This window comes from Vidua macroura, chromosome 1 (assembly GCF_024509145.1).
Source record: "Vidua macroura isolate BioBank_ID:100142 chromosome 1, ASM2450914v1, whole genome shotgun sequence".
NCBI lineage: Eukaryota > Metazoa > Chordata > Aves > Passeriformes > Viduidae > Vidua > Vidua macroura.
This window is the reverse complement of record NC_071571.1, coordinates 13,384,192-13,437,476: the sequence shown is the minus strand read 5'-3', so window position 1 is coordinate 13,437,476 and position 53,285 is coordinate 13,384,192. Positions and strand designations below refer to the sequence as shown.

The 53,285-nt window shown below is 37.5% G+C and overlaps 1 protein-coding gene across 3 annotated transcripts; it reads right to left on the bottom strand.

The window, feature by feature from the left end:
* Positions 1–13,373: 13,373 nt before the first annotated feature.
* CUL2 (cullin 2) lies at positions 13,374–52,346 on the bottom strand. 3 transcript variants are annotated; one of them, XM_053976678.1, is made up of 21 exons: positions 52,265–52,346; positions 48,933–49,071; positions 42,903–43,005; positions 40,977–41,071; positions 38,270–38,375; positions 35,293–35,375; positions 32,777–32,873; positions 32,571–32,681; positions 31,164–31,326; positions 29,867–29,991; positions 28,194–28,301; positions 26,080–26,139; positions 25,572–25,700; positions 25,380–25,466; positions 24,722–24,874; positions 24,179–24,256; positions 22,394–22,460; positions 21,109–21,311; positions 18,528–18,629; positions 17,718–17,834; positions 13,374–13,982 (listed from the first exon to the last, which is right to left on the bottom strand). In XM_053976678.1, exons 2-21 carry the CDS (start codon positions 49,049–49,051, stop codon positions 13,851–13,853), a joined length of 2,238 nt encoding a protein of 745 aa, XP_053832653.1. In that variant the 5' UTR covers positions 49,052–49,071; positions 52,265–52,346; the 3' UTR covers positions 13,374–13,850. The 3 variants fall into 3 exon arrangements, with proteins under 3 accessions (XP_053832653.1, XP_053832647.1, XP_053832640.1); XM_053976672.1 differs by lacking the exon at positions 52,265–52,346 and adding an exon at positions 51,929–52,015; XM_053976665.1 differs by lacking the exon at positions 52,265–52,346 and adding an exon at positions 51,720–51,838.
* Positions 52,347–53,285: the final 939 nt, after the last annotated feature.

Sequence of the window (53,285 nt, the reverse complement as noted above, 5' to 3'; positions counted from 1 at the left end):
GTTTGTTATTAAATGCAAAACTGTGTATGATTATAAACTGTCTACTCAATAAAACAAAACCTAACTAATTAAAGGAGAGGCTTTTGCTTTCAGTAGAGATTTAGGAAAGAACTGAATTCTCTAAATAGCTGCAACTATTCTGTAGCCTATTTAGAAAGACACAAACAAGGGTAATTTTATTTAAGACAATGAATCTAATTTCTTTTTGATCTTGCCTGTAATATCTGCAAAGGACAAAGAATAAAGCTTCTCAGAGCTCTGTGGATGTTCTCCCGCAGCATCTCAGTCAAAATATATTAGAAATGGTAGAGATCTAGTTCACTGAACTCTGCCAAATGCCTCTCTTGAGTTGCATTCTTACTGTTCATTACATTCTAGGTCTAAGTATCCAAAATGTTGGAATGCTGTTGCATAGTTAGAAATTGTAGTAAGGAAGGTTTTCTTCATGTTCTTCATGTTGAAATTTTCTTTGGGTTCACCCAACCACCATCCCTTGCTGTAGCTTTTTTATGTTCCCAGATTGTTCATACATTGTTTATGCCCCTCCCCCCCTCCTTGTTCATATTTATCCTTCAAATATTTTTAAATCAAAGTATATCATTCAAAACCCTGAGGTGCTCAAGGAGACTCTCTACAGTCCTACAGCTCTTCTACCAAGTAGGTCAGAGCTCAGGGACCAGCCTCTTGCATTCTTGTAGCTGACAGTCACAGCAGCAGAGCCACGAGGAGCTCTCCCTGGCAAGGCTGCACCAAAGGAGAAATCCAACACACAGCCAAGCCAGGGAGAGAGCTTTGGCTCACATTAATGGTATGTTACCAGTGGTTCTAAACCCAGGATGGGCTCAGGTATCACCATGGACTCTTCATCCACAGTTAAGAATTAGCATACTCATTGTCTGGGGTTTTTGCACGCTGGCAGCAGATCCAAGAGGCCAGGCCTGAGTCATTGCCACCTTCTCCAGCTGGGCAGCCACCGTGGCTTCCTTCTGCTCCTGGAAACATCCAGAGGAGTAAAGACACTCAGGGATTGCCACCATGCTCCAAGCCACCAGCAGGTATGTGGCAGAGCAAGGTCATTCATTATTGCAGCACCTGATAGATGTTTCTTATCAAATCTTCATGATTTGCCTAACGAGTTTCTGATTAAAGCCTGGAGGCCAAACTCTCTCCTCTACCTATCCATTTCCTTTTGGGAAAGAGAATGCACATGAACCTGGCCTGGCAAATCGAATGGTATTCATTCTGCCATTCAGCTTCATTCTCTCTATTTTCCCTTTAGCTCCTCTCTCCTAGGATTTCATATTCTCATGCAATTTTATGCATGCTCATTTCATTACACTATATTTCATCTTCTGAGTATAATCACTGGCCTCAGCCCCATAAACAGGATGCAATTTCTACAAAATTAAAGTAATTCCTCACCTGTAAGGTTTCACACAGCACAGTGGAAAGTAACATTAATGGGAACAGCCCAAAATGTGAACTATGCAGTCCCATCCCACCATGTGTTCTCAGACAGCTTCATACAACTTCAGCAATCTAATCTCCCACTGTGGAACCTACTGTTATTAATGCACCATTTTTGTTGAAAAGGTTTGCAGGTGCCTTTGAACAGCTTCTAAAGAAAGGAGCCAGAAAATAAGGTTGTATTCCTAAAGACTTCTTAATCTATTTCTAAAAGTCTGCAGTAATGCTAGCTGGACTCTGGTCTCTTGGTATGCTAAAAGAAGGTCAGTGCAAGCAAGCAAGATGTCCAAGAGAGAATGCTAATCCTCTGGAATCCACAGACATGGATACAGCTGTAGATGACAAAGGATATTTGTGTGGAAAGGCCGAGAAATTCACCTCGTGAGGGTTAGGAAGAAATGAGCATGAGGTTTCTTAATAACCTGAAGGGGAAAAAAGAGGGAACATGTGACTAGAGAGGGGTAGTGCTGAGAACTAGAAGGTAGCTGGGATCAGCTGTGGAACGAGAAAGGGGCCAACAGACTCATGGTCAGCTCCTCCACAGAGACTTACAAGCAGTCCTGGGATATTTGCTTTGTTACAGCTTCCATCTAATATCAAACAAAGCATCCAACTAGAACAGGCTGTGCTCTTGCCAGTTCCCTGTGGCACCCCAGTCTAAGACTTTGCTAGTTTCATGTTTGTGTGTGTTTTTGTTTTAATAATCATATAAGAGGATTTCAGATATTTTTCCCCTGGTGCTTTCACTCCATTTAGCATTGTGAAAATCTCCTCTGCTTTGTAGTTTAGCTCTGCCTAGGGTTTGTGTTTTGCACGCTCTGATTGAATGAGGGCACTAATCCAACAATGGAGTTGCCCATGAAAATATGTTCAACCTTTGCTTCAAGTTATATAAAAAAAAAAAAATCCCTGCTTCTCACAGAAATGGAGATTGACTTTATTAGGTCAAGGTTTATTCAAAATTAAAATATTGAACCACATTATCAAGCTAAACCCAAAAGTGACAAGAACAGTGATCCTGAAATTTCACACACAGACGCACCTTACTTTTGATTTCCAGACGTTCCGGATAGGTGATGTCTCACCTCTGTGCATGCCCAGAACTGCCTCAGTCTCAGCAGGGCCCAACAGCTCAGCACTGCAGCCTGAGCAGGCTCCAGAACCCAATGTCCCCTAAGGGGCTCTGTCTGAAGGGTGTTTTCAGAACACACAACAAGATTAGGCGCCCCATGAAGTGCACTGATGGCAGATACTTCCTTTTAAAATAGAGCCAAAGGAAGCCAGCAACCTTCTCACCTATCCTTTCTATTTAATAGCCTGGGGGTGAGAGCACACACCCAGGAAGAAGACCCAGGCTCAGTTCCCTACACTGAGCCCAAGGTAATCCAAAGCACCCTCTTAGGGGCACCTTGCTAAGGTTCACCTGGGAACGAGGCCTCTCCAACCCTGCTACTGAAGCTGCCAAACACAAGGGAATTCAGAACCCCACCAGGGCAGACTGAAAGCACACTCTAATGTCCTGGCTACCTGGGGCAAATTTTGGCTTCTGCTCCCAGATGAGTCGTCACATTTCTTCAGAACCATAGCACCACCTACCATGGTGATAAATCTATGAATACAAGTATTCCATAATATAAAAAGGTTAAAATATCTAAATCTTCTCACTATCGGGTTGCCCTATCTATTCCAACTAGATTACTATATCCAAGCATCTAAAAATCCTTTCTTAATATTTGTTTCTGCTACAATAAAATAGGAAAAAAAACACAAACCCATAAAGACTTTGGAAAAATAAAAATAAAGGCAAACAGCTTTCAGGCAGAAAATCTCAAAACAAGTAAGAAGGCATTAAGTGGTGCAGGTCCAGCCTTCAGATAACAGGATTTATTATACCCATTTTCTCCTGTCACACCTCCCCCTTCCCCAATTAGCTACAGCCTGTTTCAAATGGTAAGACAAGTATAGATTTCTGGCTCCATTCCCAATCCATTTCTCTGCTTCAGGGCTTCTCCCATTCTCTCCTGCTCACTTGGAACTCACATAACAGCATTGCTAAGCCATTTCAAAAGGTTGGGAAAGAAAGTTTGGTATCTGCACCTCTAACTCTCATTGCTTTCACTATTTCCAGCTTCTTCCTTAAGCCAAGTTTAAATCCCCCATTTAACTCTCATGTGACATCCTCAGATGAGGAGCCCTTTATTTTCAATAAGGCTTCAGAAACTCACACCATTAGATAATCCACACAAACTCAAAGAAAGAAGGTTTGGGGTTGAGGAAGCAACTAACAGGAACATAAGGAATTAGGATATTAAGAAAGGAGTAAATTATGGAGCATGAAGACATGAAGCTTCTAATTGGTTACTAGTTGTGCATAAAAACTACCCAGCTGGTGAATTGTAGGTTAGGGATTTCTCCTGAGACAAAATTATGCACCACACATCAAACACACAACATATTCCTGCACTGTTATCTCTGCATCTGCCTATTCCTCCATTCCATACACATTTAAACCCCAAAAACTGTGTCTTTCCCCACTTTTCTAGGGTCCTTCTACTCTAACTGATTTGTCTGTGAACAGTTTCACACCTATCTTGTTTCTTAGCCCTTCTCTCTCTGGTCTTGGCAAGAGGATGACCAACACCTTTCAAAAGCTGCAGTACTCCCTCAGCCTCCTCTTCCTACAACAACAAATGGTTACATCTACCCAGGATTCCAGTGGAAAAGCAAAGTACATTTTTCTGCAGTATGTGTTGTCTTGCATGGAGAAGGCACTTGATGGAGGTGCAAAGCACCTTCCCTTTCCCCCTCCCCACCCAAATTTGCTAAAAGGTTGCAGCTGTCTCAGCAGAAATGCATGACAGTGAGTTCTAATATTCATTAGGAACATTGAAATCACAGAATATCCTGAGCTGGAAGGGCCCCACAAGGATCATTGAAGTCCAGTTCCTGGCTCTGCACAGGACAGTCCAATACGAACCCCATTACCCAAAATCTTAAGAGCATGGCAGCAGTAAGAGTTTGTCTTTCCAGCTTCCAAAGGTGTGTGCACAAGTTTCACTCTGTTCGTGTCCTGAGCCCTCCAAGATCTCCCTGCTGGGTCCCGGACAGCTCACCTTGCTGCAGCAGCTGCTAAATTCTGGGTCCATAACGGAGAGCGTTTCCTCTCCTGGAACACAGCTAGGAAGAGCCGCAGGAGCGAGCGAGGCTCCCTGTGCCCAGTTCAGCCGCCGCAGCTACCTCTGCTGGCAGGAGGCTGCAGCTCCACGAACAGGCTCGGGCACCCCGAACGCCTCAATCGGACCAGGGAGAAGCAATACAATTCCATTTCTGCATATCTGTCTTCCCAATATTCGACCTTTTCAGCAGAATGCATGGCCACACTGGTCCCCACACTGGTCACTAGGGCTGGAAAGTCCTTAAACCAGTAGAGATTCTGCTGTAACACTTCGAGGAAAGCACCCACGTTTCCCACAGCCACAATGAATTCTGCTGCTCGGAGCCAGCAGGGGAATCACATTGCAGTAGTGGCTCCAGGGGAGATGAGAACTGCTAAAAGCAGATTTGATAGCTTTCTGTCACCTTCCCCAAATTTTCGCAATCGACCAACATCCCTGTTGAGTAAAGAACAGTCTCATTGTGCAAAACAAGAACAGTGGAAGGGTATTTCCCCTCCATGCTGTAACATAAGCTAGAAATATTGATTTTAGAGCAGTTGTCACCAAATGCAACTGCTCTAAAATTTCTGAAAGCCTTTGTAGCCTCCAGCAGAGTCTGAATACAGAGATGCTCTGTCACAGTTGCCTCCTCCATTACCGCAGGTGATAGTTTGAAAAGGAATTTGCATTTATGTTGTCCATACTTTAAGTAGCACATAGCTAAGTGGAAGTTTTCAAAAGCAATTTATACACTCACAAATGAACAATATATCCCACAAAGGATTTCTAAGAACAACAAAAAGTTAATTCAAAATACTACTCTAGCACATGAAGCACTAAATGCTGGTTTTCAGTGCTCTGTAGGAGTGGTGTTGAACCTTTAGTCTGTATGGACAGGGTTTAATGGGATTTTTAGTTTCATAATTAAAAAACCTGACACAACTATCGCAAACTCCTGAAGAAAACCTGGTTTAAGTATCGAAGGGCACACGTAAACGACAGTAATAAAACCACATTCTAAGGAAGGTCAAACCACTTGCTACAGAAGCAAACAGAGAAGTAGAAACTTGTGACATACCTTTATAGGCACAGATTTTAAAGAAGTGCTAAGGTGCTATGTACAAGTGTCACATACAAAATGTTCTATGTACAATTGTCATGTACAAAATGTACTATGTCGGCACTAGGGTCTAGAAGGTATGGCACAAAAGGAGCTGGTGACAGTGAGGAGGTGGATGCAGCAAGAACAGCCCCTGCAAAGAGAAACAACTTTCCCATGTCTGGAGCTCAGGCAGCCACTGCTGCAGAGGTGCAACAGCACAATGGCCATTTCAGACAGTGCAGAAGGGAATTCTGAAGGATGCAAAGCCCAGAGTGCACATTGACAGGAAATCTGGATTAAAAATTCCACAAAAACCTCTTTCAAAACAAACTTCTTGAAGATCTTTTCAAAAGCCTGTATTTTATTTTACAAAAGGATTTATTAACCAACAACCAAAAAAAAAAGGTAAAAAAGTCAAAGGCAAATCCGAGCATAAACCAGCTATTTTACCTGTCATATTTTCATCTTTGTCATTGCAAATGACCCACATAACCTACAGTTTCCTGAGCCACCTCAGTTAATACATGATTAAGAAGTTTATCCCATGCTTCCTGGCGTTTTTATGCACAGAGTTTCTGATCTTTGTCCCTATATTAAAATTAAGTCCATGCAGACCACAGCCTCCTTTGCCACCTGCAAATCCCCAGGGCCGCGTCCCAGCCAGCCCTGCACCTTCCCCCGCTGCCCAAAGGGTGACGGTGCTCCCGCTCTCCATGGGCTCTGCTGGCAAAGCCAGGCTTGTCCCGACACGCGGCCCTTACGCGCACGGGAACTGTACCAGGAAGGGAAGGAGCAGATATTCCAGCTCTGCCTGTCAAGTCTGTATTTCAAAGGATGTGCCTGGGTGTGGGAAAGAATAAAGAGGGTCTGCCAGTCCACATGCAAAGCTCCACACTCTGCTGCCCCAACTGCCAGGCTGTCGCTCGGGGCTGGAGCATGTCCCCACCCGTCCCCCCCCACCACGGTAATACCAGGTGTGCTCACTGGCACAAGCTCCGTTTCTTTCCCATCTTATCTGCCAACCTACACATGTCCTTTAAAAGACACATTTAAAAAAACTGAATGATCAGTGCTCTGAAAGAGAGAGAGCATCCAAAACAGGCAAGGCTACTACCTTGAGGAAAGAGGGTTGAGGAGCAGCTAGTGGAGTTTCTCAATTACATAATTCAACAATATTAGAATGGTTTTGTTTGAAAATGACCTTAAAGATCACCTAGTTCCAGTCCCACTGCCATGGGCAGGGACACCTTCCACTACACCAGGCTGCTCAGAGCCCCATCCAGTCTATCCTTGAACTCTTCCAGGATGGATGACAGGTATTAATTTGTGGGGTCTTCTCCACGGATAGAGGTCTTTTAATGCTAGAGCCTATTTTCATGCAGATGGATGGTTTCCTTAGCCCAAAATCAGACATCTGCTGTTCCCAAGAAGAATGCTATATCTTCCCAAATCTCTTTCATCAGCTGCAACGGACACATCTCTGATTCATAGACATGACTCAGATTTTAATCAGGGAATGTTTTCTGGGTGTACATCTATTCTCTTCAATTTGTGGCTACAGTAAGGCTTAGATACACCATTACCAGCACACTAAAACATGTGCCAGCAGACACCCACTTGGGGGAAGGGAGAATTTCACTTGGAACCTCTGAGACAAGGCTACAGATGAGGTTCACATGACTCCTTTTCATGGCTTCAGATGGCAGTCAGGCAGAACATACAGGCAAACTCATAAATGTCATTTTGAAAGCCCAATTTCCAAGTCTTTTGAGTCACCAGATGGTGAGATGACCTCTAAACTTAAATGTTCAAATATTCATTACTACTATCTAGATTACTAGCTATCACTTAAGTCTATTATGAACATCAACCAGCACAGAGGATGAAGATTGCATACAGAATTCCGGCCACTGCTACTTTCCTACTGCACCGAGAAGCAGATGGTTCTTCAGTTACCAACCCACTGATGGGAACCCACACCCCCAGCCCCAGCTCCCACAGGAATATATTAATGACTAAATTACAAGTCCCTTGTCTAAATTATTGTTTTCTAGTTCCTCGAATATTACAATGAAAAACACAGAAAAAGCCATGGGAAGCAGGTAAGAGCTCACCCTTTTTGATTTACCTTCAAGCCCAGTTTAATTTTGTACACATGCAAGAGAGATGACAAGTCTTGCTTGCCTTATTGGTTAAGACTGGGCACTCTGCTGGTCAAGGAAAGAATGAGAACAGACTCAAAAAGGCCAAGTCTCATGTTTCTTGAATGCCCACTAGCATCACCACTTGTGCCTCTCTTTAAAAGAGAACAAACCCTGAAGAGAGCATGTGATGTGCTGGATTCTGTGCACTACATCAACTTTCAAAGCATAAGGATCAGAGGATTGTTCATACCCTGCCACTGACAGCCTCCTCTTTATCAGCTCCAGGCAGCACCTCACTCCATGTATCTCACCACTCTGAAGGAGTCAAATGCCTGGCATTTCTTAAAACAAATATCATAAAACATCCTGAAGTGGCTTCAAATATACAAATTAGTACATAGTATCACAAGTTTCAGACTTTTTTTTTATTCTCTCAAACTCAGGTTTTGATGATCACAAATTCTATTAACCTGGTGACTGGCAAGAAGAAATGAAAATGGACCCATGAGTAGAGTTCTTAACAGACCAAGTACATCTTATGAAACTCAACTGAAACTGTTCAATGTAATGTGAAATACTACCAGAGGAGTACTGCACTTTTAATCATATATACCTAGTAGGCTATAAATTATATAATCAACATTAAAAGACAGGCAACAGCAATCTGCCAAGTTTTAAGACTGCCCTCAAATCACTTGTCTTTACTAACTGTTGACAGCAACAGTGCTACTGTTCTCAGCTGCTGGAAAAAGCCAGTCTGACACACATCAGAGCCACCAGCTTCCACCAAAAGGTGATAATTACAGTGTTTGCCATTCAGTGATTATGTTAAGAACAAGGCCTCTTTCACATGAAAACATGCCAAACAATCTCCTTATGTATCCATTGGTCCTGTAAACACCAATATATCAAATGTTTGGTTGGATAAGAGTCAGACTGAAAGAACTGATGCCTTGGCTATATGGACATTGGCAAGTATTTTGTCCTACATTACATAATTACATTTAGTCCTAAAATACATAATTTAGTCCTAAAATACATAATTTTCTGTTCATGGTATACAACTGCATCAAAGATTTGGAGAGCAAATTTTACAGAACACCAGTGTGTGATTTTATTTACCTCAGTGGAAGAATGGAAGAAAGGACACACAAAGCTAGTATAGCCCTTCTCTTTAAAATATCAGAGGTTTCCAGCTAGTCCAGAAGATCTAGAAAAGGGTTCACATACACCAAGTTTGCCAGTGGTTCAAGTGTACTTTGTACCTGTACTGTAACAAACTAGTAATGCATGCACCCAGCACTGCACCCAGCTGAGGAGGAAGAACTTATGATGGTGTTAATGCCAGCTGCTTGTTACTCCAGCCAAAACAACCAAATAAGTGAGTATTTCAGTTTTGCTTAAATCACCACTCAGCTTTCAGTCACAGGGATTCTAAAGAGTGTAGACATGAATGGTGGAAGTATTTCCCTAAATTACTAGAACTGTTTTAGAAGTGACCAACAATACCTTTAGGCTTGCTCTGTACTACTGAGGCTTAGTCCTTCACTCCCCAGATGCATTTACAAGGCTGGGCTTACTGGGGAGACTAAGGGAGCTTTGATGTCTTGTGCTGTACTCCTGGGACAGCTGGTGGGAGCAGCACCAACACGACTGCCAGATGCCAACCAGCCAGCCTCTTATCTACCTCTTTGCCTTTGCTGCCTATTATGTTCTTCCTTATTGATGCAATTGTAAACTCCACAGAATGGAGGTAAGAACAAATGCACATCCAAGCATCTATATGTATATGGATATGTTTTGTTACTTTTACCATCATATTTATTCACTCCCCTTGTTGGAAAATCCTAGTTCTGAAGAGATGGGGCAATTGAGAGGCGTTTTGAAAGATTTTATTCTGTCTTCAGTCTCATAGAAGAGTAAGACATAAGAGATGTAAAACTCGATGCCGTTCTATTAGAAGACAACTTATTTCCTGGTTACAATACCTTATAAATGTTTCTCAGCCTGTTAGCTTTTGCCACACAATGCTGCTAATACTTCTAACACCGATCACCTATTATTTTACCTCATGCCGTCCTGCTACAATGCATCTTTCACTGTTCTAATTCCCCAAAATATCTGGTCTTTTTGCAAAGCCATCGTTTGAAACTTGTTTCTAGTTCAATGTCTCTCTTAACAATGTCATTTCTATTCCATAGCCTTTCTAAGTCAGCACACCTTATGTCAGAGTTTACATACAGATATACAAGACTGTGTGAGTTTTCAGTCAGGTTTTAAGAATCCTTTACAAATCTATTTCTCACACCCTCCTCTTTAAAACCACACACATGTGTTTATCAAAGTCTTGCACGGTTTTAAACTTATTATACTCAAACACTTTTTTGACCCTTCCTCTTCTTTTCCCTGACAAAATTGAAAAATGGCATTTTCTTACCAGCTCAGAAGCACAGTACAACTTAGTATAAACAAGTAAAGACAAATCCAGATTTGTAGTAAGAGAAAATAATCACTGTAATAACAATTGTTTCTGGAGAATATGTTTTCATACATCGTGATAGCTTAGATTAGTTAACTCTAAGTACTTACCATATTTGTAAATCATGGACAGTCCTAAAATATCTGTCCTAGGGTACAAATAATTTATATTTATTATTAGAATTTGCTCAATATCAATACTATGTTGCAGTAGTTATTTTTAAAATTACCTTTTTTTAAGGATAAGAAATGTCTTTCTAAGCATAACTGAAAGATATCAGTTCATAAAATTTATTTCTCCACTGACCAATTTCTGTACTCTGTTTATTTGGAAAGATGATGTATTCATTGAAAGTAATGATACTTGCTGCTTTGCAAACAGTTCATGTTATGGTGATGAAATATCTTTCTTAGCTCTGGCTGCCTTGTGTGTATAAACACACAAAAATCCAGGTACACTTTTCTTTCCTAGAACTAGACAAGAAACACCTTTTCAGTTAGTGTAAGAATGATCAGTAGTACTCAATACCAGAGGTAAAATGGATTTGATATTAGGCATGTATGGGATGTATGAAACCATTATGTTTCCACTCAGCTGTATGGCTTCCTATACACCAGCAGGTCATACGTGTCAATAGGCATATAACAAACAAACAAAAAAAAGCAGTACAGTTATACCAGTTTCTTCTAGTAAAAAAATAAAACTGTATGACATTTTTGGCTCTTTTCCCTTTCTTACAATTTGCCGCCCTGTTAATACCCATTAGCACTTTATATTTTGAACCTGCACTTGCCAAAGGTGTTGGTTGCCACTCCGAAGCTCCACACTCTAAACTGCATCCCTGTGTGCCAGCAATGATTTCAGTGACATAACCCAGCTACAGGGTCTGAATTTACCTTTTTCCTGAGGGGGAAGGTGTGATTTATAAAGTAAAATTCAAAATGTTTACCAGCTATAATAACATTTCCTAAGAGGCACTGAAAAGACTAAGTTTGTGTGTAATTATGAAAGACATTATCTGGGGATGCCAACTGCACTGAAATAGATGAATGTTTTTAACTCACTAAACATGTCTCAACTCAGTGGCATGCTTACCTAAAACCCAAAATGATGGTTTAGGTATGCAAAAATTGAGAGATAAGGTAATGTTAAAACCTTGCACGTTTGGGCTAGAGCAGTGAAGTTCTTGTGTTGCCTATGAAATGAGTCTGAAAATAAATTTGGTCAAGCCTTCTTCAAACTCAGCCTTAAAATTTTGTTACTGGAATCTATATTTAAATAAAGCTTTTATTAACCCTTTTATGAACAAGTTTAAAATATGTTGACTCAAATACAGAAACTTCGATGTCAGTGTTAGTTTGTTTTCTGGAGAAAGGATGCTAATTCAGCATTCAGGAACTTTTTTTTTTTTTTTTTTTTTTTTGGTGTTATCTAATAGAATATTGCCCCTAGGTTTTGTCCGTAGATGTAATTAATTATTTTTTTATAAAGCACAGAAATGCTCCACACTGAAATAGATTAGAAGTCATTCCAGTCAAAATCTATGCTGACGTGCCTCCTGTTTACTACGGCTGGTGACAGCATAAGCACCTGTGCTGTCTCCCACCACACAGAGACAACTCTAACACTTTAGAAAATTATCTACAGCACCATATTACAATTAGTTAAAAAATTTCACTTCTTGAAGACATAAATCCACATAAAAAATTTAGATCTTAGCATAGTGTGATAAAACACCAAAAATATGGAAGGAATGTTTATTGCACTTTATTGTTTATTGCCCTTTATTCATCCTTAGCAAAATCCACATCAGAAAAACATAGCACCACTTCCTAGGATGCATTTCCTAGTTAACCATAGAAAGTTTCCTATACCCTCTAGATAGTATATGAACATAATACCATTTAAGAAATAAGAGACAGCAACAATCTGAGAGTTGGAGAGAAGCCTTTCATACAGTGAAGAACTAGAAAAGGAAAAAAAAAGAATAAAAAGAAGAACTAGAAAAAAGAAAAAGAGTAAAAAGCTCCCTCCAAAGGTTTGCTTTTCTTTAAAATTAGTTCTTGATGTGTGGATTTTTAGTAGTAGATACTACAGAATCTAAAAAAATACTGCAAATAGTATATATCTACATATGTATTTTTATATGCACGTAAATAAATCTGGCAAAAATAGAACATTTAAACTTAATATTTATCCTGTCAATCATAATTGCAGGCATAGCCATGAGGAAACTCTTGTGCAGCAGGCATTCAGTGTGTTCAAACTCTCAATGCTCTTAAATTCCATTCACTTCCAGTGGTAGAGTTGGTACCTTTTAAAATTATAGTTTGCTTGTTTAAGAGTGAACAGTCACCATGCCAACCCTGATGAACAACACAGAACATGAAATAGCCTGTGGATTTCTTGTCTCACCCTAACAGCTGGAAATCTAATTGGGGCAGAGGAAAACAAAACATGATGAAAACAACCATAGGAGTCAGGAGGGAAAACAAGAAACAAGCAGTATGAGTTTATGTGGAAACAAACATAGACACCCATCCATGTACTGTTTCTACCCAATACATTAGAGAAAAAACATTTTTCAGTTACCAGCCTGCTGCTATATGCTTTCCCATTAAGAAGGTGGTTTCACAAGCCACTGAACTCTATCTTTGATGTTCATAACTATTCCTAAGTGTTTGTGAACTACACCATTTAAATCCCCTCAAACATCAGTTTATTTTCTCTTGTATCATATTCCTACAGTGTAGGATTAACAGACACAGCAGAGGCCTTCAGGCACTGAGAATGTAAATTAGCCTAATCTCAAGAAAACAAGATGTGCACTTAACCATAAATATTTTTTATAATCACATCAAACATGACATACCTGGTATTCAGTTTTATATAAATTTGTTGTTATGTCAGACCTACTTCTGAGGTTATCCAAAACCCAAACACGTAACATTATTTCTACTCTTCAGGCCTGAATAATATTTACAGACATTAATACTATATCCAGCTCTACAATCATTCGAGACACATTATATAACTTTATTTTTTTATTTGACAAGCAGCAGTATCATGTTCGTCATTTTTTTTTACATTTTAATGTAGATACAATTATTAGGTTATCTGTCATATTACAATATTTAGGTTTTTTGTGTGATTTTTTTTTTTTACTTTGTCTTAAGATACATTAAAAAACATCAACTGCAAACGTGAAAGGGGAGGGGGGAAAAAAAAAAAGCATGGTACCCAACCAATTCTCCACATTTCAGCAATACTTCACTCATTCTTTTAGTAAAGTTTTAAGAAATGTCATAATGACATGAGCTTGAAATATCTATAGGCATTTTCATTGACGCTCATGACATGGCACTGGTGATGTTGTAAACAGCAGAAAAACAGGGGCTGCCAAGTGACCAATTATGGAGGCACAGGCCTGCCTCTTCCCACAGGAACACACCAAACAGTGACAGCAATGATCTCCTTACAATCATACCTGCAGGATAGCAACATCATGCTACATAACTGTATTCGTCTGCAGAGGCCTGGCTTCGCTCTATGTACTGTTTGTCTATCAGGACTTCAATACACTTCTTAATCATGCTGATACTTGGGTTAAACCTAGCTCTTGATTGGCTAATTACCTGCAAAAGAAAGACACAGTTTTTGTGTTATTTTTATTTTTCACAGTTACAAATGTCATCTAACTATTTGCTAAAGGCCTTAAGGCAAATTCAGTATATTTTTCTTCTAAAGATGGGATTAAATAACCCTGGAATAGTTAATTTATAACAAACAAGAAAGTATCTCTATGTATAAGTGTCAGGACACTGAAACTGACTGGTTACTTTGGCCACATGTTCCCCAGAACTCCTCATTCCTCTCACTTGTTTCATTTGTCACAGTACAAATGAAGACAAATATCCATGTTAAAAATTAATCTAATATTAACACATTTCTTCACTGCTATCACAGCAGAGTTCCCCTATCACTAACCTCCTTTTCTATACAATTGGAGAAAATCAGGATGAACTTCTCCTTCTTTAGTCACTGAAGACAGACCTACAATTTAGTGAGTTCCATCTGGCTATGCTGGAACTTTTAAATACATGCAGTAAGGAGCTATTTATTGTAAAAACAAATTTATATTTGTATTGTGGAAGAAATTGCCACTCCAGGCAAAACTTTAGATGTCTCTTAGAAGTTCTCAGTTTTGCCCATTCTCTTGTAAAGAAGGGGAAGAAACTGTGTGCATCAACAGCATGTACAAATCTGTAAGTAGGAAAATTATTCAAACAAAAGATACTACTAAAGTGTCACAATATATTTCGCCTGTAGTTTCTTATTTGTTCTGTAAAGAAAATTATTTTTATTTCAACTGAATTTTCAGTTTTCTTTACAACTTCTCATGGCTGGCTTTGTCCCAGCTCCAGAGTTTGCTGGGGCCCTCTGTGAGCCAACAGAACTCTCCAGGTGGAACTCACCCAGCAAAGCAAACAAAAACCTCAAAAGAGTGAGTTTTGCTGGGCTAACAGCCATGGGTCTGGTATGTTCCACAGCAGCACAAGTGAGGAGAAACTGGGTGCTAACAAGCTGATAGGTCTGCTCAGATTTCACCCAACTTAGCCCTCCACTGAAACTGATTGTCATCACCACACTTCATGTATTTACTTAAGACAGAGAAAACAAAAGAGAGAATTTTGTATTGGTATGAGTTTTCTTGTTGTTGTTGCTTTTTAAAATCAAAGATAGTACAAGTAAGAAGGATAGACAGAAATATCTGATGGCCAGAATAAAAATTTTCTGGGAATGACTGCTCTGATGTCTCCCCTCCGCTATTCTTCCAGTCTTACTCTTTTATAGGAAAAGCTACCTTGCCCTGCAGGGGACTGCAACACTGAGCTAGAATTGAAACTATCAGGGCATATCTAACACAATTAACAATTCCACAAAGACCACATGCTGACATAAACAGGTCTACCAAGGGCCTGGAGTATTTTCTTGGACACCTTAATCTAAATGAAATGTGTGGTGCTGTAGTGTTAGAATCAGAGCTAACTACATTAGGGTTAGGAGTCTCTCAAATGTGTATTTCTCTAACAATATAATCCTGCCCTTATAGCTAAGAAAAAATACTAAAAAGGTGAGAAAATATTAACTATTCATAGTAAAGAGACTCCTTTCAGAAATATTCCTTCTTACTCAAGAAGTCAAACAGCACATTTTAATTGATACATTATATATAAGAATATAAACAGCATCATAAAAATAACAATAGCACCAGAATTAGTAACAATATCAGAACTACACTCTCTACTTAGTTTTTAACTGAGTAATCATGAAAATATCCACCATTTTTTGCAAAGCTGAAGAAAAAGGTCCTAATGTTACTACTCTGCAAGAGCCCTGCAAGAGTAAAACACAGCAGGGGCATATAAGTGGCCCTTCCATTACACAAAGGAAGAAGCAACCAGAAAGGATTTGTTTCCAAAACATAAAAATTTGCAATCTATTTCATTCTTATAAACTGGTGTCAGGCAAAATACATTTCAATAAATTTTTCTAATAATTTAACAGTGGGCAGAAGAAAGTATTCTCAAACACAAAAGGCCTTGCCTATAATTTTCTAGTTTTAATTGCAAATTCTTACATGATTTCATAATAATTGCATGGATTATTCAAATAATGGGACACCAAAAAAACAAAGATTCTGAAAAAAACCAGGACCTATGCTGCCTCATCTTTTCGATATTCAAAATCTGATTTCTCAAATTAAGCTTGCTTTCAGACTATCTGTGTATTAACACTTCTTCAATACCCAAAACCTTTAAGAGGTCTCACACTGCATCTTCTGCTTACAAACTCCCTGTTGCTGCTCAGTTATTTTTAAGAAATAAAAATTAAGGAGTGGGTGTGGTAAACTGTTTCCTCCATCACCACAAATTACTCAATGTCTGTCTACGCTCAAAATGGCTGAATAAAACAGGAATCTCAATTCCCCCTCCCACCAGTCTTCCCTGAGGCCATCCAGCAAGACTCAGAGATGCAAGAATGAATTGAACTGAAGAGCGAGCTTTGGAACGTTGAGAAAAGTAAAACTGGCAACTGGTTGGAAGGAGCAAATGTTAGGCTGGAATGGGAAATACAATTAGGCAGGCAACCAGCAGATGGGAAAGTGGGAGAAAAACTAAAGAAATAGCACTTCCTTCCAAGCCAGCCTGTGACAGTTCACAGGTCATTAATCTGGAACCTAAAAAATCTAGAGAACTGTACTGCTTTGTGGAAAAGGGAGATTAAAAAGTGCATGTCTCCATGCTCAGACAACTTTTAAAATTTAAACCATGAGTTATAATAAAATAATGATTACAGCACAGAATTGGCTAAGTGCTTCTGTGGAAATTGTGTACTAGGATATCCCTATTCAGGTTTTCAACTGAACCCATAGCTCTGGCAATGATTTTTATAAGATACAACATCTCTTGGCATAGAACCAGCTAACAGGAAAGAGCAAGAACTTAATGCTTTGGTGCTAAGACACATTTATGAGATTGAGGGATCCCAGCCAGTGCTCCAGTACTGCAGTTCAAAACAGACTCCAGGGAAATTCTCACTAATTTCGCTGGAGTACTGTTTTCCACATGGTGGAGTTTTGTAGTCTGATGTTTGTGAGTTTGTGGGCTCCAAGTTGGGCAACTCCCTTGGGGCTCCCCTGGCAGGGGAGACCTTCCTGGAGCAGTTCTGTGTCAGGAACGAGAGATGCATTGGACGTTTTCAGTCTTCAGCTTCTGTTTATTGTTATCAAAACTTCAGCACGCTGTCTGCACCAGACTCTGAGTGCAGGAAAAACAGCACAAAAATGGCTAACAACCTCTTGTTACAAGGCCTTTCAAGTCTAATCAAAAACTAAGCTACCCAATTAAGAAGTGATGCCTAAATTATTTTCCTTTCTAACCCAATAACTGACCCCTAAAGACCCGCAATGCAGATTTTTCTACCCAATCACAAGACACCACCTAAACCTAAGAAGAAAGAGGAAGAAGAAGAAAGAAGAAAGGAACTCGAGACAACACCCTATATCCTCCATCTTGAACCCATCTATAACATACTAAAAATCCTAAAACCTAAATTTCTCACCCATTTGACATACTATACTACTATCTACAATCTCTACAATCTATTTCACACTTTTGTGGTTTCTAGTTTACCTTGAGGCTTTAGAAGTTTTCTCCATGAATGAGGGTCAAAGTCAGTGCTCCCCTGGGGGTCAGGACACCCCAAAGCAGACAGAGAAATATTCCCAGTGCCCTGGGTTTCCACAGATGTTCTACCCTACTATCCTGAAGACTTTAATGAAATCAAGCTCAAGGACTTTCTCTTACCTCCTGAATAAGAGCATTATGTCGCAGCACTTTACGTGCCTTCATGATACGGACTATAGCAGCTTGAAGATACATTTTCCTGTCTTCATCTACAGCGCTTCGGGTCTGCTCCATCTCCTGCCATACAGGAAGAACAGTAATGCTCAAAATACAATAAGACCAATAAAGACTACATGAAAGTATATTGAATCTCTACTTTTTACTTTACTAAAAGTGGTGAACCAATACAAAAATGCAGGTGTAGTTTAATTCCAGTAAAAGTATGTCCATAAATCAAGGCTATCAGGTTTCACAAAAGTCAGTCGGAAGGCAGGAGAGAGGCATCTAAACCAACAGTTTTGCTAGGGAGAAAAGCAAGCAGAATTGACTATACTGTATTGCATTTGGAGCACATACCTATCTTGTACAAAATCCTGTGTCTTAGGAGATACACTGAGAACATGGATTAACAACACCTTGATTTTAGTTGCCAAAGGACACAAAACCACAGGAAAATAGTTGATTGGTTCTGCTGTTCTTGCAGTAAGTTGCTTTTATAAACACCAGCAACAAAAAAGTCTCACAACATAGACTAAACATCAGTACCATTTGGTATTACCATTTTGTTTCTCTTTTTCTTCTACTTCTTGTTCCCTATTTCATCTTCCCTTGCCTATATTTTAAGCACAAAAAATTGCATTGCTTAAGCTTTAAACCTTATAAATCTTATGGAATCTGATATCTGCTTACACCAAACTAACACAGTAAATTCCATTTTAGAAAAATAAGCTTTCTAAGCTATTCAGGCTAAAAACACCAAAGAATACTTGCCTGTGGCGTGTCTTTCTGCATTGATGTGGTAATTTTAAACTTTGTTCGTTTACTGCTGAAGTTCATATTTAATGAAAACGTAGACTCTGTCTCTATATCTTCCTGAAATAGAGAATAGTTTTTAAAAATCAGGAATGGAACCAGAAAATAGTAAGAATTTACTCTGAAAAGTCACATTTACTTTGAAAAGTCTTGCATACACAGAAAAAAATTCAGATTTGTAGGTGGAAATTCTAAAATGCCACTTGAACTGGGTCAGTTTTTAAAGCTAGTTTAACTGACCTAGGAAGCAAATCTATTTCAGAAAACACTACTGAAGAACTCTGCCATACAAGAATTTTGTTAGCAAGCAATTTCTCTTTTAATACTTTGATACCGTATCTTAGTTGCAAACACTCTACATTTAAAGTCATTTTCTCCCTGCAAAGAAAGTAGGATTTGCATTTATCTATGACAGGACCTCAAAGGGGAGCTGCTGCTTTCATAATTTTTACACATGTTGTCTTCCAAAATTTAAGGAAAAGCATCTAAACATTTTGTTATGTTATAGCAGAAATAGCTGACAGACTGCAACTTCTACAATGCACATCTATCTGCAGATTTTGAATTCTTTCCTGTCAGAATCTCAATTATTTTCCACATATATATGTGTGTATATATATACATACATATATATGTGTGTGTGTGTATAAAATTATTCATTTCAATTTTTTCCCTACAGTAAAAACACCTTTACATTCAACACAGCATGACTGGACAGATCTCTGCAGTTTCCAGGCAAGAGTCTGTACAAGTATTACCAATTTCCAGCAGAATAAAGTTACTGGGATTCTGAGACATTGGAATCTTGCCAAACTGTCTAAAACACAAGCATTTTCGTAAAAACAGAAAATATTTATCTAAATATGCACTCAAACCAATATTAATTCCAATTTTATATCTTGCAACAAATAGTCTTTGTTACAATAGATATAAAAACCAGGATACCAGGCATAGTATAGAAAATACAACATGAAAAGGGAAAGACCAAGAGCTCTGAAAATAATAAGCTAACAGAAAATAGGCTAGCATTAACTTTTTGCATTATTCTGCTGACATGGTTGAACATAAACCAAAATAAATTGTGTACTGAGCATGAACCTAAAAAGTATGATTCTAATGAACCAAGATTTTGAAATGAAGCTTCTCATGCTCTTTCCCCCACACTCGTTCAAAAAATGAACAAACAAGCAAAAGCAAACTACAACATTTACTACACTGTACTTTTCTATTTGGCTCAGATACAGGTAAAGAGAAGTTTATGTATTGAATTCCACTGCTTAAACCACTAAAGCTCTCTTGTTTATTTAATAAGTAAGCTGATAGACTGTCTACAGATCTGCTATCACATTGCTGGATGGAGTGCAAAGAAAACAGAAATAGTAATATTTCTTGAATACAGTAGTCTGGAAGGTATAGAACTGGAAAATGCAGTGGTAAACATTAAAACGTAAAAGGGGTGGAAAGATGTATTATTCCTTCTTCTATGACATAAGCTTTAAGAAACTGGGTGAACCTTATACAATGGACATAAATGTAAATCCTTTAAATAACAGGCAATGTTCTAAGATTATTAAAGGTCTCACTGTTTCCTGTAATAGCTCCCAGTGTTTTATCTGACCCAGATAAAACAGACATCTTCCCAGCAATTGTTCCAGCCTGAGCTCTTTTCTAGATATTGGAAGCATGTCCTATGCTTCAGCCAAGCACTAGATCTTCCTTGTGATCTCACTTTCCATTTTCTAAAATTTCCCTGGTTAAAAACAAAAGCTGCTGTCAGAGCAGCTTTGGATTTCTTCTTGTAAGCAAATTGAACAGCTTATCTCAGTTTCTTCTGTCTGATACTGTCTGCATAGTGGGCTTCCTCGGTGAGCTGGAAGCACATTCTGTGTCTGTATGGGATGCACGGGCTCTTCTGCAGTATTTCTTACTTAACTGAGTAAAGTCTGTGCCCTTTGCTGTACTGGAAAAACGATTTCACAAAGGCTATACAGAAGGATGAGAGAGTAGGAAAAAGAAGTATCAACCACTGCCTTAATGAAAAACAAAGCTCAGATATTACTGGAATTCCAAGAAACTCATGGAATGACAAGTCTGGCAAATTGCAGCAAAAATCCTCTCAAAGAAGTCCTCCTTGCTCTCCTTCTTGCTCCTGTAATCTGTCAGCAAGGAAGAACATGGTTGCTCTTTCTTTCAGTCTCTTAATCCCATAAATATTTTTTTAGGATCACTGTAGAACTCTGGTTTAACTTTGCTCCTTCCCATGATTCAGTACAACTTTGGAAGCAAGGCAACAGAAACAATAAAGAGTCCCTGCATTTTTACCTTTTCATGTTGCTATAGGCACAGAAAGCCTATAGGACAGGCACTCTACTTCCTCCTGTCTCTTTCCTTATAAGTAGAGATTTACAATTTTTTACAAGGGTCAAAAATAAAGCTTAGAAAAATAAAAGTAAACAATGGATAATTTAAAAACGTCCTCAACAAATATCAGAATGACAAGACTGAAAACATGAAACTTTTTTATATCATTATGGCATACCTTGTCTGAGTCATGGTTGATCATTTTGACATCAAGCAAAGATTTGATGGTTTTTGTCAGCTCCTTCTCATTCATTTGTGTACTGTCCTGAAGCTCCTTGTAACTGACAGTCTCACTGTTGTTGAAGGCAAGCAACACTGCCATTTGGTATGTTGTGACCATGGCTACATAAGGTTTGCACAAATAATTCATTTTTACTTCACCTGTAATGACACAAGTAGTATTTTTTAAACTGATGAAAGGTGCCGAAAACTCATCTGAAGCCTAACTACCAGAGCTCCTCATACATTTCCAGACATGCAATTCAAGTCTGTATTTAACACTTGAAATGGAACAATGACAACTGATGCTGTGAATTTACACATATACAGTGTGGCCTACAACAATCGCCCTGATTAACTATGAATACTAGACAAATAGTGCAATATATAGTAATAACAAATATAATAATAGTAATAAAAACAAAGAAATTCCAAGTGGCCTCAACACATTGCAATGCATAAACTTCAATTAACACCTTATACAGCATCTCAGAATATTGATTAATGAGGAAGCTGATTAAAGGGAATATTTAAAAACAAAGTAAAATACTTGTCCATCAAAAATTTTTCATATTCTTACATTTTTTAAATTCCCATGAAAAGCAAAAAGCACTGAAGAAATCTACCTGAAAGCAGATTTAGATTTTCTGTGTGAAGTTGAGTGTGAGTTAACAGCAGCCTTCTGCTACCAGAACTAGATTTTCATTATATTACATTGTTGTGGGTTATGATTTTCATCTCCATGTGATCTGTTGAAGTGCTCAGTTGTTAAAGCCTGAGACTGAAAGCACTTAAAATAAAACATGATTGACTGGCATTTACTAAAATAAATACTTAATAATAATAATAATAAATACTAGATACTTAAAAGTATGTATTTATGTAGATACTCACATACCTGAGTAAAATAGTATAATACGCATTCTTAAATGAAGTATTTCGTATTTATGTAAGGAACACCTATACTACAGAAACAATTCCAGGGAAACTGTTATTAACTCAACAGTTCTGCAGTGCTTTTCTGCAGTTAAGAACATACAACTCTAGTTTTACTTGGATTTAATAAATCACAAGTTTACAGGACATAGATTTTGGAAATTCTAAGTACTAAATATTAATTTATAACACAAAATATATCCATTGACTTTATATGCAAAATAATGTTCCCCATGTTTTTGTCATTTGAAAAGAACTTTTAGCAAGTAACTGTTAGATCATAAGTTGAGCAAAGCACTCATTTTTACCTGTACAAAGATAATGTAACCAAGTAAGCTTCCTTCCACTAAAATGCTGACTGTAAAATAATTCAAACTGCAAAACAAAATGAACATCAGTTAGTCACACATATAACTACTCACAATAGTTTATCATCACCCTACCACCCTAATGAAGAAATACTGGCTTTATGTCCATGACACTGGATGGAAACGTTGCAGATCCATTCACAACAGCATTTTCCTTTAGAAGATGAGTGATGACTGAATCTTAATTTAAGGTCTATCTCTGGTAATGAGAATAACTTCAGATTCAAAGAACCTTTCCCTAAAATGAGATCAAACTCCCTAAACCCCACAATGCCACACACACCAATTTGGCTTATTCTGATTTGGTCTGGAAACTCTGATTAATGTTGAAGGAGAACATAAAAACTCTTTAGGAATTAGGTGTTTCTCCACCCACAAGCTTGCACAGTATGAAAAATAGTATTTGTACACCACTCAGATAAATATATATTTACAGGAAGCTTCATCAGTCTCAGAAAAAGCTGCTGAAGAGGTTGCCCAGTTACACAAGTACTCACAAACTTGGGAGTGCAATTGCAATACTTTTCTTTCTAAATCCTTTCCAGAATCCTAAGAGAACTCTCTCCATGGGTCAAATGATCAAATTGGACAGTAAATAAAGACATTGTCAGACAATTTTCAAAGACTCCCCCCTCATGGTAATGTTCTGTTTCTTTAAATTCTAATTTAAAGCATTGCTCTCTACCTAGGTGACACATGAATTTGCTCCTTTAAAACGGCAAAATGGTGAAATTAGGCAAGCAACACAGACTCTGAGCGGCTTCTGATACACAATTCTGTACCATTTTTCCAACTGAGGCACAATCGACAATACTCCTATTTTAACCCACAAAGACAGCAAAATCTCATCAGACTTGATGATCCTGTAGTCTAGGTCAGAAACTATTATATTGCTAAAACCAAGTGCCACTTAAATGGAAGTTAAAGCTGAATAAGTAGTCCAAATATTCAGCAGTAATACAAGAAAAAGATCCTTCACCACAGAAAAAAGACATTTGCCATTATACCTTACATCAAATAACAATTTAAGGCATAAAATCTGCTATAAAAATCTCTTATGTCCAATACAAAATTTGTATTGCCTAAATGGTACTTCACCATCAACTATAACTTAGCAAAGGTCAACACAAATATTTTGTTTTTCAACAAACATTGTACAAGTAACATTTAGAATACAGCAATATAATCAAAAGCAACAAAATACCTTTACAAAGCAGAAACAATCACATAAGAAGAAAATATTTGGCTAAAGCAAAACCTTTACTGCTTTGAGAAATCATAAAATGAGCTTTAGAGAAGTTTGCACGAAGCTTGACTTTGAACAGTTTCTCTGAAACAGGGAACAAGAAACCTGTATTTGCATCTTAATCTGCTATTAAGACTGTTTAGATTTAATATTAGAAACAGAATATTCTTTTAGCTAACTATTAAGAGTTGGTTTTGAAGCAAAGAACTAACCTAGTTAATTTGATTGCATTTATTAGCATCTCTCTCAGCAATCACAAAGTGTAGAAGAGAGATGTGAAAAAGCTACACAAATACATACATAAATTTAGTAAGGTATTTGGGTGATCCTTCCATATTGCATATGGACTGGAAACATCATAGCCAGAATTTACAATCAAAATGAAGCAGCTCAAGGTTTTCTCTGCTAGATTGATGGTTTTCCTTTTGGAGTTATTTTACATTTTCCACATGTTTACAGGAAGCCTCCTACTAACCTACCATCTGTACACTTTTTTCCAGTTCCTGAGGAATTGCAAATGTAGAAGAAGGAGCCTGAGTTAGAGGCCATGCACCAGCCTAAAAATATTGGGAAAAATAAGAGCATTAACATTTTCATACATCATATATATTAAGAAAAAAAAATAACACTCTTAAGTGGATGTATAGTGTACATTATGCCATAATACAATCAATTCACTCAGGAAGTTTTACTGACCACTTTTTACTGCACCTTCTACACACCCCACCAAGGTATCAATTGAGACTGAAATTTTATATCACTACTGTTTAGGGACCTCACTATCGTTTAGGGACCTAGTGGGTTGATTTTACAAAGAAACACTAAGAAAGTAAGTAACTCCACAATGATCACAGACCATCAATTTCCATATAAAGTAGTATTTATAATTAGAAAAATTGTATATTTGTTATCAGAACATATAAAAAAAAAGTAGTATTTATAATTAGAAAAATTGTATATTTGTTATCAGAACATATAAAATAAGTACAAATAACTCAGCAGCAATAAACATACATTAGTACCTGTAGAACATATATCTGAAAACTAATTCCCAAATCAATGATTGTGTCCTGGTTTTTGATAAAGTTGTTGAATTTATTGTTGAGATCAGCACTAACACTCATGTCCGTATACATTCGATGGAGCTTGCTGGTAAATTCATAACCACAGGCTTGCTGTGAAGAAATATTGTAACAGGTTTCAAAGTGGAAACAGCACTCGTCATAAAAATTATGTTCCCTCACTAATACAATATGAAAATCTAGTCAGCAGAAGTGTTGTTATATTTACAGAAAACACTAGTTACAATAAAAAAAAAACCACTTAAAATAAAATTATATTTATCTTAGTTTTACCTTATATACACTAATCTCTTTGAAAAATACTGTTTTATAAAGTCAAAAGATAGACATGTTTATGAAAGACTTTGGTACTTTTTTGATGTTAACATGAATGACTTGAACACAGTTAATAAAATTATCCAAAACCTCATAAAAATCTCAAATGCTTAGGAGATATTCAATCTTTTATCTTTCATAGACTACCAAAACACTAGGTTTTCCTTTCAGCTATTGGAAACAGATTTACCAATTGCTAAGTTACCTCTGGCACCCTCTGCTGCTCCCTTTCAACACTACATACTCCTACTTTTGTTCATTCTGTGTTAGAATATTTCCTTACCTTTAGTTTATTTATCATTGCCTCTTCAGAATCCATAGACATAGACAAACCATGAATTAATCTTTTTGCCAACATCCTGGCATAGAACTGCATTAAAAAAAAACAGAGATGAGGATTTAAAGAAGCATAACCACATTCTTCAAGTAGGCTTTAAATGTGACATTTTAACCATTACTGAATAAGAAAAGTTACCTTTTGGAATACATCTTTGTCATCAATGTATTTGAAAACAGTAATGAAACTTGTAAGCTTGTCTTCTACTTCATTCTCTGTCATTCCTTTTGCTGATTTCTTTAACAAGTTGTCACAGTATTTGGCCAGCTCAAATTAAAAAAAGAAAAATCAAACCCAAAACTACTTGTCAAGATTGAGAACAAATGTATGCCAAAGTATTTCCATATTTCTACAATAGCTCAAACACAAAATAAGTCACAGTCTGCTGTCTCACATTCTATACAAAGGCTGCATTCATGAGCAAACGATACATTCTACACCCACAGAAAATACAATCTATACCAAAAATTAGAACCATAGCAATTTTGCACACTCACAAAAGGTGCGTGCAGCTTAAGCTGTTACTACTAAAATACACACCTGAGTGTGACCCGGTGTGAGAGCTGGATATGCATGTGAAGGACCCTACTGCAATTCATATGATGGTTATATACAAGAATTATTACTTTCTGTGTGCATCACTTACCAACTCAGGTGCTTTGCAGATCGACTTGGGCTCCCGATAGTTAACTACTGATGTCAAAGCCTACATAAAACATAGAGCAAAGAGAAAAATTGTCAGTGACCTAAATTCTTTTCTTTTATGAAATTTGAAGAAATCAAAAAAATCCTCAGGGCAAAGACCATCTGAGATCCTATGAAACTGAACTACACAAAAGGGGATAAAAAAATAAATAACTCATAAAAAGGTTAAATTACTGCTCTATCTATGAGAAATTCTATTACTGCTCAAATCTATGAGAATTTGGTTGTTAAACATTTTCAAGTTGAGAATTAAGTAAAAGTAGAAAGAGTAGAAGAAGAAAAATAATTACAGAAAAGCAAAGAATAAATTAAGTTCTGATTAGAAACTTCACAAAATTATTATGATTTTGGTACACAGCAATATTATGGTCCAAAAGCATGCATGGAAAGAAACTTAGATGTGCAGATAAAGTAGATGTGAGCAGCAGCACAACAACAGCATGTATGTTGAGCTGAAAAACATATGATTTGTTCACAACAGTAAGAAATCAAAGTGCTTTTGGTTGTTGGATTTTTTCATACACTGAAAAGGAGAAAAATATATTGTTGAGAGTGGAAATTTGAAGTAGTAGAATACAAACAATATGGTGGCTGAAGAAAACCTGAGTATGATGAAAAAGGAAAGAGATAATGGCAGCTTAGAAGTGGAAAAAAGATTATCAGAATAATGGAGTTTCTAAACTACATGTCACATTTAAATTACTGTTGTAAAACTAATAGTGAATCAAAAATACTGCACGACCATAGTTCCCAAGAATTATAGTTCCTCTGAAGAAGGAAAATATTATTGTTATTTTTATAAAGACAAACTGACAAGGAACTCTTCTATACAATACCTCAAGATTGCAAAATTTCTCATAGGTCCCTAGCATTCCTCTGAGAAAAGAATTCATGACTTGCCAAGAAATAGGAAACTCTTTAAAGCTTGGAGCAGTCTTTTGTAATAATACTTGAGGCAGCAATAGTGATTTTGATATCCACCATCAAAACTTAACAGCAAATCAATTTTTTACATATTTACTGTAAGAAAGATCAATGAAGTGAAGAACTGATGTATTTAAAAAAAATTACATTGCCTATGTGCCAGCAAATGAAGTTGTCAGTCTCGTGTTACTCCACCTTCTGGTACATGACATTAATTGCAATGGAGAGAGAAAAGTATTTGGTATTGAAGTATTTGTTTTAAAATTTTAAATAATTATTTCGTCAATGTCACAAATACAGATGGGTAATTACTCTTGGTACCATCACTGGTACCTTCTCCATTATTCCTTTTCAGGTTAACCTTGACTGATAATTGTCAAAGCTTAGACTCTGACATTAATTACAAACTGCAACTACTGCATACAGCACAAAAGAGCAATGAACTGTATGTGTGCATCCTCTGAGAGGAAATTAAAGAAAGAAAATATATTTATTAGTTATAATTGATAATGATTAATATTAAAATTTATGATAATTAGAACTGTTATCTTGAATACCTGCATGGCTGTGCATTTCAAATAAAACAGCAGCAAGCCTCTTTTCCTATATTTATTATTTAAATTCAAGTGCAGCTCTCTCCTGGAAAAAGCTACCTATCGTGGCAGTGATTGAAGTAATATAAGTTTCCAGATATTCTTTGCAGTCAACTTGAAAAATCTAAGTAAAAATTCCGTGGAAGTAATACTAAGAGCATTCAGAGATAAACATTATCTCAGCAAGCAAATTCAAGTTCAAATGCATGGAAGAATTACCAAACCTCCCAAACCCCACCAGTTGCCTATTTATTATCTGCATTTATATTTGCACTGAATGGATCAGCACCATTTTTGTGTTTTGAAATATGATGAAAAGAAAGGTCTTTCTTTCAGAAAACAAGTATTAAAATGGTCTCCTTTAATTTATCTTTTCCCTTACACTGGATTGCCTTTTGCTCCATTGCATTTCTAAACTAGAAAGACTGCATATGAACTATCATTGACCATGTGTTGATGCCATGAAGAGTTTTGGTGAGCCTGAATCAGGGTCCTGGATTTTGTTTTCCAATGCTTTGATTACTTAAGTAAAAATTACCTTGTCAAGGGCACTCATAAAGTGCTGATCGCCATTCAAAACAGTGTTGATCAGTTGAACAAATTTACTATGTACTTCCAAAACTGACTCCACAAACTGAGTTGGCATCTAAAGAGGGTAGATAAAACAGAAAGCAAGTTAGCAAGAAAAGTAGTATCTAAAACAAACATATCTACATTAGTTATAGATTTTTTACTAATTACTCTTTTTTGAGAAAGTTAGTACTGCAGTGATTTTTGAGAGGATGGGTTCTGCTGTACTTTCACACTATGATGCTAGAGCATGTCTTGGAAATAAGAAGTCTAGGCTACATTTACAGTCCTGCTATCCAACCTAGATTTGAGTCTATGCTACTCTCATGCCATCTAATTTTTCCCTAAAATCCTTTATTAGCCCTTTCAAAAATGATTAATGCTAACACAAATACAGCAATCAAGCAATTGATATAATAAACTGCTGCTTCTCCTACACAGTAACTTCAGAGACAGAAGATCTGAATGATCCCTTTACATTTTCCTACATAGGGCAGTTACCAATTGAATTTCATGCCCTACATTCCAGCATCATATTCTGCATAGAAATGACTGACATGAGCTGGAGGAGTCCCTACACAGACAAGCTGGCAGGCACAAGTGCAACAATGTGAAAGGCATTGGCTCTGTAGCATAACTCCCCAAGTACTGTCTCAGGCCACACATTAAAAATGTTTCAAAGTACATAATTTATACAACAAGTATTTCACACTTTGAAATTATCTTCATAAAGCTGTGAATTGTCACCACCCTCATCGGTCTGTATTTTTTCTCTGTGTAGACACTATTAGTTTGAAAGAATAAGTTCAATAAGGCTAAAAATAATTGGAAAGCAAACTATATTACTAAAGACTTCAGTCCCTTTTCAGTATGCACACTGAAGTCACAGTGGAGTCACAGAATAGTAAGCATCCCTGTGCAGTCAGTAACAGAGTGAATGTACAACAGCTTGTGTTTATGTATTGTAATAGACAGAAACACTGGAGAGCTAAAGTCACCATCCTAAAGTGAGCACAGATCTAGACAGCAAGATCTGTGTTTGTACATATGCACAAATACAATGTCAAATGAAAGCTTGTAGTTTGTCTCTGAACAGCAATGCTGGAGAAACAAAAATGGAATTGAGTAATTTAAACAGACATAAACTGGAAAAAAAAGTTTAACACACATTAATAAAATAAATAAGAATATTTTCAGAAATTATATGACCATATAAAGCAAAATGACTACAAAGCTATTATGAAAACCACCAGACTGAAATCAGGACAGGATGTCAGGTCTTTACAAAATGGCTTCTAATATACCAAAATAGCAAATGCCACTGAATTAAGAGAAATTCAGAAAAAAAAAATGCATATATGGAACAAAAGGACCTACTTGCCTGGCAGTATTAAGCAAACAACAATGAGAAATATCTAGCTGCAGTTGTTTCTCGTTAGATCACAGCAATTGCAACAATCAGCTCTCAGGATAAATAATGTGGCAGAGCTAACCATGCTGATGTGAAGTTACACCTTATCCATCACGTTCCAAACCAATTTTATGTAGGCAAAATTTAAAAAAAACAACTAAGAGGAAAAGGCAAACACTTAATCAAGAATGTTAATCAAACAGTCAATTCAGTTGCCTAAGGAAACTCACATTTTCCTGAGAAAGATTGCTGGTTGCTCTAAGGCCCTCATCATGGATATGGTTTTGTAGTTCCTGAATCATATGAGGTAAACCACTTGACACAGCACGAAGTAGGGTATACATATTTGCCATGTCTGTAACAGAGATACATTTTTATAGAGTAAACTTAGAAACACTAAAAATTAACACTTAATATAGTACCATAATTTCCAACAGAACTTTTTAAAGACTAAAACAAGACCAACTGGTTTGAAAGAAAAAATTAACATACACTGGATCACTGACAAAAGAAAAAATGAAGGAGTAGGCCTATTATCAGTGTTTACTGAGTCCTGCCATTGTGACTACCTCACCTTTCCAATACAGCTTCTTTAAGAGAGACTCTAAGAAGAGAGGTGGGCTAGTGTGGAGAAATAGTCTGTCAGTATATTTTAAACCCTGGCCTTCCTTAATATCCCTTAGCAGCAGCTGACTAAAATCAGTTTAGATAGCTTCTTGACTTTTTATTTGCCTCCAGTGGTAGCTTGAAATTTTTCTCAGGTGAGAAAAGCTCTTAAACAAGCAACTGCTATTTTTATTATACTTTGCCTCTCTGCACCCCCAAAAAGAAACCAAACCAAACAAAGATCTAAACTCTGATCAAACTTGAAAAATTGCCTGGAAACTGATCAAACCATTATTAAATACAATTTGAGTTTGACTGTGAAAAATAATTTGTTTCACATAAGAGATACCATCTTTCATGCAAGAGTAAGCATTCTTCCAAAGGTAAGAGGCATGTAGTCATCAGGAAGCATTTTTTTTTAGTCAGGCAGGGAATATAACTACAAGAGCATCTCCTTCTGTAAAAAGGATTTGGGATGAGAGGTCACAAAAGATTCAGGACAATAAAAAGTGGCTATGAAAAGATGTCAAAATATTTTATAAGCCTGACCTATTAAGTGATGATGAAGAAATCTCTTAAGACAGAGCCATTGGTTTACAAAGGTAAACACAAGCATAAAATATGATCAATTCTACAGGACACAGGACTTCAGTGTGTTTTTAAGATGACTAACACAAGGAAAGAGCATTAGCTAAAAGAAGCAGTAAAAAGAAGGTTTTGACTATATACTTGGAAGAATAAAAATTAGTTACATGCTAAAAGAGGAATGTCATTCAGGGTTTAATGGGGATTTCTAGATTAGTAACATTAGTTGAAAATGTCTATATGCACAGTAGGTTATTGAAAAAAGATAGGAAATTGCAATGCTACGTGAATAAAACAAAAAACCATTTCAGTCTTCTTGTGACCAGTGAGACTTACCACTTCTTTTCTCTTGTCTGATAATATTGTGACATTCTGCATGTAGAAACTGCAAGTGATCAGCTACCATCCTCTGTTGGCATTCATGAGTTACTTTGCCATATGAGCTGGGATTCAAGTACTTTCGACATCGCATTTCTTCATCTTTTAATCTACCTAAAACCTACACAGAAGAGTTTAAACTGCAAGCTGAAGAAACACTGGCAACCTATATAGTACCAGAATATACAACAGTGTATGTATGTAGAGTGAGAAACAAGAATAAGAGTTACAAAAGAACTTGTGCAGGATGAAAAATTAAGTTTGTTCTTCTGAATCAGGCTATTACTTAATGAACATAATCTAGTCTGAGTACTAACTAGGCTACTACTAACTAGTCACTACTAGATGTCTACCAGCATTCCATAGTTTTCATCTTGAAATTTCTTGTTCCCTTTAACCTCGTGACTAGTCTTCCCCAATTTCTCTTACCATACTTCTTATTCCTTTTACCACAATACCTAACAAAAAGAAAACTCCCAATAATCACTTTACTATTCAAAGTCCATCTCCTTGTATGTAAACATTTGCTCAATAGGTACAGGAGTACATCTGAGCTATTAATAAAAGCTCTTTTTATAACTCAATGAAGGAAATAGGCTTAATCGTAAGTTATATGAATACTGCCAAGTCATATGAATACTGCCATAAAAGCACTTACACCCTGTGAATATGAAGGGGGGTCTAGGGAGAGTAGTGCAGCAGCAGACTGCTAATGATAGGCAGAACTACTTTTGGTTTAGTTGAAGTCTTAGCATGTCCCTGAATTTCAATACAGGTGTGTAACCATCAGCTTAAAAGCAATTTCACAGCCCTCTTCTCAACTCTTCTATCTTGGTACTGGGGACAGTACAGGACCAAGAACTGACTCCTAGTGTTGTATTAGTCTTTGTTTTCTCAAACTAGGTATAAGAATTACAAGTAATTTAACCACAACATAACTTCATACACCACAAAGCAAAATGAAAGAAAATCCACCACAGAGTATGTAATTTTTAATAATGTTTTGTAACAACTTGTCTTTCCTAACCATATATTGCTAAAACTTTATTGTTACCCTACTCTAAACTGAAATAAAATAAAGATGTGAGGAAGTAATACTAATCAATCTGATATGTTTTATTTTTCTGACTTTTCTTTTCACTTTTCCTGCCATTGAGTCATCATTTATTAAGAAATATTTTGATACTGACTGTCCATCCATAGCAAGGTTTGTAGTTTATGTTCAGATTAACCATGTCACTAAAAAGTGTGACTTAAATTACATGAAAGCATAACACAAAGAATAACTGTGAGAACTGTAGAGGACAACATGTATCATCAGTAAAATTATTTTAATTATTGCATGTGCACTGAAGAATCTCTTACCTTCTCCATGTACTGTGAGCAATTTGACTCTTGCAATAAGTTCGAAGCTTCTTGTTTATAATATTCCCCTGTTTCATTCAGAAAAGGACACTCAAAAATTTCCTGATAAAACTAGAAAAGAGATTTTTTTTTTTTAAAGGACAAATAATGTATATACTAAATTGACATTTCAGATTAAAAATACATAATCAGAAATGTGTATCTACCTTTAGGGGGAATTTTTTCTTATACTGTTCAACATGAACAAAGGAGTTAATAACCCCATGGATTACTTTCTGGTTTGGGTCTTCTCCACAGCGATCACTGAAATAGACAAAGAAAACATTTATGAGAATGCAGGTTTCTGGTGTAACTCTTCTATAGCCAAATGAAATAAAATTGGATGAAAACATTTTCCAGTAAACTCCCCTGATCAGATTGGCAAAATTAAAGGAGATTAATCTTAAAATAAAAAATGCACTTCTTTCTCTCATATACATTTAAATAGTTGAGTTACTCATAAACTGTTCAAAAGCATTTAAAGGTCATGAAATTTCCAAATATTTGCTAAGGATCTAAGTATTACAAATTATATATTCTATGCAAGTAGTTTAAAAGCTACAGTAATTTCCATTTTGTATTTGTAGCCTTTATTACATAGACTACCTTCACACTCTTGCCCCTTCCATAAAAATCCATCCTTTTTACCAGCACCACTAGAAGAAGCATGGTGTTTTCTTTTCTGAATATCTACTATTCAACATGTAGATTTCAAGTGGAATAAATAACACACCTGGCCCATTATGTCACAATATTTAATCATACAGAAAAGGAAAACCTTACATCTTCCAGTCAAGTTCTTAGCTTCAAATGAAGGAGTTAAACTGAAGAAAATGATGTCTTTAGTTCCATTCAGGTGAAAATAGAAGTAATTAAAATTAATGTTTTGCATGCTAAAAAGACTAGTGTTCAGTCCTTTGCAAAGACTGGGAAATAACCAGCACTCAAAACAGCAGAGACTTCCTCTTAAGACATGGAAAGTTCTAAATAATTCCCATTTTTCATATGTACTTTGCAACCAAGTAAAAAATATTCTCTAACTCCTAAGGCATTAAATAGGACTAAAATATTATTTACAAAAGGGTTATATATGATTAAGCATCAAAGACAAGCATTACCATATACCCAACTAGGCTGGGGTGAAATGGGAGAGAAGTAATTTTACTAATGTCATTTATTTTGGTTTGTAATCAGGAAAAATTCCAGAGGACCCCATACTGAGGTCAGGCTAACTGGCCTGTAATTACCAGGATCCTCCTTCCTACCTTTTTTATAAACAGGTGTCACATTGGCCAGTTTCCAATCATCTGGGACTTCATCAGTGAGCCACGGCTCTTGATAAATGATGGAGAGTGGCTTCGCAAGCTCATCTGCCAGCTCCCTCATCACCCTAGGGTGGATCCCATCTGGTCCCATTGATTTATAAATATCCAAGTGTCCCAGTAGTTCTCTGACCGCCTCCTTCTGGATAACAGGGGGACCATTCTGCTCCCTGGCATCACCTACCGACCCCTGAGGACAGTTGTCTTGAGGACAAGCTGTCTTACCACTAAAGACTGAGGCAAAGAAGGCATTAAGCATTTCTGCCTTTTCCTCATTTTAGTTACTAGGTTGCCTGCCTCATCCAATAAGGAACAGAGGTCAGTTATACCTTTCCTTTTACTATTAATACTTCCTGGCTTCAGAAATGCCATTCAAAAGAGACATTATATCCATTACTTTGTTGTCAAATATTTAATTCAGGAATAAAAAACACAAATAAACTATTAAAATTAAGTTTTCAATGCCATACAGATTTTTTTCTGACCAAGTGCATGTTCAAGGAACTTCAATCTGCCAAAATACCTCTCTCCCTCAGTTTACCTAACCAGTCTGGTCACCTGAGTAATCACTTAAAAAAACCCTAGAGTTATCCTAAACAGTGGTAGAAGTGCAGAAACTGATGAAACTTACAACTACACACAAGATCTGTAGTAGACTGCAAAATTTGTTTATTCATAAATTAGAAGCTTCTTTAGAAGTTAAATAAATTTTTTAAATCAAAGCTTTAAAAGTCCCAAGATCTTTGGTTTTGTTTAGAAGTAGAAAAAAAAAAAAGATATTCAGAAATAAAATAATAACTTTCCCTCAAACTACAAAAAAAAATTATCTTCATTTCATTCAAACTGAACACCAAAAATGTTAAGTGAAGGTATTGATCTGAAAAACAGAAACCCAGAAGCTTTGTCACTTGCAAGAATTGCTCTGGGTTCCATGCAAACATAGCTTCTCTGGCTTTGACAAATCTTTGCCCAAGGCCTGGTCCTTAACTTGACTGACAGCACAGAAGCTAAAGGCAGTCAGCATCAGGTGGAGAAAAAGTTAAAATGCATCCTATGGGACCTGGACAGTTATTCTAACTCCTCTCTTATCCCATTAATAAGAAGGGTTGCTGAAACAGAAAGATCACTACTCTGTGCTTACAGGGAATTCACTGCCTTTTTCTACACATGAAAGCCACAAACACACAGCTACAACAAGAAAAGCTGACTGACCATCATAATCACAAAAGAAGTTACCTTAAAAAAACCAGACATAAAAGAATTCTGTGGAAGTCCACAGATTTTCAAAGTGAAAAAAAAAAAAAAAAAAAAAGTACAAAACCCCCACATTATGTTAAAGCAAGAAACAATCAAACACTCACTTTTTTATTTCTCGGAGGAGCATCCGAATAAGGATGGCCTGCAGCGGCTCAATCATTAATTTTCTCCACATATCAAGAGCTAGCTGTCAAGACACAACACAAGTTTGTATCAATAAAAAGTACATAAAAAAAAAAACCTAAAAACCACCACACCAAACCCAGAACAGTACCAAAGATGACACAATTCCCCATTGAGGATTTTTAAAATTCAGTTGTTCCATAACCTCTTCTTTCCCTACTCAGGCAATATATGAATGCTGGCTTCCCAGCCCGCATTCTTCCTACACATCTCATAGAACGGATTCATTCCTTGGTTCTACTCCAAGTATTCTCAAATGCATGTAAGGACTCCAAGCAAGTTGGTTACAAGGGCAGATTTTGAGACTACACATAAACAAAACATCTGCACAGTAATAGGTAAGTAACATACCTTTCTAATCAAAGTGTCTGAATGTGTGCAAACACCAGTATTTCTAACAATGACTGCAAAATAAGCCTCAGCTGACAAAAGGGAATTTCTTTTGGCCAATTTGTCAGAGGTCACAGTCAAAGATATAGAATCCTTTCATCCAACACACAAAGAACATCTCCAAACTAAGATACTTACATCTTTAAGCAAAGTCACTGGTAAGCTAACATTTGGCTTCTAATGGAATTCAAATCAGTTCAGGAATTCATCAATTCTTACAAGTGAAGCAGTTGCTCCCAAGATACACCATTTTAAAAAACACAATTTCAATAGGTCAAACGAGTTTTTACACTTGAATCAAAGTCAGATTTAAAGCCCAAAAGGGATAATGTGATCCCTTATACACAGAGTATAACTGCACATAGGAGACCTCCAAAAACACCTGCCAGGAAGTAGTAGACTGGGAAAAAATGAAAGTGTGCAGTTCAGTAAGGACAGAGGGAATATTGCTTCTAAGAAAGCTTTGACACAACTAACAGGTCATTAGATTTAAAAATTAAACAATCAATCAGGTATGTCTTAACTGAAAGCAGGCACATAGCTATCTGATCCACTCTGTGAAATGAATCTCCTTTTTAAAAAGCAGGCAAATGAACGTGCTCCAGTTGTCACAGCTATTCAGCAGCACCCATGCTGCAATACAGGGTTAAGAAAGTAAACCTGACACAACTGCACCATAAGCAGATTAAAGGAGAGGTAAAGGTTTGCTTATAAATCCAAAGACAGATCATGTTTTGAAAGAAAATTGTTTTAGGAGTGATTTTCACTGTCATGCCTTGTGGAGAGCAGTTGGAGAACAGTTAAGTTTCTGTAAGACAACAGGAACTCCAGTACAGAATGAAAGAAGCCAGCTGAAAGAAGCCACCTCTGGAGAAGGAAGAAAGGGAGGGGAAAAAAAAGGAAAGAACTGATACATTTTGTGACTATGAGGTGAAGAGAAACAAGCTCAAGTAGATCTCTTCTGAATGTGGTCTCTAGCATGGTCCTTCTCACATATGAGCTACCAGTGGGAAACAAAGTCAAGTCACCTATTGGAATTTTCTTGTCAAATAAACTATAGACAGATCAATCCAGCAACTTGATGTATTAGTTCAAGACAGTTTTTCCCACTTGAGGATAGGGACTGATCTTCTCCAACTAGACTGGCAATACTGAATGTGGCAGTTTTCTCCATTTTCCAGAATCTGTTTCTGGGGGGAAAAACCCCAGAAGGCACATCTTAAATACCTTCTAGCTCAGGGCTCCCACAGAGCCATTGAAAACTCAGGAGCTTGAAATCAGTGATAGGAGCTCAACTCAAAAAAGCAGTCTCCTTCACCATGCATTCATAACATACAGAGAAGAAAAAAGTAATCTCTTGCAAGCACTGGCAGACTATTTTCATTAACTTATCTCATCCTGTGTATTTCCTAGTACAACAATTACTGAATGTCTGGAACACTTGTGGGGATGAAGAGCTGTTTGAAGCTGTGCCCACACACCTCACACACACACCTCTGCCCTCATGTACAGACCTACTGTTACACACCTCAGAAGAGCTGAGCAAGAATGGACTTGTTCATTGATTACTGAAAAGCTCCCTAAGTTTTGTTACCACACAAGAGTGACGTTGAGGCAGAAACTTCAGAACAGAGAGTGCAGTTTTGCTTCTAAAAATACTGGGCATTATTTCTGTAACTTCATGCTGAGACTGAAGAGAACTATACATAAAATAAACATGTTTGCCCTTGGGTAGATAAAGGCCAGATCATTTTAGTCATCTAAAATGGCATAAATGGTAGTTCCTTCCATTTTAAAGTGATAAACAACAAGTAATTTGACTTCTGCCAGAGCCCTTGTACAATCTAAAGAATAAAAGACAGAATCCTACAGGAACCATAATGAAAGAGAAATGCTTTCAAAACAAAGACTTGATAAACTTGCCAAGTTTAGGTCAAGAAATAGAGCTTGCCTTGTAGGTCAAGAAATGGAGCAATGAATTCACCTAAATAATGCTGCAATTTAATATATGAATGTAGAACTCAAGTCTCCATTACTTTTCAGGACAAAGGAGTGACTGCTATAAACCTAATCCTGCACAAGTCATGAACAGATATTAACTTCACTGCCTTGAGATTCTTAAGAAAAGCTTTTATACTTTGTCACATCAAGAAATAGAAGCCTAAAAACTAATATTTCAAGGGCTTCTGAAAACAAAAGTATACTGCTTCTTCAACATGTTTTCTAGATAGCAATATCACTTAAAAATCTAAAGGTCGTTTGCAAAGTGTTTCTATTATCACATTTTAAACCCAAGTTTTCCAACAGTTTCCATATTTGTTTTTTTTTCCCTGCCAGGTCACTCTTACTTTTCTACACCAAAATTGTAATCTCATTTTACAAGGGGAACAGTGCTTACATCTACAATATTTCTGTGACATAAAAGAGCAAAAAATTTCAAAGGACAAAGCTGAACTCATAGCATTCTGAATACTGTTTATCTCCAACCCCACTTTCAGAGATACCTACCTCTCCAATTTCCATCAAAGGTTCATTCATATCCACCCCTCCATAACCATACTGAAGATCAGCTTCAGTCAATTTGTTCTTCTTAATAAACTGTGTGTTGAGGTACCTATAGAAATAAGGATATCCTCATCAAAACAGGCAAAGCTAAAAGACTTTTTCATTAGGTTCAGAACTGTGAAATGTCTTCCACATCACAAAATATAGCCTCCTTTAACCAGTGCCATTGTTATTTGTAGAAAAATATTACAATACAAATGACATTGAAAGAATTTACATCACATTAAAACAGTAGTGCTGGTAACAGAGATCAAACAGGAACCTGAAATATCACTGTCAGCATTTTCTTGGTGAGCATCTTACTTGTGTAAGAATCCAACCTTCCAACATGCACTGCTTTTACATAGATACATATATGTATCTGTTACCCATACACACATATATGTGCAAAATAACTCCTAAACTCACTGATTAGTATTAGAGTGCTAGTAGTTTATTTTAATGATAGAAAAACACTCCTACTATCAGATATTTTTAAGATAAGAATATTTCCTTCTACCTGGACTGTTTATTCTTCTGTTTCTCTCACACTGAAACACAGAAGTACAGCTCATTTTAACAGGTCATGATAACTAGCTAACAGCCAGATTACAAATTTTAAAGAGAAGAATTTTCAGAAATTATTTTAAGTTAACAGTTATAGAGAAGAAATGCTATAAATGCTATTTTTAAATTCAGTATTTACTACTGTATGCATAGTTTTTATCAAGAACACAAAATGGATTCTATGCAAGACCTGCTAAAACATCCCTCTTGACTCTCAGTATTCCCACAGAACAAATATTGTAACATTTTAAAACTGAACCAATCTTTCCTTTCCCAGATAACTAGGAAAAAAAATTTGAATATATTTCCCAACTACATTATTTCTTATATTAGAAATGCTTAAATGAGCCAACTAAAGAGATTTTTTAAATTTCTGATCTAAGCAGAAGTTTTGAGATGCTCAGTTTCAGACACTGAAAAGAGCCAGGTTACTGAAGCACTTTAAGAGCCTCAGAGGCTGCACCTGACCAGAGATGTCTGAACACTCTTGACAAGAAGGCAAAAGCCAAGCAAAGGAGAAAAGGAAGAACACACTGTGAAATCCTGTGAACTTGAAAGAATTTAGGACACCACAGAGTCCAAAGAAGGAAGACATGTCGTAGTACAGTGATGACAAACTGGAGTACAGCAGCTACTTTCACACTCTTACAGAGTACTGTAACCTGTGCTGCCATCGATACCAACCACGAACTATAAATGCAGGTCCCTCTAGAAGGCTCCAGGCTCTCCATGTCATACAAAACCTGGGAGGACATTAGGAACACCTCGAACGTCAGCCTTAAGCAGGCTCCCTGGTGGCATTTTCCCATCTTCCCCCATGTGAACAAAGCCAACAGTTGCCAATCTGCTTTTTCTTGTTAAACTTGCTAAGAAGGAAAGCCCTACACTCTCCTCACTTACCCCCTCTCTCTTCCATCAGTACATACAGCAAGAGTAGCATGTAAAAATAAAAATTGCTACACCATGATATGCTGGTATTATTACAAATATTTCAAAGACAAAACGGAACAAAGCAAAAGCTGCACCATGTGTGTTTAGTTGTCAGGATTTTATTATGAAAAATTGTAATACTTCTTTCTCTTTTTTTCCTTTAACTGCCTTTATTTCAAATTGCTGAAAACTCTCCCAATCACTTGAAATCAAAGTAGGCAGACCAGATTTTTTAAAGCACCTATGAAACCAGTTACAGCACCAAGACGCTGGTAAGGCCTAACGTCCAGCATTGATTTTATCTATTATTTTTACCATCATAACTAACAAAAACAACAACCAAAGACATTTCTTTCAGTGTTCCTTATTCCATCAGTTTTATCACCTTACTTTTCAAACGGAATCCAAATTTGTTTTCCTAGCAAAACACACCAAGGAGGAAGGGTAAAAAAAAATCAAACCAAAATCAACACTGAAGAAAGAAAAGATTTAACTCATTTTCCAATGACATCATCAATCTCACATTTTAGGAATTTTGCTCATAAGTGTCTCACATTTGAGCAGTGCTTCAAATATTGCCTATTAGGTTAGAAGAAGAGATGCAAGCCTAATTAAATTTTAAGGGAATCTATTTTAAGGTAACTTTCAGATTACCACCTGTAAACATTAATCCGTTTTCATTGCTGCAAGACCTATACATACTAGAACCTGGAATACAACAGAGTCAACTAAATTATGGTACTTTTTTCAGAGTAGGCATGCAATAAGAAAAGAACACCAACTAATTCATAAAAAGTAGAATATCTTAAAGCTTTGACTCAAACCATGCTGGTTCAACTGCAAACTGCAGTACAGTGCCATCCTTGTAGAAGAACTCCTAGTATTATGAGTTTATACACTGCAGGCTTGATTAGCACCAACACATTTGACACTGCAACATCAAGCAGAATATATTAGTAATGAAAGAACTTTAGAAACTGTCTTGGATACTTACCTGTTGAGGCATTATTCCTTTTTTCTCATGTTCTGCTACCATAACTATATTCTCTCCAAAATTAACCTGAGGCATATTAATCTAATGCTCTCTTTAATCAACACTCTTCAACTTAACCTGCAGGTCATGTTAAATTTCATGTTAATTTCAAAGGTTTAACAACTCTTTTGCAAAGCTTACCTGTATAAGCAGTCCATATAGTCTGCCCCTTTGCTATACTCTTCCCAGTATCTGTGATACATAACCAGTACTTGTTCTTCAGCTTCCAGAACTCTCTGTGAAGGCACACATACCCCACACACTAGAATTAGTATGAAAATAGCACACATACTTAGGAAGTTATCACAGGATTATCATTTTGGAACAGTATTTGCATATTCAGAATTGTGGCAATGACCAAAAAGCTTACACATCTTAATACTACCAAGTTTTGGTATGCCAGCTAGAACACCTGGACTTGCTTTATTTTGTATTTAAAAATAACAATCTGTATTGTTTTGTATTGATCTTTTCAGAAGTACCTGCTTGAATAAGCCTGGTTCATATTCTCACATCAAACTGGTGGGATAACTCACAGAACCATTCTCTCAGTGACACAGATCCATTTTATATTCACACAGCCACATGCACTGCACACCAGAAGAACTGACCAACTATAAAACCACTATGCTTTACTGGATAGACAAGTCCTTATATGTACCAAGAATCACAGAATAAAACAAGTTTAACAAAGCACAGACACATGTAAATGAAAAAAAAGCATTAAAGTTTTTCAAATCTAGGCCCAAATCTTTTGAAATTTAAGCAAATCATCATTTGAAAAGCTACTGAACTTCTCAAAATAGATTCATACTTCAGAGAAGTAAGTTCAACCATTTAAACTAATTAGTATGATTTGTGAGGGAGGACAAGATCCTAGGAATTCAACTTGAATTCTCTCCAGAGTTTGTAATTTTAAAATCTGGCTCAAGCAGCAAAGAAGCTCATGCAAAAAATGCAAAAAAGGGTAAAAAAAATATGAAGGAGTAAAGTTAGTAGACAAAACAGAATTGAGAACACTTTACTCTGCTGTATGCATTTTGCAAAGGTTTTCCATCATTATTTCAGAGACAAGTGGTAGATAGCCAATTTAAAAACTGGATGTATGCTTTCCAGTACTTCTCAAAGCTTCCACTGTGCTGGCACCTGCCTGATTATCCTAAGTGAGCTCATTCAGCTCATTAAATAAATGAAGAACTTATTTGGCAGAGTTCTCTAGTTTAGTGAACTGATTTAGTCTATCAGAGCGCCAGAATTGGCCTCTCTGTAGCCAGTGGAACTGCCCATTAAGACACCCAGTCTATCTTGTCAAATACTCAGGTACCTAAGCATGAAGCCATTAAGCAGCACTATGCAGAATTTGCAATGCTTTACCCCCTATAAAGACACTGATAAGCATCTTATTTAAATCTACTTCTCTTTTTACTGATATAGATGGAGGCACCATTCATCTGTCCTATCTACAAAACATGATGAATCATAATTCTAATGAAATTTGCTGTCTTAGCTGATGAAACACAAGTTAACTCACAGCTATACAGACATACAAATATTGTTGTCATAATAAATAATTTGCCATTATTTCCTCTCCTCCCAAGTGTTTATTTCCCACACATTTCAGAAGGTTTTTGTTTATTTTTAACAGAGTATATACAATCAGTTTTCCAAGACACTAGAGCAGATACATTTCTCTTGAAACAGAAGGCTAATGACAAACTACAGAACATTTGCAAAATGAAGATGTTTTTCTAACTTGTTTGATTATAAACATTCAATGTAAAAGAAAGAACTTGCGTTTCAAACCAATGAATATATTGCATAAACCACAACTGTTGGCTTAGAATGAAAATTATTTCTTTTGTGTTGCATATCAATAGGTATCTATAATACCTGCCCACATTTGTGTACATGTTGTGACATGTGTTACATATTTCATACATACAAGTATTGTGTCTCTGCAACTCTGTCACCTGTGATTTAGTCGCATAAAGGCCTATAAAAAGTCAAAAAAAAAAAAAAAGAAGGATGAAGAACACCTACATGGACATCAGTAACTGTACAGGTTACCTTGTGCAAATGGCGTACATGATTCTCCAAAAAAATTTTAGTCTCAGTATAAAGTCTCTCTCCAAGAGGTTCGGGATAGGCCACACACAAAGCATAAATGTCCCTGGGCTTAAAGTCAAGGTTTGTATTAAAGTGTGAAAACATATCAACAAAGTTTATGATTTACAGAACCCTTTCTCCTACCCACATGCAGTTTAGGTTTTGGGGTTTTTTTTTACATTGACCAAAAAAGATAAAATGGATCATTTTCTGAAATTAGTGTAAGTATTGGCTTGTGCAGAATCCAATCTATATTAAATACTGAATGCTGAGGCAATGTTAGAGCTAAGATCTTGAAACTTCTGATAGTTCCATACTGATGTGGTTTCTACCCTTTATTTGCCATGTATAATATACAATAATCTCAAGGTGAAAAAGCAGCTTTCATGCACCATTCTTCTGTATTTGCAGCCAGCATGAACTGAAACTCTTCTCATATAATGAAAAGGAGCACTAATTAGATTAAGAACATGATTAGTCAAGTACAGAGCAGAGCAAACACATGGTGAAGCAGACTTCAAGTTTTCCTTCCTGGAGTCCGAAATAACTTATTGTCCCTGAATTTTGCCCTCACTCCACAGGTAAAACAATTTCAGGGGACACTGAAAATTAAAGAATCACAATGGTGGTCTGGATAAAAAAAAAAAAGTTTATATTCTTTTTAACCATTATGATAATTTCAGTAATCCTGTTTATATCACAGCCACAAAAATCAGTTGTACTTGCTAACTTAAAGGGGCAGCAACAACCTGTTAAGCCACCCTTAAGGTGGTTTTGTCCCCAAACTACCTTGCAGAGCTATACCTTTGGTTTGTATCAAGTTTTAAGAGTAACTTGAGGAAGAGGAGTTATTACTGAGAACTTTGCTTTCAGGAAAGTCAAGCAAGGATTAGGTCAAGCTTCACATGAACAACTGTGGGAAATAAACTAATTCTGCAAAAGTTACTTTAAAACATGGCTTAACCACTAAGCCTAAGCACTTTATAGAGCCAGCCATGGAAGAAATCCATAATTTAGCATATCACTTCAATCAAGGGAAGACACAAGATCTGCTAGTCTACCCTAAAAAAGCACAAGCCTGTGTGAAAGGAGGTAGAAGACAGACAGTTGAAGAGTCACCTGCTTAATCTACGGAACAGTGTAAAGCTCTCATCACACAGCTTGTCCAAATGCATGTTTCATTTTTTTATACAAAATTACTACTCAAAACAAAGAAGATTCTGATGCAGGAGAGCTAATTAGGAAAAAAACCCCTTTATACGGCAACTGGAATCTCAGAGACCCCCAACCAGAATCTAATCTTGAGTACATTATTTCACCCACATAGATCATCTTTGCTAGAATTCTCCTCAGAACAGCAAAAAGTGTTAAATGGAAACACTGTGAAACAAAACAGGCAACATCCACTGCTTTGTAACAGTAGCTACCAATACAATACACCATCCTGTAAAGTAATGACCCATAAAATATCAAAACAAACTTAAATAGAGAAGAATGAAATATTCTATTAAAGAGATGGTGAAGAATAATTGATTTTTACACTTTCCCCTCCCCAACAAATTTTCTCAGTCTAAGGACGGTGAATAGTCAAATGCATCCTCAATATAATTCAAGCCACAAGCCTCTTCACTATACCAAGATATTTCTGAAAAATTAAACTCAGAATTAGAAATCTTCATAATTTGCTCACAAGAAAAAGGGATATGAGTTTTTTCTCTTTCGATCCACAACTACACTACCTGAATCACCAAAATCTACAGATCTCTACTACAAGAACTTACAAATTCAGAGGAAAGAGGCAGTCTTCACCATAGCAGCACAAGAATATAGCAATGACAGTTTATTTGATGAAAGCAGCAAACAAATATCTCTGATTTTATCTTGTGAACAAGTTTCTTAGTTTTAATAAACCTATTTATGAATGAAAATGGTATCTTTACTCCTTCATGAAACTGCACATCTTCCAAACATGCCTTTCCTTATTCTAGAGAACAAATTTTCTTACAAATGAAGAAAGCCGAATCTAGTATTCTTCCTTGACATTTGCCACTGTGTTTAATATCAGCAGATACACAAACTAAGAGTTTAATCACAGAAGCACTTGAACAGGCACCTCACCCTCCTGTATCAACCAAATACTACTTGCTGGATATCAAGTTTCTCTGGAATTATACAAAAGAAAAGCTATCATGAGATTGAAATATATTTGACTGTTACAAAACTGTTCTTTCTTGCTCAATTTGTAATTGTTTCTTTATCAATTTTATCTTTAAGTCCAGAATCCACATTTGAGGGTCATATTCAAAGTGTTGTGACTCTCTTAACAAAAACAAAAAAAAAAAAACCCAAAAAAACCCAAACAAACAAAACAAGAAAAAAAAATCTCTGACGTGAAACTAATCACTAATCATCACTGGTATTTCACTCCATAAACTTAAAGCCTATTTTTCCTGTGCTGCTGTCCCATAGAACAGGAAGAAGCTTTTACTGTTCAATAATTTATCTTTAATGGTGAAAGCCATCTGTTCTTCCAGTTCAGCATGCAGTTTTGCAGGGTGAGAAAGGCCAGAGGAAGCTGCAGCCAACCTGCTGCCTAGGGGCCTTTGCTCTGTATTGAGAACAAGAACATCAAAACCCTTCTGTGACTTAAGTGCTTTGGTAGCTGCTATTTGAGTGGCAACCCAGCAATGGCAAACTGAAGCACTTCCAAACTAAGAAGGAACAACAACAAAATTACTATCAACAAGAAAATACTATATTCAAGGCTATAAAAACTCACAAATATTGTCCTCAGGGTTAAAAAAGCACTTAGTTAGGACTTCTCTAGGCAACCAGTGTAGAACTTTGGGAAAATTTATATTCATCAGTCTTCTGTAACAGAAACAAAATTTGCAGAGAATTTCAGGACTCAGTGAGAAAGAATCATGACCATATGAACTTTATTTACTCTTCCTTCTTGGCCAATTGTTTTTAAAGATATATGTTTAAGTTTCTGGTTCATCATAGGGTCCTTGCAAAACAGTTCATTAGAGGAGGGAGAACAAATTTCGGGAAAAAATGGTGAAAAAAAGCAGGTGGCCATGCTCCATACTTTTAAAATAATTATGTTTGAAGCACAGCTGTCCCTGGGTACTGTTGATCTTATTTTAACTTACTGGGTAGAAGTCCCAAGACAACAACAGGAAGAGTCTGATGTTCTACCTATTCAAAAAAGTTCTAGGTAAAAGGCAGTTATTAAAGTACAGAGGAACTACTGACCACTCTCTAACCAAGCCTTAACTTAAAAAGCACTCCTATGCCTACTGAACAGTCTTGAAAGTGATACAATGTATTCACAATAACACCTCAAACAGAGATGTATCTGTCACTCATTTACCAGACAATGAAACAAGTTCATACACATTTCTTTCTAGAGAAAATCTTTAAAGGAAATCTGAAGGTCAAAGGTGGTTCAGGATGACTCACATTCTAAATAAAAGGACATATGGTCTTTCAGATGATCTTTTCCAGAAGATTTTAACTCTTACACCATTGTGGTTCCCAGCTCATTGCCATTCTACCATTTCAAGTATGAGGTAAAACATTTATTTAAAGATAAGCCATGTTTAACAATAAAATTACCATAAGTTACAAAGGAAACACTATATTAAAGACAAACAAGTTCTGGGAACTAGTGGGGCAAAAATTAGTTCTAGAAGTGGAGTATGTGCAGTACAAACCTGTCATCCCTAAAATACTGTCAGTTTCCATACTCCACTGGATCTCAGCTGCCCCAAAACAGCACAAGGGAAAGGTAACACTTAGAATACACTGATGCAGATTGAAACAGTGATTGCTTGCTGTATCTTATCCTTTGTTTCCACATCACTGTGTCAACTATACAGTACAAAGATCAACTGATACTATAATCAATGAAATTTTATTTATTGGGTTTTATTGAAACAGTTAAAATAATTTGCCATCTTTCTATTGTGCTGATTAAGCAATAAGAAAAAGAGTTAATAGAACATTTCCTTTAGAATTGCTGTAGATGTTTAGAAACATTACTCCAATTAAACTGAATTTAAGAGAGAATAAAAAGTTAACAAGGAACAAGATGACGTATTTTTTAAATGCCAATTAAAAAAAAATATTTAATACTTTAGTCTTCTTTATGTATAAAACCTGGAAAAAGCTTTTATTCCAGCTGTATAGAACTACCAGTTCCACCAAGTTGTTGAGCACTCACTGAGCACCTTGTGTTAAAACACAAAGTCTGGTTACAGGAAGCAGAACTACTCAACAACCAACATTCAAGCTGGAAGTTACACAAACTCCTTAGGCCATTCAGCCACAGAAAATAAGCCAAAAGGCTCATGCCCGTGCCAAATCAGACACTAACAGTGCCACTTTCCAAGGAATGTAATTAAGAGATGATACTAAGTTAGGTCTTAAGAATTACATGCCAAATGATTATTCCAAGACTGCTTCCTGAGTATGCTATTCATAAGCAATCCTTTTCTGATGTTCAATCAACTGGACTAAATCCCAAAAGAGGATCAACAGCAAATGTGTGTGCAAGGTCTCCACATATGAAGTTGTGAGCAAAACAGTGTGACGAGGAATCAATACAACATCTCATGCAACAATTATTATTTTGTATTTAAATCTATTTTAGATACTCTTGTTCAAAAGTTTTAAGCTACAGAATTTAACCACTTGATAAAGACTGACTTGTGTAATCCTCAAAAACTGCTTAGAAAGAATGACTGCAGAACAACTTCTCAGCATGTAAGTACCCACCTAATTAGTTCCATTTTTAAAAAAATTCTAGAGTCACTTAAACTTGACTTCAGTACAAGGTCATGCCCCCAGAAATTAATTACAATTTTTTTAAATGAAAGAGCTCTTAAAGATTATTACGCCACAAAACGTCTCCACAAGAACTAGGAGCTACGTACATATACACATGCACAAACTCAAAACACAGCCACGTGGGAAAGCAATTCTGAGAAATGGTTAACATGTTCAGAATTAGATGAGATTTAGAGTCAAGCTCCTACCCACAAAATAAACTTATGTTGTAAAAACTTATGTATAAGGATCTTCTCAGGTGCTTCTTTTTTCACCCACGAGAATTAACAAATCAATAAATAAGTCTAAATGATTCTTCCCCCTCATAGTTAAACCAAACTGTGACCAACCCCTGCAGAAGAGGTGCAAAGCCTCCTAAAATTCTCCAATTATTCACCACAATGTAATGGCTAATGAATACATGGGCACAGTATAACTGGTTAGAAATGTTATACTTCAAAAATGAGCCCTGAAACTGAAACTTAAAACTTGTAAAATATTACAGATGCATTTTACATGTAAAACATAAACCTTTCCACTACATCAATGTATGTACAGCTGTGACTTGAACAGCAAGACCATATGAATGCAGACAGAGTAGTTATTCTTAACCATAGCTTAACTGTCATGAGCAATAAGGCAATAACAGTGGAGGGAAAGGAAGAAGGCTTTTTAATAAATCCTTGCTGTGGAAATGGCTAATATGCTAGTTATCAGTACAGTTAGAAATGCAAAGAGGGAGAAATCTTTACACAGAACAACCTCATCATCCCTCACATCTCAAATTTAAAAATGTGCACTCTCTGTCCTGGGTATTTCCCCTGCTACACATAAACACTTAAATATACAAGAAAATCTCATTGTCAGAATAGGAGACGCTCAATACCTGTAAGAGCAGCTTTAGCATAAGCTAAGTATTAGAGCTACCAAAAGTGACTAAAGCTGAGACTAATTTACTTTTTATCAGCATGGTGATTTTCACATAGAATACTTCCCAAATATGCAGAATTTCCCATCCCTTTCCACTTATTCACAGTCCTAATAACAGGTACAGCCTAACAACAAGCTGCCCAGGATCACTGTTATATAACACAGGTTTACCCTGTGCTAAACACATCACACAAACACATTAAGTCAGATTTTTCACTTAAAGGATACGAGAAGCGATCATTCCACGTTGCTCTTTCAACATAATCCAACATCACAACAGCTTTAATCGTTGTTAAAAGTTTGTTCCATGTTTCATCAAAGTCAACTACTCGTGGTTTCAAGGACATTGTGGGGCTTTAGTGTTAATCTGTAGAAGAATTAAACATGTCAGACAACATTGCACAATCATTAAAAAAAAATATACACTTCCTTTGAATTTTTCAATTTAAACTTTGTACACTGCTGCACCACTATGATAGAGCGACACAAAGAACACCCACCCCCTCCAAAATGAAGCTCACAATTCCTCATTATAATGTTTTGGAATGGAACATTAATGTTGTATGAGTAGCCTATAACATAACACCAATTAATCTAACAGCATCATGCTTTGTGAAGTTCATTATCTCACCAAACTATTCATTTAAGAGTGTCACATGAAGAAAACAACTTTGCTGTAAATTTTGATTTGTTTACTTTTATTCAAAAACTGTGTCAACTGTCTCTAAGAAAGTTTGGGGTAAGAACAAACTAAACTATTACCAGAGTATCTGAAATCCCTACTGTCAGTTTGTAGCCTATGCTTACCTCAGGCTTTCATGAGACATTTTTGGTGTTACATTTGAAAAGCCACAAAACCCGAAAGCTTTGATTGGGATGAGAAAAAGAAAACACAGGGCAATACGTAGAGCTTGTGCAGCTTACTGCACTATGCAATACGACAAACAGTGACATCTTTCAAGTAAGACATGGCTTGAAAATACAGAAGCTGTGCTAGTAATATCCTATCAAAAATAGCAGAAGAGATTTATTGCAAAAAAAAAAAAAACACTCAACATTAAATTATCTAAATAAAACTAGGGGAAAAATAAGGTGATTTAAAAAAGAGACAACTGTGAAAGCCTCATTTCCACTAAAATCTAGTAAGGACCTGATGTGTGACATTCCAAAGCAAGTCTAGTTCCTGCTAAGAAACATGACATTTTAAGACTACAATAAAAAGTGGAAAGAATACTTCTATTTCCATTTCAAACAGATGGACAAGTGACTCTTGTCTTCCGAAAATTTCAAGGTCAGAAGGGAAAGTAGAAAGCTAGTGACATACTTTGAGTACAAGAGGCAGACCTCTGTAACGGAAAAAAATCAAATGTCATACTAAAAAACTATTTAGCAACCAGCTTACTACCTTAACCACTACTGGCTCTTACAGGATATATCACTTCTCAGTTTAAGAAAAAAGCAATAAAATCAGATGCAACTTTTAGCATGCATGCATACAACCCGCCCCCATGACTAACCAACCAAGCTCTTCAACTGCTGTAAATGTTGTGATATTTGTAAAATGGTTATTAATTCAATCCATTTGTGTCAGCAGGAGTTTACATAGAAAAATCAGTGAGAATTGACAAAACAAATATCCATCAAAGAAAGTAAGCTGAAAAACACACTGATGTATGTTTCACAGAAACATGAACCTCAGCAGAGGCAGACAACAGCTCACTTCCAGGATGGGAGAGGGGGAAGTGGTAATCTTCAAAAAGCCCAAATACCCCTCTTATGGAAAACAGAAGATCATTTCCAGCTGACCCCAAGAAAAAATAATCATGGTCCACAAAAGACATTAAGAATCATAATAAGTGCTTGTGGTAATGAAGCTGTACTTGTGCTATATTAGAAGTCGCTGTCTTGGAAACACAGGTGGTACATCCAAGAGAAAAGAGCCCTTTCTTCAAAGAGACACAAAACCGAGGGGAAGAAAGAAGGGTGAAGAAAAAGTCCTCCCCACAGTACATCCCAATGTCGTTAATCAGTAACACCGTGTTCAAGATGATTAAAACCTATTACTGTGTAAAGTAAAAGTAAAATGGTTATCCAAGTATTCTGGAGTTAAATAGTTTATAATAACAGTTATTTGGCATTCTCTTACAACTTTAATGGAAATATGAATTTAAGTGTGTTTTAGAGACATTTTAACAAGTATGGTATAACTTTTACTATAAGACACTGGGCTTTTTGGGGTATGCTATGCTCCAGTGTCAGCAATGCAAAAGCTCACCAACTTCGATTATTAAATGTCTTGTATTGATCACGGTAAGAACTCTAGGAGGGCAGAATACCTACCCCGGGGTTTAGACTATTCAGGGCGTGGGAAGCCATACCTGTTTGATAAGCCCTAAGGTAAATAGATGTTATTGAAACATATTTACTCAGTAGGATAATGAAAAGATGCCGCTTCCATCGCCTCATTCTTTAAAACATACCGCTGTCATACTGCATCTATTTGTTCACACAAATAAACATAGCATTCTGTCCAGTATCAAAGAATGCCCTAAATTTCCAAGCTGTTTTACCACCTCGATGAGCAGTATTACAAGCCCGTGGCGGGTGCGCAGAGGCAGGAGCACTCGCGTCAAACAGGTGACCAGTGCTGCCTACTCCCGCCCCGCGCCCCACTCCCCGCTCCCCACCTTCTCCCTCCACCAAAACAAAAGCGAAACTGGCTGAGGGCGCAGCCAGCGGATAATGAGCGGCCCCGCCGGAGAGGCCGCACCGCGCCCTCCCCGCGGGGCAAGGGCAGGACCCGGGGCAGGACGCGGCGGGCGGGCGCTGCCGCACAGACACCGCCGGGGGATGGGGGCCCGGGGCGAGGGGCAGCGGCGGGGCCGGGGCCGGCTGGGGGGCAGGGCCCGATCGCCCCCGCGCACAGCCGGCGGGGTCGGGACCGCCACCTCCCCGCGAGCGCGGCGCTCCCTCCCCTCAGCGCGGCGGGCGGGCTGGGCCGGGCGAGGGCGTTACCTGGCGGCCCGGGGCCCGAGTCAGCGACCCCCGCCCGGCCTCCCTCGCTCCTGCCCTCGGCCGCGGTCGCTGCCCCGTTCCGTCCTCACAGCGCTGCCATTACCCAAAGCCGCTCGCGCCCCGCCCCTCCGCCGGCGCCGCCACTGACGGGGTCGGGGCGCGGCCCCGCAGCCCCGCTCGGTGCTGTTGCCGCCGCGCCGCCGCCTCACCCGCGGTGCCGCCGCCCCCGGGTTCTGCCCGCTGGGCTTTTTCCGCCGGCCGCAGGATGAGCTGGGAACGACGGGTCCCGGCGCTCCGTCACTTTCCGATCGCACCCTCCCCCGCCGGAGCAGCGGGGTTTGGTACAGCCCGCACTGTACGGCGAGCGCGGGCGGCCGCACTTCCCAGCGGCGGGGCGGTCGCCGCGCACGCGTCACTCCGCCTCCATGGCGGGACCGTTCTCGTCCCGCGCCTTCCCGACATGGAGTCGCAGGGGACGGGGACTGGAATGGGCCTCTCCCATGGGCGCGGCGTTCCCGGGCTTCGTGTGAGGACGTCGCCGTTACCTCAGAAGTTGGAAGTGTCCCCGTCCCGCCGCCGGCCCCCAGCAGGGAATTTCCCCAGCTTCCAGCGCCCTGCGCCGGTACGGGACGCCCCGGGCAGTGCCCCGGCTGCCTCGGCAGAGCGCCCGCCGTACCCTTGGGGGCCTCGGCGGGAAGCGGCAGCACAGAGTTGTTGGGTGGAAGTAACAAAGTAGAGTCGCTGCGGAGACCAAGTAGCCGGGCGTGCTCACGTGCCCCGGGCGCACGTGCGCGCTGTGGGAGCCCCCGGGCCCCGCTTCGCCCCGCGCGCAGCGCGCCCGGGCTCGGGGCGCTCGCAACTGAACGCAGCAGCTCTCTTTTAAAAAAAGCTAAAAAAATAAATAAAAGAATCACTTAGAGCACATAGTGCAGCTCTCCGTAGGAGACAATAGTCTTCTGGAAAACAGGCATTTATTTCTGAAAATTCTCTATTGTTCAAACTACTCAAAACTCACGCCAAAACAATTTGCTTTCTCTGTTTAAAAATCAAGCAATTGTCCATTTCATTTCCAGTGCTTGCAGCTTTATCATCAAGCCTTAATGTTTTCCTTTGTGTTCTCTTTTAAAATTACTTTTATTAGCTCCTTCTAGACATTTTAAACACTATTTCAACTTTCTCTGTTTTCACCGTAAACCCCTTTATTCTTCTATTCTGCTAGTTTAACAGAAACTAGCAGAGTTTAAAGCTCTTCTGTTTGCTGGGGGGGGGGGGGAAGTAGGTTGTAACTTTAAGCTTTTGGGTGCTTGTTATTTTCTGCAAGTGTTGGATTCTATCTGGGGCACTTTCTCATTTTCTAAAGGACTGAAGGCTCTTTTTTTAGTGGTAGCGTTAGCCACAAGTTTGTGAGTTAAACTCTTAGAAGTTCAAATATATGCTGGCACAATTTAATTATGCTATTTAACCATGCTGTGTGAATGTATTAATTGTACAAGATCACATATCACAAGATAGACGGTCGTTAATGAAGAACAATCTTATCTATACACTACCCAAACATTACACAGT

What these genes read in the sequence shown, in the direction of transcription:
- CUL2 (XM_053976678.1), bottom strand. Translation starts at nt 49,051, where the DNA reads ATGTCCTTGAAACCACGAGTAGTTGACTTTGATGAAACATGGAACAAA. An exon ending in TATATGGACTGCTTATACAG is followed by an intron (nt 38,376 to 40,976) that starts GTAAGCTTTGCA and finishes TTATTTCTATAG; the next exon opens with GTACCTCAACACACAGTTTA. An exon ending in TCAACCATGACTCAGACAAG is followed by an intron (nt 18,630 to 21,108) that starts GTATGCCATAAT and finishes TCTCTATTTCAG; the next exon opens with GAAGATATAGAGACAGAGTC.